The sequence below is a fragment of the Chiloscyllium plagiosum genome, chromosome 4, assembly GCF_004010195.1.
Source record: "Chiloscyllium plagiosum isolate BGI_BamShark_2017 chromosome 4, ASM401019v2, whole genome shotgun sequence".
Lineage (NCBI taxonomy): Eukaryota > Metazoa > Chordata > Chondrichthyes > Orectolobiformes > Hemiscylliidae > Chiloscyllium > Chiloscyllium plagiosum.
Window position 1 is genome coordinate 83582146 of NC_057713.1, and position 72089 is coordinate 83654234.

At 39.2% G+C, this 72089-nt stretch overlaps 1 protein-coding gene across 1 annotated transcript; it reads right to left on the bottom strand.

Moving 5' to 3' along the window:
- Positions 1-3322: 3322 nt before the first annotated feature.
- On the bottom strand, positions 3323-42085 carry LOC122549163 (antizyme inhibitor 1-like). Its single transcript, XM_043688523.1, has 12 exons — positions 41874-42085; positions 29948-30088; positions 25647-25850; positions 18305-18481; positions 17975-18147; positions 13123-13257; positions 7777-7858; positions 7195-7275; positions 6076-6241; positions 4788-4906; positions 4172-4383; positions 3323-4039 (listed from the first exon to the last, which is right to left on the bottom strand). The coding sequence occupies exons 3-12, from the start codon at positions 25752-25754 to the stop codon at positions 3910-3912; spliced, it is 1383 nt and encodes a 460-aa protein (XP_043544458.1). The 5' UTR covers positions 25755-25850; positions 29948-30088; positions 41874-42085; the 3' UTR covers positions 3323-3909.
- Positions 42086-72089: the final 30004 nt, after the last annotated feature.

A 72089-nucleotide genomic window follows, 5' to 3' on the forward strand; every position in this document is an offset into this window, starting at 1 on the left:
TGACATCTTGAAAAATGTCCAAAATACAGAGGAAGTGCTGGATGCCTTGAAACGCATAAAAGTGGATAAATCCCCAGGACCTGATCAGATGTTCCCTCAACCTCGGTGGGTAGCGATTGCTGGGCCTCTTGCTGAAGTATTTGTATCATTGATAGTCACAGATGAGGTGCCAGAAGACTGGAGGTTGGCTAACGTGGTGCCACTGTTTAAGAAAGGTGGTAAGGACAAGCCAGGAAACTAAGACCAGTGAGCCTAACATCAGTGGTGGGCAAGTTGTTGGAGGGAATCACGAAGGACAGGATGTACATGTATTTGGAAAGGCAAAGATTGGTTAGGGATAGTCAACATGGCTTTGTGCGTGGGAAATTATGTCTCACAAACTTGACTGATTTGTTTGAAGTAGTAACAAAGAGCATTGATGAGGGCAGAGGGGTAGATGTGATTTATATGGACTTCAGTAATGTGTCCAACAAGGTTTCCCATGGGAGACTGGTTAGCAAAGTTAGATCTCTCAGAATACAGGGAGAACTAGCCATTTGGATACAGAACTGGCTCAAAGGTAGAAGACAGAGTGGTGGTGGAGGGTTGTTTTTCAGACTGGAGGCCTGTGACCAGCGGAGTGCCACAAGGATCGGTGCTGGGTCCACTACTTCTCATCATTTATATAAAATGACTGATGTGAGCATAAGAGGTATAATTATTAAGTTTGCTGATGACACCAAAATTGGGGGTACAGTGGACAGTGAAGCAGCTTATCTCAGATTACAACTAGTCCATCTGATCAAGATCCTATGGGCTGAGAAATGGCAGATGGCGTTTAATTTAGATAAATGCAAGGTGCTACATTTTGAGAAAGTAAATCTTAGCAGGATTTATATACTTAATGGTAAGATCCTAGGGAATGTTGCTGAACAAAGAGACCTTGGACTGCAGATTCATAGTTCCTTGAAAGTAGAGTCACAGTTAGGACAGTGAAGGCGGTGTTTGGTATGCTTTCCTTTATTGGTCAGAGTATTGAGTACAGGAGTTGGGAGGTCATGTTGTGACTGTACAGGACATTGGTTAGGCCACTGTTGGAATATTGTGTATAGTTCTGGTTTCCATCCTATTGGAAAGATGATGTGAAACTTGAAAAGATTTACAAGGATGTTGCCAGGGTTGGAGGATTTGAGCTACAGCGAGAGGCTGTATAGACTGGGGCTGTTTTCCCTAGAACGTTAGAGACAGAGGGGTGACTTTATAGAGGCTTATAAAAGCACGAGGGGCATGGATAGGATAAATTGACAAAGTCTCAGGGAAGTCTATGACTAGGGGGCATAGGTTCAGGGTGAGGGCAGAAAGATATAAAAGAGATCTAAGAGACAACTTTTTCATGCAGATGAAGTCTAGTACAATTGCAACATTTAAAAGGCATCTGGATGGGTATATGAAAAGGAAGAGTTTGGAGGGATATGAGCCAGATGCTGGCAGGTAGGACTAGATTGGGTTGGGATATCTGGTCAGCATGGGCGAGTTGGTCCGAAGGATCTGTTTCTGTGCTGTACATTTCTAATGAGTCTAAATACAAACAATACAAAGTACAAGAGATTTAAGAGCAGCTTACCATCATATGACTGATTTAATTGCAAGTCTTGCTGCTGAATAATATCTGCCTCAACTATAAAAACATGTCAAGCTCGTCGTAAAAATTCAATGGTATAAATTATACCATTTGTACACAAAACAGCTTTAGATATGCTTCTACAGTAGGTATTGGGTATGAGGGGGACAACTGCATCATTCTACTGTAGCAGACAGAATGGAGATAGTTATTTTCTAGATAAATATTCAATAATGACCATCGTTCTTTTTTCTTTGTTTATTATTTTGTAGAGAGACCTGCTAGTTTGCCCATTTTTTTTACTTATACCAAGCACGAATTTCAGCCCCTCGCAAACAATACCTCATGTATTAGTTGACCTCCTAATTTCAGCTTAGTCTTCTAAATTCAAGCTATATAGGAGTATATATGGTACTTAATTCCTTGAAAATTATGCACCATTTTTGATGGGAAACAAGGCTTCAAAAGTACTTTCACTCAAATTCAGGAAAGAAACTTAGCTAGTAGCAAATTATTTGGAGCAATTGATATTGCATGTTTTCTGAATTGGTACAAGCACAGCTCCAAAAGCTATTCACAATAAAAAAGGGATTGTTTGTCCTGCAGCTTTCCAGAACACCTCACCTCAAACAGTGAACGTTCTTGACTTTTTCTTCATATAGCATGAAAGCTTTATCAATTATGACAATCCAGCTGAAGTGCTGAAAGGGCACGGTACTTCATTTATTTCACTATTTGGAGAATGTCCTACTGTCCAAATGCAGCTTGAGAATTTCTTCAAAATCCCACATTTTTACTTACCTGCTTGAGGATCTGCCTGTTTGGTGCACTTGGGATGCGATGAAACAGACAAGGCCTTGAAGAGCAAAACAGTGAAACACAGCATTTTTCTATTGCATTGTTGATAATTTATTTTGAACCTTAGAATGAAGTGATTTTTTTCAACAGTGGCTGTCATTTTCCAGTGATGAAATTTAGAGCCCATCAAGGCTGGGATTTTTAAAATGGATAAGGTCAACTCTGCGTTATCTAATGCCATGTTAATGGCTGCAACATATGAATAAAACAATTTCATGAAAAAGCAACCACAGAAGTGATCATTTTTAACTGCTGTATTTCAGGTTTCAGACAATGTAACTGGAAGTCAAGCCAATCTATTTTGTCTACAATCCATCACTGATAATTTGATGTGATGTAGTGCCTTATCCAGAGTTATTGAATGCAAATAGCTAGCCAATCTGTATTGTTCTTTACCTTCGAGACAGTTTGGTATTTATGTAATTGAACTTAACATTTTTCAATAAACGTGATACCTAAAAGTGAAACTAACTACACTGAAAATTCAGGTGACCAACAATTATTACAGAAAGATTGCAAACGATGTTAAGTATTACTTGCAGAACAATGCCTTATATTGAGTGGTAAATGTATTTATTACCTCCAATCTTTAATAAGCTCAACTAGTTGGTTCTGACAGTTCAGTTCTAGTGCGACCTCACATTATAAGAAAGTTATGCAATAGCGGCATCATTTATACTAATGGGGCCAATACCATGTTATAGCCAATATATATAAGGAAAGTTTGCATTCTATAAATAACTGTCTAAATTCTTCAATAGCGTTAAAGCCAATTCATGTTGAAGAAACATGCGTTATAGCAGAACTGACAGTACTCTGTACTTTGCTTTTGGCATGATACTCAATTAATGTAACAAACCAAAATGAAGCTATATAATTTTATTGGAAATCAAAACAGGGACAATAAGATCATAGAAAGTTTGTTGCAATTTTACATTTATTAACTACAGAACAAAGCACATATTTTACACATCCTAAACATTTTACACATCAAGTCAAATTGCTCTGGTTATTCTGTTAACTGGGCAAAAAACCTCAAAGACATCTATAAGAATATCTGTATAAAAATTGTGAACATGTAAACTGTTTAAGCAGGGAACCCAGCGATAGGTTTCCATCTCTTCCGAGTCATCCATTTTGTTGCATATTTTATTGTTGGTTTGTGTGGGATGGGGATGATGGGGTGGGGGAGGAAGGAAGAAGGAGAAAGTAAAAAGTTACATCAACTTGCAGGCTTCATTTCAGATGGTTAAAATGTTAATTTTTCCACATGACCACTTGTAGTTATTCTAGCTGATTTCTGCCTGGTCCCGATTAACTATTTCAAGTTTTTGAGTTAAAATTTAACCAAAAAAATTAGAAGAAACAAAGCAGGATTGTTCCACTGGTTGTCTTCCATGTTGGAATACAAACCAGACATGCGATTGAACAGAACTGCAAAATTCAGTAACTTAAGCACTGATGCCAGACAAACTTGCAGCTGGAAAGCCTTCTTCTTGGTTGAGCTGAAAACAGGAAGGCACACAAGAGAAGTTCTTCACAGATGTTTCCAAGGTTAAACCAACTTCCTGCATCCAATACCTGAGACAAATCATAATCCATTAGAGATGAACATCGAAAAGGCATCTAACTTTTCACCTACTTCTGACAGATCAATTGGTTATTATTGAAGCCACTATTTTTTCATGGCTTCACTAAATTTTGGAGACTTACCAATCATTGATTGACATCACACAGTAAACAGGCAGCCTCTCGAGCTCACTAAAAGCACACTGCTCCAATGTGTACGCTCCCATGTTTTCAAAGATGACCCAATCACCAACACTTAGTTCAGGTAGGAGACAGTGTTCCACAACTTGATCAAGCCCATCACAGGATGGTCCCCATAGGCTACTAGCAAACACAGGCTCTCCTGAATTAGGCTTCTATAGTGAAAGAAAGGAAAATGACTTATCAGCTACATTGGACCATCAGAGTTTCACAGCCAAAGACACAATAGAGCTACAAAGATGGTCTGAGGTTTCAAATAGACAGTAATCTGTAAACAAAAAACATTTTTGGCTTCAGAAAAATTGAGATGGCAGCTTGAGTTATTTTTCAGTTCCAAACAGAGAAGACCTTGCCTGAGAAATACAATTTTGAAAGACATGCTTATTGTAACAACTGCACTAATTATGAGCTCTGACTTTGTCAAGTTGACATACAAAAATCATACTGAGTGGATCTAAATGCTTAAAATGTATCTAACAAATTCTCTCAACATAAAATCAATAGATTTGAATTTACAATGTAATTCCTGTTCCTAGCATCCGCAATATAATAATCTCACCTTGTGAAGAATTGGAATGGCATTCACAGTGCCATATAAGCTGTTTGCAAAAGAGCCATAAACACCATCACTTATGTAATATATGAAGAATGGTTCATCGTCCACCGAGGAGACAACCACTAAAAGGGATAAGGAAATAATTATTTTCAGAATTAGGCTCCTGGCCATTGTTGTTTAATTATACAAAATAGCATCACTGAACTTGATGCTCAGTGGATTTGTATACTGCACTTCTGATAAAGTCAAATCAGTTCAGTGTGATGTGTCAAACTTTGTCAAACAATTGAAAGAATCTATGGAAGATGAGTTTTACAGTTTAGAAAAACCTCACCAGCTTTAAAATATACCAGAAACTTTAGAAGTATGCAATATTTTTCATGGAATAAAAGTTAATCCTGAGCAATATTTCAATTTAAACCAGAAATGTTTAAGGCAAGACAGCATTAGTACAAACTAGTAATAGGGAAATTGGAATAAGGCAATCATCCACAGAAATTAATATTTGAGATAAAGTACGGTACTCCAACCCATTTAAGGCAGACTAGACGCTGCTATGAAAGGAATTCTAAGTTGCTACACCAAGATGAACTAAGTTAACAAATAGGCCCCTCCTATTTCCATTAATCATTGAGTGTTTCCATTAGCCAATCCTCTTCCAAATGTGTCAAAAATCCATGGTATAAATTCACCAACAAACATGACAGTCGTGCAGGGAAATTACAATGCAAATTTAGGGGTGTGTGGAAATTCATGGATAGTGATTAGGATTATTCCTTTAGGGGGTATGGTCATTAATAAAACTGTCACCAGGCCAAAACACAAAGTGCTGTTCACATTACATCTAAATGTAGAGAAAACTTCACGTCATTTCAACTGGGAGAAAATCTTTTTTGTTTAATGCCAAAGAACTGAAGGTATTTAAGCTATAATGAAATCCTAAAAATTAGCCATTGAAACAATTGTTGAAAATCAATTCAAGTACAAGTTGTTCTGCTGTAAACGTGTGTTTTGTTAATGCGAATTCGCTATAACACAATTGACGACTGGGGACATTTTCTAATTGTACAAACTTTGAAAGTATTGGCTTAATGTGATTCTGATCCCATTAGTTTAAATGGTGCTGCTATTACACAATTTTCTTAAAACACAGGGTTGGAGGAGACTGGAACTACTGCGTTGCAGCAGAATCGACTGTATCCTGCGGAAGACTATTATATGAATGTTCGAATATGGAAATCAACAGCATACTATTCTGTTAATGTAACACAATGAGAATGCTTGGAGTTACCTCCAGACTGATCTTGTGAATCTCTTGCAACAGCTTTCTTGGCTACAATATTAACTGCTAGAGTGAATGCAGAATTCACATAGTAGCTACCAGGTTCAGCAATGATTTTAATGCCACTTTCGGAAGGAAAGTAAATATCAAGGAGTGGATCAATTGCATCACAAACCTAGAATGGGAGACAAACGTGTTACTAAAATACAAACTATATTCATATTTGAATTATACATAAGTAACAGCTATTAAACCCATGAAATAGAAACACTTGAAATAGCTGGCTAAATTTAAGAAGAAACTCATCTACATAGTGAAAACAAAATATTTCAAATACGTCAAACAGCAAATCAAAATGGTTAAATCACTTTTTCCCAAAAAGATTGTTTTAAAACACCTTGTGAATTGTTCTTAGTCTGAAGGAAAATTCATAAAACGAGATGAATATTTTTGAAAAGACGTGTGGTTGGGATAATCTATTCAGAGCTTTGCTGATGCATTTCTGTAATCAGCCATTGGCAAGTGTGCAAGATTTCTGGTTACATATTCGTGTTCAGCATTTATCATACAAGTATAGCGAAACTCAAGACTCAACAGTATCAGGAAATTACACATGTTGTATTATTCTTTGATATAGCAACATGAATGTTTTGTTTTTACACTTGCAACTGTGGTCTCCCTCCTATAGGAAGAATGTTGTGAAACTTGAAAGGGTTCAGAAAAGATTTGCGAGGATGTTACAGGGTTTGAGCTACAGGGAGAGACTGAATAGGTTGGAGCTATTTTCCCTGGACTGTCAGAGGCTGAGGGGTGACCTTATAGAGGTTTATAAAATCATGAAGGACCTGGGGTGGGGGAGTCCAAATTTAGAGGGCTTAGGTTTAAGGAGAGAGGGGGAAGATATAAAATGGCCTGCAGGGACAATTTTTCCACACAGAGGATGATGCATGTATGGAACAAGCTGCTAGAAAAGGTGGAGGATGTTGAGGGGGATATGGGCGAAATGCTGGAAAATGGGACAAGATTAATTTATGATATCTGGCAGGCATAGACGAGTTGGACAGAAGAGCCCGTTTCCATGCTGTATATCTCCATGACTCTACTAATTAGAACAAAGCCTTGCCATACCTTTTCAAGTTCCAATTCCCCATCTGTTTCAGAAAAACCACCTCCAATGTCAAGGATATTCATGTTGAAACCAAACTCTGCCTAAAATGGAAGAGTAGCAATCAGAGCTTACTTAATTTTGCTTCAAAGCATCTAACTTTGCTATGTAAACTGCATTTCCTGAAAACTAACACATACCACCATTAAGTTAAATGAAGAAAAGAACAAATCTTTCAACACAAAGAAACTGGAAGACATGTTTCAACTCAAGTTGCTCGGAAGGATTAATTGATTTGACTCCGGTTGTGACGATAAAAAGGAGAGAAAGTTTTCAAAACAGATGCTCAGTTGCAAAGAACAGGATTTGAACATGTCACAATATCAGTTATATTCTTACAACATTGTCTTTAATATAGTCAATGTAATTTGACAGATATTTCAATATCTGAGATGGTCCATTAATATATGATTCACAGTAGCAAAACTCAGTAAACCAACCAAATTAGTGAGAGCAGCACCCTCTACTGAATAAATTCAATATTGCAATATAACACACATCCTAACATTGAGCTATTCTCAATTTAATGAAGTTAAGGTACTTACAGCCATATCAAACACACATCGAGCATCAGCCAAAGCGTGTAAATATGCTTCCATATTGCCACTTGAGCTTGGAACATGAAACCTGGCAACGGTATACAAAATAGTACATTATATGATTATGACTGAGATAAGCCTGCAATCATTTAGTAGTCCATAAACATTTGCAAGCCTGCTTTTAAGCTTAATCATAATCAGATTCTTGCATTATGCAAATATAGAATTACAACTTAGTTTTTTCATTCCATTGTCAGCTTACATGTTGCTAGGTTTTTTATACAATGAAACACTAACTTATTTACCTTGAACAACAGCGACTTGGTTCCAGTTTTAAAATGGAATTTATAAAATTACCTAATTAGATTGGCAAACTGCAGATACAGATTCCAAAACAACCAGAAATTGTATGCTCCTAAGGCATATTTCCACGGAGAAGTTGGAATTATTCAGAGCAGGATAAGTTAAAGGGACGTATTCACTAGATTACCGGAATGACTTCATTTGTCTTCTAGAGGGGAGGACAGACTGTGCATGCATGCACTGGAGTTGAGAGAACTGAGGGGTGACTTGTTTAAAGTACACAAGGTCCTCAAAAGCCTCATCAAGGACAGCATGGAAAGGATATTTCCTCTTGTGGGCAAGACCAGAACAGGGAGGGCACTTAAAAAAAATAATTGAAGGGCTGTCCTTCATGTTCTTTTTTTCCCCTGAGGGTTTGTATGCATTTGGCAATCTCTGCCTCAGGTGGTGGAGGTTTCTTCAAGTTGTTAAAACAAAAAGGTGGACAGATTATTGGTAGGCAACAAAATAAATGATCATGAACAGAAATTCTGGAAAAACTCAAGTCTGGCATCACCTGTGGAGAGAAATCAGGGTTAACATTTCAGGTCCAGTGACCCTGCTTTAGAACTGGTGGGAGATTGGAAAAGGTTGGTATTTATGGAGAAAATGGTGTTTTTATTGGGAGGGTGATGAGGAGGAAGGAAGGAGTAAATGATAGGTGGAGATTGAGCCCAAAGAGAGAAAAACAGTTAGATAGAAGGATGGGTAAAGCTTAGTCTGGGGGAACGAATAGCTGTTGGACTATTAGTAGCCGACAATGGGTTGTGTGGGGTAGTAGCCCATTTAATGACGATGCCTGATGTGTGGACTAGGAGGAAAACATGAGAAATGCCTAAAATTGTTGAACTCTAATTCAAAACACAGATTAGTTGCGATCTTACAGAATGGGTGAGCAAGGTTCAAGGGTTAAATGACTGACTTCTGCTTATAATTTGTATACTTGTGTAATTTTCAATATCTCTACTATAACAAATTTTAAAAGTAAATAAGAATTAGAATCCCTGTGTGGAAACAGGCCCTATCAGCCCAAAAAGTCCACACTAACCCTCCGAAGAGTATCCCACTCAGACCCATTCCCCTACATTTACCCATGACTCATGCACCTAACCTATACATCTTTGGATTGTGGGAGGAAACCGGAGCATCCGGAGGAAACCCATGCAGCCACAGGGAGAATATGCAAACTCCACACAGCCAGTTGCCATAGGCTGGATTTGGACCCCGATACCATGAAGCTGCAGTGCTAAGCACTGAGCCACCTTGCCACTCCACTATTCCCACTGATGGGTGAGTCAGTAACCAGGAGGGAAAAAAATACAAGATTAGAACCATGTGCCAGCTCACTGTTTGATATTTGTAGCAAGTGCCTCCAATACGCAAGTGATTAGTACAAACACACTAATTACTAATATAAAAATGGTATTGGTGCAAACCAAAGTACCCTCTAATATTTTTTATTTGAGGGCAAAAGACAATTTTAATTGTGCTGCCTCCTTTTTTTTTATTTTTACATTGCGTTGAAAGCATTTAAAGAGCCTGTGCAAGGACCTTTGAGTTGCTGAGGCACCAGGGAAACCTAGTGCTGACACTGAAACCACGCAGCTCACCATCTCCCACAACCAAAGCAAATATTGTTAAATAAAGCCTCTAGAATCTACCTCAAAACTTTGACTTATAGTTTTAAAATGGGTGTGATAATGTGGAAGCAACAATAACTTCCTTGAAGTTATTAATATTGATTGTCGCTATTTTTATAGGTCCCCTACTTTGAGAGTCCATGAACTGTTTGATCACGAAGTTTTAAAACCTTTGTGCATTAAGCAAACAAACCCAAAGAATTCCATAGGCTCTGAAAATCCATATAATTATCTATTTTCCGGCTTCATGCCTGGTCCCATAAACTTTGCTCCCACTTTAAAACATATTTTGGAAGGGCTTGAATGTGTAGAAAATGGCATTCAGAATTAAACAACATACCGAGACATGTTTCTAAGTATTTTTCAACTAGATTCCCAGAAGAGGATTTTTTTTCTTCTCTCAGATGATAGTGAATCTGAAATTCTTCACTGCACAAGGCTGTTGAGGCAGGGTCTAAGTAAATTCAAGGCTTAGACAGATATTTAATCAATAGGGAAATTGAGGGTTATGGGATAAAGGAGACTTGAGGATTATCAGATCACCAATGATCTAGTCAAATGGCAAGTTTAATGGACAGGAAGCAAATAATTGGTATAAATGGTGCATTCTCACATTTGCAGGCTGATAGTGGACTGTTGCAAGAAAAATGCTGAGGCCTCAGCTATTTACATTCTATATTAATGACTTGAACGAGAAACAGGAGTAATGTATCTTAGTTTGCAGACATCACAAAGGTAGTTTAAACAAATGCTGTTAGGAGGACAGAGAGAAGCTGCAAAGAGATAGATTAAGTGACCAGACAAGATGGCAGAGTATAATATGGGCGAGTGTGAAGTTATGCATCTCTGTACAGAAACAGAAGTGGGACATTTTGTGAAAGGCATGAGACACCTAACTGTTGATGTTCAAAGACACCTGGGTACGCTCGTACAAGGAACAAAAATTAGCATACAGGCACTTGGGAAAGCAAATGGCATGCTGGTCTTTATTGGAAAAGTTTTGGAGTAAAGAATAAAAATGCCCCACAAAAATTGCAAAGCGCTTTGGGCAACCCACAGTTGGATTGCTAGGTGCAGATTTGGTATCCATACTTCAGCAAGGACATAACTGAATTGTACAGGGTGGAGTGAAGGTTCACTATGTTCGTCCTTGGGTTGACAGCATTGGTTTTAATGAGAGGATGAGTTAAATTGGATCAATATTCTTTAGTGTTTACAAGAATTGAAGATGATCAGATTGAAGCATTCAAGATGATGAAGGGACTTGACAAGTTAGATAACTAACATTGTTTCTACTGAATGAGGAATCTGAATCATGAGGGCGGAGTCTCAGAATAAGGAGACAATCATTTAAGATGGAGAAATTTCTTCAAAGGATTGTACACATTTGGAATTCTCTAGCCCCAAGAACTGCAGATACTCTAGCACTTACTGTACTTCTGGAAGAGACAGATTTTGGTCTTTCAAGAAATCAAGGATATGGAGAACAGATAAAAAAATGTGGAGTTCAGGTCCAAGATCTGCTAGTATTGCAAAACTTAATGATGGAGTTGACTCAATTGATGTATGGTTTACTCCTGCTCTTTTCTCTTGGAGTTCTGTCGCAAGCTAATTGGGAAAAGATTGAAAAAGATGTGAATACTTTGTGACCTCATTTGTTTAGAATGTAGGATGGTGAGCAGCTTCAATACTTTAAAGCAGGATTTGGACTATACTTGAAGGAAAACAAAATGCAGAAAAATTCAAAGAATCAGTACAGACACAATGGATTGAATGGACTCATTTGTCCAGTGTGCCTCTTTAAAAGTAGACAAAAACTAAAAAGGAAAAATAAATTGCTACCTGAGCAGCGAAGAATCACGATAAAAATTCCAAATAAACAGTTGCTAATTGAATCTCTAGAACTGGTTAATTACTTTAGGGATCATTTCTATAGATGTTTTTCTCCCCAAAGAGCATCTGCAATCTGTCCCCAAAGATCATGCCCAACTGGTTTACACTTAATTGCTGACAAAATCTTCCACCTTCTATATTCTAACAACTACTATATATAAAGGACGCACTGCCAAATAATACTAGGCTTGAAAAATATAGTTAAATTAATAATGTGGTCACATTCCATTTATGTTTCACAGTACAATTCTCCAAGTATAATTAAGCTTCACTACTGACTAGCTCGATACCCTCACCCCCTCCCTCATCCACCCTAAATCATGTTAAGGAAAAACAAGTAAAAACAAGTAAAGTATTTTACTTTACATACTAACCAAAGACAAACATTTTACCGTGAGAGAAAAATCACAGCATAAGCCTTAAAAGGTTAGTTTACAGAAATCTACAGTATTACACTCTTGCAGTTGCCTGTGTAAGGAAAATAAGTTTAACTACATATTCCTATGTATCATTAGGAAGCAAAACTGTACATTGTAAATAGTCGTAAGGTTATGTAGTATCTATACGCCTTCCACACTTGGGTTGCAATATCATTTTAGTTTATCTTGTATTTTGCCAAAATGTGGTCACATACCAAATCAAAATTACATGCTCATTTTTGACCAATGACATTCTCAAACCAGATATTAAGAGGTTTGTGAATGGGCCAAGGACAGCACATTTCATTCCTGCTGGCAATTATTTGGCTTCCACTTTGTATTTTTTCCCAGTCTCAAGCTGCATTATTTTTGAGTGAAGTCATTGCCACACAACCAAGCTTTTGTTTTAAAGACAAGGGATATCCAATCTCTTAAGCAAGAAATGGAGTGGGTGGACAATAATGCAATGCTTTTTATACAAAAATAAAAATATTTCTTTCATAGAAGAAGTGAATAACAATATTGAAAGTGGCATAAACAAAGCAAGAGTGCTCTAACGTAAATGTCACAACATATAGAAGTGCCTGCAAATACAAATACAGTTCCAGGAAGCTGCTTTACTCAGAAGCTTCAGCTTTTTCATGCTCCTGGACTAACAAAAAAAGGTAACCATTTGAGAGAACAACTGTTCCCAGTTTCCCATCTTCAGAGATTCATAGAAAATAGAAATCAGAAAGAGAACTGTAGAACTGTTCAAAAGACACTCCTTGTATCCCCTTTCTTCAACATATTGCTGATACAATTTCTCAGATTTGAATTACCCCAAAAAGGTTGGATTACTGGTGAGTAACAGAAAAGAGACACTAGAATCTTTACACCAGCTAAATAATAACATTGCCTACTCAGCAAATTACACAGATCATAAAAATACATGTCTGTGCGAAATTTTTATAGTAAAAGTTTGTATAGCTTTAACTCAGAAAACATTAACATATTGCTTAGTTTCATAATATCCCAGTCATTTCATATTATTGAAACAAAAATTTAATACTCCTTACCTGACACCAACCACCTGAACCCCTAGTTCTTTTGCAGATTCCAACAGGTGTCTACAGTCCTTCAAAGTAGCTCCAAACTTCAGATTCATCTCATTTTCTTCACATGAATCAGCAATTGCAATGTCTATCAAGAGCCTAAAAGAGGAAGATGATTGGGGCACAGTTGGTTTACATCATCACCACATGTGCAGCTTGAAGACTGTCAGTAGCATGAAGATTATGATGGCAGGGGCTCCCACTTCCAAGCTCGGAACATGAACCTAAATAAAAACAAATCCTGCACAGGAGAGAAAACTGGTGATTAGGGCCTAGATGTGTAGCTACATATGTTGCAAAGGACATGAGAGGGGGAGAAATGCAGCAAGCCAAGACTCAATTGTTTCATCAAATGAGTTGACTAGGTGCTGTAACAAAAGTCAATTTAAGAGCACTGAACACTAACAAAACAATTGTTTCAATTAGAAAATGCTCAGTGTAACTGTTTCTGGTTAAGACAAACCACTTTGTTAATAATACAACATATGCTGACCTAATCATTTCAATGCCCCCTGCTCATCAGCTGAAGTGGTGTGACAACAGGTCAGTTGGGTCTTAAAAGTTTAACCAGATATTCTATACCTAACAACCACGTACATGCCTTTTGGAAGGTAGAATTTTATGAATACCTAATATGGAGATGACTGAAGCTTCCAGATTTTCCAATGACAAAATAGCAATGTCAATGGATATTGCACAGGCTCAACATTTAGAATGGGTCTAATTGCTCTATTTCAGCATAAGCTATGCCTTAAAGAGAAGAAACCAACTAGCTTTCTTTTCTACACTTTTTAATAGCAAATAATGGATCTTCACAAAAAAATGCTACTGTAACAGAAAATTTGCAAGTTCACATCTCACCCAAGATTGTTTTTGTTAGTTTCGGAGTATAATTATTTTACAGTATTACAACGCACATCAAATTTTCAGTATTACCTAGCAACTCACTGTCCAATTCTGAAACATTTATCAGCTATGAGCAGGCCATAGTTACAAATAGTTTTACTAAGAAGTGTCAAGGACATTCAGTGAAACTGCATAACTTTATAACGCAGCTAGTTTTGAATATCACAAGGCAGATTGAACACCACTAATATAATTATCAAATTCAAAAATCTTTTTCCAATAACTGGCAAAAAGGTTTTTGATTATCCTTGACCTTTTGATGACAGACTAGAGATTCCTTTAAGGAATTGGAAAGTGCTGGAAAAATTCAGCCGTTCTTGTAGTCGGTGGAGAAAGATACAGAATTAACATTTCGAGTCCCAATTATAACTTCTCCAGAAATGGAAGACTTTGATCCAAACAAGAGGAAAATTGGACTCAAAACGTCAAGCCTGATTCTCTCTATGATCCAATAGAATTTTAATCCATTTACTATGCCATTCCACCTAGCCTGCATATCTTTGGACTGTGGGAGGAAGCCGGAGTTTTGTGGTAACCCAGCAAAACCCACACAAACATGGGGAGAATGTACAAACTCCACACAGTTGCTCAAGGTTAGAATTGAACGCCATCCCACTAGTTGTAAGGCAGCAGTGCTAACCACTGTGGAGTTCTGCTGAGCTTCACCAGTGGTTTTGGTTTACATTTCGGATTTCCAGCATTCGCAGTTTCCAAAGTCGACCTGAAATGAACATTCACTGCTCAAGCAGGTACGTGGGTGACTCTAGATACTCCAAATGATTTGGTATATGCCACTCCCCCAGGACAATCTAAGTATTCAATACTTCTTTCTGTCCATGAAAGAGGCAGTGTACAATCCAATTTCTGGACCAGATTTTATCTTCCTTTGTACTGATTCACATATGATATTTGTATGCCCTTGGGGTGAACATTTCATTCTATGAAAACGATTGTATTAAAGATAGCTTACATGACATTTCTAATGAATTCCATTCCATTGCAATAGTGCTGTGCCTAAAGGTAGTCCTTGCTCACTGTCTTACTGATGCATTATTTCCTTGACAGTTTTACGTTCAATTGTAATATAATTAACTTTTCCTATTGTTTGTTATTAATAATACTTCCAAGTAGTTCAGCAGATCAAAGCACTTTTGTCACTTTTACCAATCCTGGAAAACGTGCTAGTCTAATGGCAATAAAAGGCAGAGAACAATAACTGCTGATAAAGATTTTAAAATCAGTTTAAAAACTCATTTTAACTAAATCTGGATTGTCATAGCAAACAGTATTTCTAAATAGTATTAAAATGAACACTAGCTAGGTCTTTCTTTTTTTTAAAAAGAAGTCTTTTAAATTAACATTCAGTACTTTTGACCTTAAAAATACAGAATTTACAGGAAAGGTGAATCAACTTCAGATGAATATTAACATTTAGACAAATTCTGCACAAAATGATACCAATGGTTAAAAAACTAGTATTGTAAAAGGTGTTTATACGTAATAAATCAAATTCTTTTAATTAAACTACAGTGCACATGATTGATAAACCACCAATAAAAACGGATGAATTTTTTCTCAATACACTGGTCTTTGAGAGCAATTTTATTTTGCAAATTATAGCTTAGAAACCAAATGTTTGAGATGTTCGCATTTGGATTATTTTCTTATGGGCAGTTTAGATTCAAAAACACAAGATCAGCCTAACTGTATAACCACAACCATGGAATCTAGACTCTACAGTGCAGCAATAACAGTTACTTACTGGCACCCAAGCAATTGAATCGATTCAATTAAACTTATAGTATCAATAAGTGATAAACAGCAACAGATTGCTGCTCAGTCTGAGATTCAAATGGTGACTCTCCTAATTGAGAAGATCACTTCTGAAGTGTTTTTTGTGGCATGAACATTCTATTTTTCTGTTTCAACAGTTGGAAAACAATACTTCTTGCACCTAAGTAATTATTTTAAACAGTGCTTTAACATGCAAGCTGTGTAAATGTCCCATGCAGGAATTAAGATATTAGAATTGTTGACACAAAAATTGCTTTGAGAAGTTTTTCATGTAACAGACAGTTCGAATTTTGATCTGCACCACAGTACTGAACTTTACAGGAGTATGCAGAAACATCAATGGCTCCACATCCTCAACTCACTGATTAATTTCTGTTGTAGTATTGGTCCAGTTATGTTTATATCAACTCCAGTTTTTTAATGATGCCAAATCATTCAGATCAAAATATAGGCAAAGGAAGTAGATCATTGTAACCAATCCTATACACTAAGGAGACTGTACATTAGGTTAGGTTGTCTATTGGGCAAATATATTACCCATTATCCTACACTGAGCTCAAAAGTTACACTAGCTTCAGAATGTGGCATTCGAGAGAAGGCAAACGGCCTTCATTGTAAGGGGAGCTGAGAATTAAAAGAAGGAGTTCTTGCAAAAGTTATGCAGCGCTTTGGTAAAACAATACTTAGAAAGCTGTGCACATCACAGTCTTTATATTTAAGGAAGGTCATACTTGCATTGGAAGCCAGTAGCGAGTAGGTTACCAGATTGCTTTCTGGTATGAGGGGCTTATTCTACCCAACTGAATCTACATTTCGAGAAGTTTAGAAGAATAAAAGGTGAGCTAATTGAAATGTTAATTTCTGAAGGTCCTGGACAAGGTAAACAATTAGTTCACTGGCTAGGGAATCTAGAATGCAAGGGCATTTCAGAATAAAGGAAGTTCATTTATGACCGAGAACAGTAGAAATATCATCACTCACAGGGTTGCATCTCCTTAAAAAGTCTAATCTTGAGGTTGAGAATGTTCCATTCTTGAATTTACTTAGGGCTGAAACAGAGATTTTGGGGCTCTTGGGGAAACAATGAACATGGGGAATGAGCAATTAGTGGAGCCCGAAGATCAATCAGAATCCTATAGAATGGCAGAGCAAGCTTAACAGACTGCGTGGTCTATCACTATCCATCTTGATACTATTCAAAGCTTGTCTTTAAGTTTTTCCATAACTGAAATGGCCATTGACTGAGATGGTTAATGTTCTACTTTCTGTAGATACTGATGTTTCAAGCACTTTCTGTTCTAATTTCATATTTTCATCATCAGGATGTATTTTGCTTTTGTACTGCATTAGATGGTTCAGGTTTTCTGTCTAGTCAGGCACGAGGCATCGATTATTTTTACTACTGACTAATAACCATGAAAGTATGCCAATTATAAAACCAACTGCAGTGTGATATCTGGTTCATTCTTCAGCTTTCCTTCATTAACATGAAATGGTTGGTCACCCTATCTAATAACATTTGTATTTATGCAAAGTGTAAATATTTATTCAGAGGCTACTCTTTAAAAACTACAGTAATTTAAAACTTCTTCAGATCAGTTTCCTTCGGTAGCTTGAGTTTTAAAATTTTAAAGCACAAACTTAGATTAGGTTTCCATTTACCAATACTATGTTCTACTATACTCTGGTCCTCCAGGAAGCACACCAATTCAGCTACATTTATTTTAGAGACAAATGAGGTTTTGAGGCAATTACTTTCGACAAAAGCGCTTAATATACATTTCTGTACAACACAAAGAAATGAAAATCATCTACAAAACTGTGGATCCAGTTTTTGTTTTACAACAAATACTGGTAGGGTTTGACTTCACATTTTGAATTATACTCCTCAGTGAGAAAATGGAGTCCACTTCAATTGACAACCCCTCAAACAAATCCACTCATGTCCATATTTAAATGCAGCCCACAATTTAAAATTTTTGACAGATTTTGGTTACCAAATTGATAACATGCACAGGGAATGATACTATCTTAATCACAGCATCACAATGTAAGATTATTCCAGTTACTTGTTAAACAATCTATACTACATATTTCTGTTAAGTTTTGCACTTACTCGGCACTGCGATGGTTACGTGCAATTTTCAGAAGTTCAACACTGTTATCACAACTCATGATGTTTATTCCTTTTTTAGCTGCATACTTAATCTGGGAAATCTGTTTGCATGGGTTTGTGTAGATGATATTTTCAGATGTTACTCCCAAGCTTTGCACTAGAGTTATTTCATTCTGTGAGAGGAAATAAATTAGGTATTCAGGCATATGAGCTTATATTCTTCTATTCTGTAAATTCTTGGCTAAAATTGTAAGAGCAGCATTATTGGACAATGAAGTGCAAATTTGTAAAATTAAATGAAACAAAAATACAAATTGTAGTAATTGTCACCTTGTTTGCACAAGCAAAACCAGTTCCAAGACCTGCCAGAACTTCAATTACAGAGTGACTGCTGTTACACTTAACCGTGTAAAATGGTTTCACATGCGTCATCACATTCTTCCATCGAATATTCTTCTTCACAACATTCCCAAGATCAGCAACAAAGAAGGCATTCCTTTCAGTTTGCTACAATTGAGGAATTAGAAAAGCATCAGTTACTAATAAATATTACAAAAACTATACAGTAATCTGGGTTCATTACCTGAAATATTACTCTTTATGGTTATTGCAGCAATTACAGAAATAAAATACTAACGGTCCAACTGATCATTAATTAAAGCTCATCGGGAAGACTGCAGATAGCAGCAAACTGAATGACGGAGAAACACATCAGGTCTGACAAACTGCTCTAAAGTAGTTGTATTGGACTGGAAACTTTAATTGTTGGTCTCTCCATAGATGCTGCCAGAACTGGAGTTTCTCTAGCATTCCGCTTCCCTTAGATTTCCAGCATCCGCAGTATTTTGTCCAGATCCCAGATAGATCTGACTCCTAATATGTTGAGCTGGCTGGTTTAATCTGTAAGGCTGGAGAGCTGGGAGTGGTACCAGCTGAGTTGCTCTGAACAAGAGCTGGCAGAAACTCAACATGCTGAAAGGCCTCCTTCTCTACTCTATGTCTTGCTATGATTCAATGAATGCCAGCCAGGTAAGCATAGGATCTTAAGTGTTCCTCACTAATACCCAGGGATCCAAAAGTAGGTTTACACATCAAGACTTCTGAAAAGAAGAAACTTTCAGGAGCAACCTTGGCTCACAGTATAGAATGTCATGCTCACACAAAGATGATAATGGGGTATTCCAGATTTGCGGTGCTGGTAATTTCTGTCCATTATTAATGCACTAATTGTGGCTCCAAATATCTATTCTTCTATCCAAGGATAAAGGGGGAAGTAAATAAAGTATCAAAAAAGTAATCCTGGTGTTGTGTGATTTTTAAACTTTGTACATGCCAGTCCAACACCGGCATCTCCAAATCAAAAAAGTAATTTGTTTAAAATCTCAATCTGGACATAGCCATCACAGCTCTGAAGATAACTGGAACAATATGGAGGCATGAAGTACTACCAAACATAATTTGATTCTTGAATCAGCCAGTTAAGTCCAAATTCACAAGTTAAGCTATGAATCGAACAACTACAACTTAAACGAATACATACAAATTACCTTTAAAGGCTACCACTTGTTTGGCAGGAAATAAACAATTGCCTTAAACTGTTTAAAAATTTGTGAATGGAAATATTTAGAAGCCTGTTGAATTACCATACTATTTTTGAAGGACAATTAAAACTACTGAGCAATCTAAATAAATCAGCATGCCATTATTGTTCAGACACAGGATTTATGTGCACATTTCTACAAGTTGTATTAAAATATCTTTCCTGAAAGAACTCTAAAAGGGTCACAATGTTTGCTGTAACAAACGGCATTTCTTCATGGAAATACGGTTTTCAGGACAAAGGGCACGAGTTGCAGACAATGGAAGTGAATTTAGAAATGTCTCATCTCTTACTGGTAAAATGACACATCCTAATCATCAAAAATACACTTCAAAAAAAAAAAGTTGACAAATTAGCTTTTAAAAAATTGATTCATGGGCTACAGCCATTGCTGGCTTGGACAGCATTTGTTGTCCATCTCCAGTTGCCTTGGAGGGCAGTTAAATGTCAACCACATTACTGTGGATCTGGAGTCGCATGTAGGCCCAGACCAGGTAATCATGAGACTTTTAATTCCAGATTTTTTTCAAATTGATTACAAATTCCATTGTCTGCCATGGTAAAACAATATGACTAGTATAGTGTCTATAGTTCCAGAAATGGACTTCTCAGATTTGCTCCAGGAAATATATTGGCAATATAAATTCACCATTAGATTCTATTAAAGAAACAGCAAAAGGGTTTTAGCATTTCCTGGAATTTAAACATAAACATAAGTATTAAAATGGCTAGAACGATTAATAATGACTGAAGAACTCTAAATCTGAAATTTAAAATCTTTTCTTCCCCTTCCAATCATCAAATGTCCACTTATAGAAACAAAAGCTTAGGAACAAGCAATTAAGGTCATCATGTTCATCCAGGATTTTTGCAAAGGTAACCCAGATCAAATACCATTTGGTCCACAGAGCTTTGAATCTTTTGATTCAAATATTCTCATTTTTTATTAACAACTGTAATGGTCTCTGCCACACTGAAGCAAAAACATACTCCAAGCTACCGAGTAAAAATATCTCCTCTGACCTCTTTTACTCATGAATCATTTTAGATTACTAAGCCTTCATGATTGACTTCTGACCCTAGAGTTTAATTCGTCTTTGTTTGTCATCCTATCAAAACCTGCCATGGCTTTTAAAAGTCAAAATTTCCTGTTTTCACTCCAGTGGAAATAGTCTCTCAAATTGTTTGTCATTATTAGTTTTCACTCAGCAGCATTATAGTTGTGAATCTGTTATGAGCTCTCTTTTGACTTTAATATTGCAGTATAGTGGGATATGCAAAATTTTACACAAATTGATTATTTTTCCCTTTTGGTTCTTGGCTTTTGCCTTTTTAGAATCATCGGGATGTACAATATGGTAACAGACCCTTCGGTCCAACCCATCCATGCCAACCAGATATCCTAACCCAATCTAGTCCCACCTGCCAGCACCCGGCCCATATCCCTCCGAAACCTTCCTAACTCATATACCCATCCAAATGCCTTTTAAATGTTGCAATTGTACCAGCCCCCACCACTTCCTCTGGCAGCTCATTCCATACACATACCACCCTGCGTGTGAAAGAGTTGACCCCTTGGGTGTCTTTTATATCTTTCCCCTCACACCCTAAACCTCTAGTTCTGGACTCCCTAACTCCAAGGAAAAGACTTTGCCAATTTATCCTATCCATGTCCCTCAATTTTGTAAACCAGTATAAGATCAACCCTCAAGCCTCTGACGCTCCAGGGAAAATAGCCCCAGCCTGTTCAGCCTCTCCCTATAGCTTAAATCCTCCAACCTATCGGAAAGATGTTGTGAAACTCGAAAGGTTTCAGAAAAGATTTACAAGGATGTTGCCAGGGTTGGAGGGTGGTACGTGTATAGAATGAGCTGCCACAGGAAGTGGAGGAGAGTGGTACAATTGCAATGTTTAAAAGGCATTTTGATGGGTATATGAATAGGAAGGGTTTGGAGGGATATGGGGGCTGGGTGCTGGCAGATGGGACTAGATTGGGTTGAGATATCTGGTTGGCATGGATGGGTTAGACCAAAGGGTCGATTTCCATACTGTACATTTCTAGGACTCTAAATTGCACGCAATTCAGGGACTTGTATACCTGAACTTCTTGATGCCCACCATTCACACTCACCTTAGGTTTCTGTCCATCAAGCATATGTGTTCATTCTTTATTGTCTCAAAAATGTTTAACTTCAAAGCAAGCCACACTAATTTTCACATACTTTCCATTCTGCTAAATTAAAGGGTGACAGTGGTTAGGCAGGGTTAGCCACAGACCAGGATTCAACTCTCACCTTGGATGACCAACTGTGCGGAGTTTGCACATTCTCTCAGTCTGTGTGGGTTTCCACCGGGTGCCCCGGTTTCCTGCCACAATCCAAAATCTGCTATGCAAAACTGTCCATAGCGTTTAGGAATGAGCAGGCTAGGTGGATTAGCAATGGTAAAATACAGGATTCAGGATGGGATGAAGGGCTGGGTCTGGGTGGAATGCTCTTTGAAGGATTGATGGGCCTCTATCTGCACTGTAGGGATTCTATGAAATCTTTCTTGATTCCTTTTGAAAAAAACTGCTCTCCTCACTGTCAAAGGCAGCAGAAAGATTGCACTTCCTGGTTAATCGGTCTTGTAAGTTCTTATTCAGTACACAATGATTGTTGTCTGCAACATGGAATCAACTACATTGTCTTAAGAATGGATCATTAATAAGTGCTCGCTCCAGTGCAACAGTAGTGACAGAATATTTAGAGCTCAGATCACCACACTGAAGTGAAATACTGCTGCCCTGGAGACTGAATACATGCAAAAGTTGCGTTCTATTTAATAGTTTATTTTATTTTTCAGGTATGAGTGTTAGCTGGCAGTAATTAGCCAACAGGCCACAATGTCCAACTCAAGTTAAAACTGCTGTGATACTTGGGTTTATTTACCATTCTTGAATTTTGAAAACTGCTAATAGTAATGTGACTTACCCTTATGTGACATGTATAAGAAATGAGAAAATGTATGCAAATACTGGAGTTCTTTGGTCTAATAGCAACACTTGATCGATCTTTAATGCTAATCTGAACTAGTTTGGTTCCATTGCATCAAGTGGACAAAGCAAGCTGTGTACACACAATGGAATGTAACGGAAATGGATACATCAACCAGCAACCAGTAAGATCCATTACAAGTTATAATAAAAGCTTAGTGAATGTTGAGGCCATTTAGTCCATTCTATCTACAAATTTAATTATTTGTCTCACTTTTCTGCTTTTCAGCCATTGGCCTGCCATTGTTTGCCTTCCAAGTATATATCCAATTTGTTTTGAAAGTTTTTATTTTGACTGTTTACACCACCCTCAGGCAGCACCTTGAAGGTCACAAAATAAATCTCATCTTCCCTTTGGCCGTTCTATTTGTCTTCTCTCCCACGTAACCGGAAACAGCTTCCCATTTGTTGTCAAACCCACCATAATTTTCATGCCTCTTCAACTCTCAGTTCTGAATAATTCTAGCTTCTGTAATTTCTTTGCATAGCTAAAGTCTCTCATTCTTGGTATAAATACCTTCCATCTCAAAGGTTGGTACAAGTTTGAAGATGGTATTAGCTCAGTGAGAAAACAGAAGTATGCTGTAAAACCAGGTGGTGGTGGTAGGTGGGTCTGTGAACAACAGAATTAAACGAACAGTTTCTGTATGTAATTGATCCTTATAGCTCAATCCTTGGAGCCCTGGTGCAAACATTCTGGTGAATCTGTGCTCCTTCTGAGGGAAATGCATCCTTTTGAATTTCTGGTGCTTTAAACTGTACACCGTATTCTGGACAAACGTGTATAGCCATAGCAAAAGATTATCCCCTGTATGTTCCAGTGCTCGTTATAAAAGTCAACATTCCAATGGCTCTTTTGAATTTCTTTTCTACCCGATTACCATATCGGTCATCTATATAGAAGAGACCATAACCATTTTCAGGCCTCCACTGTTCTAAACTCATCATTGAAATACTTAAAACAACTATTTTGGTATTTAAGTATTTACCTTTTGGATTTCACACTTGCTTATATTGAAGTACATCAATGCTTTGTTCACTTATTTAAATCAGTGTCTCTTGCCAACTTTATCCTCTCGTCTGTATACCTACGATGACCCCAACATCACCAGACTTGTATATGCAATTTTTGTACTGTAGTATCCAAGTCATCAACAATGACTAGTTGAGACTTCAGCAAAGATCTTTTGGGAAAGCCACTAATCACATCCTTCCAATCTGAATACATATTAATTTTATCCTTTAACGTGTATTTACCAAGTTAATAATTTGCCTTTGACTCCATGAACATTAATTTTCGCTAACAGCTTTATGTGAAAATGTCACTGAATGCCTTCTGGAAATCTAGAAAACCTGCACCACAGACATGCTCCTGTATATTTTTGCCACAGGGAGTACAATAAAGGTTCATCAAATTAATTCCTGGGTTAGAGGGATTGTCCTTAAGAAAAGGTTAAAAAGACTGAGCTTTTATTCCTTGCAGTTTGAGGGGTAATCTCATTCAAACAATTTTTACATCAACCAACAAGGTGTCACGAACAAGGAGACATGGGCTCCGAGTAAGTTATCATTTAGGACACTGATGAGCAGGAATTTCATCACACGGAGGTTGCTAATTCTTTGTATTTTTCTATCCTAGACTACACCCACAGGCTTGGTCTGTAATTATATTCAAGACCAGGACTGATATTGCTACACATGAAAAACATCAAGGGATAACACAAGAAAATGGTATCAAAGTAAATATTTAACCATAATCACATTAAATAGTAGAGTTGAGTGGAGGGACTGAATTGCCCACTGCTGCTCTTAAGGACGGCCTGAATATTTTAATGAAGAATCAAACCCAGGGCATAACAGCCCATACCTAGTCGCCTTTGAAAAGGTGATGAATTGCTTTCTTCAACTGTAGTCCACATGCTGTAGGCTGACCCATAATACTGTTATGTAAAGAATTCCCAGATTCTCATCCCTGACAATGAAGGAACAATGGTATATTTCTAAATCAGGATAGTGAATGGCTTGAAGGGAACCTTGCAGGTGGTGTTCCCATATATTTGGTGCCTTGTCCTTTTAGTTGGAAGTAGTCATGGGTTTGGAAGGTAGTGTATCAGGATTTTTGGTGAACTTCTGCAGTGCATCTTATAGACAGTACACACAGCTGCTAAGCGTCAGTGGTAGAAGGAGTGGATGTTTGCGAATATGGTATCAGCAAAATGGGCTGCTTTGGCTTGGATGGTGTCAAGCTTCTTGAATGTTGTTGGAACTGCACTTATCGAGGCAACTGGGGAGCATTCAATCACTCCTGACTTGAGCCTTGAAGATAGCAGACAGGTTTTAGGGAGGCAGGAGATACTTGCTGCAGTATTCCTTGGCTACAAGAGCACATCAGAGGCACTGCATTTGTGTCCGGAGTCCAGTTGAGTTTGTCAACAGTAACCCAAAGGACTTTGATACTGGAGAACTCAGATGGTAACACCATTGAATGTTAACAGGGAATGGTTAGATAGTCTTTTATTGGAGATGGTCACAGCCTGGCATTTGTGTGGCATGAATGTTGCTTGCTGCTGGTCAGTCCAAACTTGGATATTGACCAGATGTTGCATTTGAACATGGACTGTTTCAATATCGGAGTCATTGCGAATGATGCTGAACAGGGTGCAAACACACCCACTTCTGACCTTTTGATAGAAAAAAGGTCATTGATGAAACAGCTGGAGATGGTTGGGTCTAGCACACTATACTGAGGATTGTATGGTTAGATTATGATTTCAGCTACAGAGGATGCAATTATCCAGATAACCAGATAGAATGAAAACATGCAAATTCAGCAAAAGCAATGGCAAATAAATTTAAATTTTAGCTTACCAGGTGACCTTGTAATTATTGTGATTAGAATGTTGGCTGGTGAATAAAAGTTGCAATTGGCTTCACATAGTGCTCTTGTATGCTTAATTTTAATACCTTTGACTTGCAGTTTGCCTGATTAATTTAACATCAATGTAAGAGTTACATGCCAATGTATAAAATATACTTACCTCAACAGTATGCTCACGAATACGGTTGTCAATAACATCATTAAGGGTGGTTTTTTCTTCCAGAAGGTCAAAGGGGTAGCTCTCTTCTAGTTCAACAAATCCTTTCATCTTTCAGTGATACACAAGCCAACGCTCCTAAACCAAACACCAAGTGAAGGTCCTTACAGAGCCTTCAATATCGGGGTTCTTAAAATATGCAACAAACTGCGAAAGAAAACAATGTTTGTATCAGAAAGATATTTTGTAGCTGCTCCAAGAAAATAGGATGGCATCTAAACAAATTTCCAGAAAACCTGCAAAGGTATTAAAGTCTTACCAGTGTCACTTATTTCCTGCATTATGTCCCAATGCAATTTGACAAAGCAAAACAATCATTAGCATTATCACACTAATTCACACAACTGCAATTTTCAGATTTTGGTTCAGGTTCATTAAAAAGTATTATAACTTAACCTTCTGACAAACATGAGTAAACATTTTTAATAATAATGAATAGAATTCGCTTTAGACCAAGTGTTAAGGAAGAAAAACTGACCTTGACAAAAGTGTAGAGGAAATTTTTAATACAAATAATGACATCACTTCGCAGAAAAGTAAAGAACGTTAAGCTTGAATGAATTGAGATGAAATGATAAAGATTTTGATTTTTTTTGGATACAAGCAAATAACAGAGCAGGGTAACTTGTGCTGCAAATGTACTGCCCTATGATGCATTTTTAAAACACTACTTTAGTATTTATGGCAAACTCTTAAATATAAATGACTTCATTACATTTAAGTTTTGATTTGCCTTTCTGTACAATCCAACATGCTATTAATTGGTTTTGTATATTTCCCCCCCCCGCCTTAGTCTCAAAGAGTGCTCCCCCCTCGCTAGCTCAACAATTTCCTGGTCAAGCCCAGATAATGTTGTCTTTCTTTGCAAATCTCCACCTTCTGACCATCATCATTCTGTTGACATCACTTCCTTAAACAGTGGAATAGAGAAACAAGGTTTTTAAAAACTTTTCTTGGGAAGTGGAAATGAAAATCAGGTGTAACATTACATGGGCATATCCAAGTTTAAGTCCAACTCAAAACGATGGATATAATTCTTTCAACGTAACAGTACTGAAAAAATCCAAACTGAATTTGGTCGTCTCAGATCAATTTTCTTTGACACGGTACCACATCAAAAAATATAGCACACAATGGAAAACTCTTCCAGTCAGGTCATGAGAGAGGCCAACATGGAAAACAGAAAAATTATAAGAGAATGTGTCTGAGAATGTGACAGTTTTTAAAACAGAAACCAAAAAGGTTTCATTTGACAGCTGAAGGGATCAAAAGCTACAGGATGAAAGTCGGAATAAGGTACTAAATGGACGATTGGCCACGATCATATCGAATGGTGGAGGAGGTCCAAAGGGCTGAATTACTAATTCCAGCCCCCATTTTCTATATTTATCATATGGTCCTAAAGGTCTCCCTTTCTTGCATTAATCTTGACAAAAATAGTGAAATGGTACTTGAAAAACAGTTATTCACCTTTCTCTGCCAAAGGGATGTTTTTATGAAGACTGGATTATTGTATTGTGCTTCTAAATGGTGCACTATATCAACCCTCAGTAGCTTTCATCTGGCAGATTCTAGCCAGTCCTATTCAGTTCGACTTTAATGATTCGCTTTGACTCCATATACTGAGTCAAAATCCTTATCCTTTCATTGATCGTTGCACCTTTAGCTGGATCTTCCCACAAACATCTTCGATTGCTCTAAAACAGATTTCACATCTGTGCTGACCATTCACTCAGCCACCATGCTCATATTCTTGATTTTGGACTTTATTTCTATCCGGCATATCACCTTGCACCCCAGTTTCAAAACCCCTCATTTAGTTGCCCACATTTAGTTTCACAATTTCCTCAAAAACTACCCTCCTTTCCATTATTCTTTGCCTTGTTCTTATGTGCTTGCAGATATGACCCTGCACAAGGTTCCCTATAAAAGTGCAAGTCAACCACAAATGTGGGCTGGGCTTTGATTTCATTCATGTTAAATGGAATAGAAACGGCCCAGTTTTTTTTTTTAAAGAAAGCATGCACACTTGATACTGAGATTCCTGGAGTTTCAAAAACCTGCTTGCCTTTGGTGTAGCAGACAAGATTTTTAATAATTCCAGTATTCAAGCCAAGAGGCTTTATAAGATGGAAATTGAAAACTTATTAGATTGTAACGCAGGAGTTCTAGCAGCAATTTTACATGTGAATGACAATATAGGGTGTATTTGCAGCTATGCCTGAAATCGAGATTTGACTTGAGTCACAAAGATAACAGTTAAGTGGTCCTGATTTGTCTGAGGTTCTCTGCTCATTTTGACACTTCGCATAGACTGGCCAATTATATGCAAATTACTATAGTGACAATTTCTATCACCACCTCCAAACTGAAAAGAAAAAAAGTGTTTCAGTAGTAAAAAAAGACCCAGAACAAAATCTGAATTATTTAAGACATCTTATTTGGGATGGCAGTGGCTCAGTGGTTAGCACTGCTGCCTCTCAGCACCAACCTCAGGCAACTGTCTGCGTGGAGTTTGCACATTCTCCCAACGCCTGCGTGAGTTTCCTCCCACAATCCAAAGATGTGCAGGTTAGGTGAATTGGCCATGCTAAATTGCCCATAGTGTTCAGGGATGTGTGTGTTGGGTGCATTAGTCAGGGGTAAATAATAGGATAGTGGGGTGGGGGGGGGGGGGGGGAACAGCTGGGTCTGGGTGGGTTACCCTTTGAAGGGTCAGTGTGGACTTGTTGGGCTGAAGGACCTGTTTCTACGTTATAAGGATTCTATGACACTATCTGAATTACAACATATCTTTGTGTAACATCTTTAAGGTTGCAAAATATCCCAAGGCACATCACAGAGACAAGACACAAGTCTATTGAGAATTTCGAAAACAATGTCAGGAATTTTATAATCAAGAAGTTGTGTGTCCATGTGGTCAGTAAACTCAAGCAGCAGGTGAATAGGACTTGTTGAGCAAAGACAAAGACATGGGCAGCTATTTTAGATGACTTACAGTTTAGAGGTAGAATTTAGGAGTCAAGCCAGAATGACAATGGAATACTCAAGCCTAAATGGGGGAAAAAATATCAATAAAGGGCGTCAGCCATAGATGAACTTAGGCAGAGTCAAAGATTCTGGGTGGAAATTAGTATTCTTATTTAATGATACACATGGTCAGACACTCATTCCAGAGTTAAGTATGACATCAAGGGTGTGAGCACGGTGGCTCAGTGGTTAGCACTGCTGCCTCACAGCATCAGGGCCCCAGGTTCGATTCCAGCCTCAGGTGACTGTCTGTGTGGAGTTTGCACATTCCCCCAGTATCTGGGTGGGTTTCCTCCCACAGTCCAAAAGATGTACAGGACAGGTGAATTGGCCATTCTAAACTGCCCAGAGTGTTAGGTGCATTAATCAGAGGAGAATGGTTCTTGGTGGGTTACTCTTCAGAGGGTCGGTATGGACTTGTTGGGTTGAAGGGCCTGTTTCCACACTGTAGAGAATCTGTAGGGAATCTAATCTATTTTAGTTAGGAGAAAGTGAGGACTGCAGATGCTGGAGATCAGAGCTGAAAAATGTGTTGCTGGAAAAGTGCAGCAGGGCAGGCAGCATCTAAGGAGGAGAATCGACGTTTCGGGCATAAGCCCTTCTTCAGGATTCGGGCTTATGCCTGAAACGTTGATTCTCCTGCTCCTTGGGTGCTGCCTGACCTGCTGCGCTTTTCCAGCAAAACATTTTTCAATCTATTTTTGTTGCCAGGGTAGACAGAAATTGGAGCTGGAGCAGAAACCCAAATCAACAGCTTCTGCAAAATATTTAATTGGGGAAATTTCTGATCTTCTAGCACTGGAAATCAGATAAACATTTGATAATTTAACAACATTAGAGAAGTTGTCAAAGATAGTGTGATGCAGGGTCCAAGAGATGCCAGTGCACCATGATAAGTTATAATAAGGACAGAATTACAATTCACTTATTTGATCAGTAGATTATTCGCATTTTAACTTGCTGTCTATGTGGAATATGTTATGAAGCACTTTGATGAACACTGAATACTGGGAGATGATAACCTAAAGACACCCAATTAGATGTTTATTAACAGATTGCCATTTTTTGATAGTTTGAGGCTCGGTAGTGATTCAGAAAGATACCCAGCATCAGCTCTTTAGAATACAATGAAATGATTCTTCTGGTCAGTCAATACAGTAATAGCAAGAAAAAGCATTTGTTTTTACATATTTCAACCAATAGACGATTCTTACATGGACAAGTCGGGAGATGGAACACCACCACTATCAGCTGGGGTCCCAAGGTGGCTCGGCGTTGAAGTCGAACTGTTCTCTGTAGAGTGTTACTCCCAGACCTTCTGGATAATTGTTATACACCCGAACAGAAATTCTGCCCTGTAACGTGATTTATTTAAAAAGTCAGTGGACATACAAACAGCAAAATACAATGCAATGACTGAAAAAAGAACTTTCCTTACTTCAAAGCTAATATCCTATGAAATTGCAGGTTCTAGTAATTTCCACAAGGAAAAACGCAAACGACAAGTCAGTGCACCAGGTTATTACACTTAAAATTTTTCTCTGAATTTTTTTGATAGGTCGCAGATTGAGATTTCACTATAAAACCATAAAATAGTTATATCACAGAAAGAGGCAATTCACCCCATTGTCAATAAACTAGACACCTATTCCAATCCATTAACCAGCACCTTGTGTGAAGTCCTGCATGTGACAACTCTTCAGGAACTAATCCAGGTTCTTTACAAATAAATTCAGTGTTTTCACCACAACCACCAAGTTGGACGATGAATTCCAGACATCCAACACCTTGTGGATGAAAAAGCTATTCCTTATATCTGCTTTGATCCTTTTACCAATTATTTGAAATCTTTGCTGTTAGCAACTGGCCTCTCTACTTGGGGAAACAGGTCTTTCTCCTTGACTCTTTTCAAACCCCTCAGTATTACACACACCTCGATTAAATAACTCCATTGTAAGGAAAACAACTCTAGCCTATCCAATCTCCCATAATTGCCATAATTTTCAAGTAGCATTCTTTCTCTTGTAATCCAGACAGCCAACACTAACCTTAATAGATAAATAAATTCACTTCATAGCTTTGCTGTAAGAAACTAGTTTAATTCATCTCCCTGATGACTTATTGTCATTCATTTAGATTGTACAAATATAGACGTTGATCTCCACATTGGAAACTACAGAATTTGAAGACAAGTTAGTTCAGTGGGTAATTTCTTTTTGATTCATTAACAAAACATTGGCATTGCTTTCCAGGCCAGCATTTATTGCACACACCTAATTGCCCAGGAAAAGTCAAATCACACTGCTGAGAGTCTGAAGTCACAAGGTGGCCAGATCAGGTAAGGATGGCAGTTTCCTTCCTTCACATTAGTGAACCCAGATGGGCTACGTTGCAACAAAAAATGATTTCATGGTCCTCATTAGACTCTTAATTCCAGACTTTCACTAAATTCATATTCCACCATGTCAGGAATCAAACCCACATTCCCAGAATATTATCGGTCTCTGGATTAATGGTTTAATGATAATACCACTACACCATCATGTCCCAGTATCTTTCATCCTAACTAGGTTGAAGTACAAGAGGTAGAAACCAGGTAATTACCTGATTGATGGCAACATGACCATTGATATTCCCTGGCATCTGAAATATTCAATGTATGTATTAATAATTTGGATGAGGTGATACTTATTGATCCAACGCCAAGTGAAATTTAGTAAGGAAACACACAGGTAGTGCAACTGGGAGCAGAAGGGAAATAAAGTTCAATATAACAGTGTCAAGTTGTCCATTCTTAAATCAAGGTCATCCAGGATAAATAGAATAATTCCTTCATTAAGTGATTTGAGGCTGTAATGGAATAAAGGGATTTTGTGTCCATGTACACAAATCACTAGTAGCTAGTGCACAAGTGCAACAAACATCAAATTATAAATGTTTTACAAATAACAAAGAGTGAATTAATGGCTTACATTTCTTTGAAGTGCTTGAAATTGAAAAGCAAAGTGCTCTTCAGTTGCACTCAACCTTGGTCAGCTCTTTCTGAAAAACTATGTCCAAGTTTTGGACACTGTTCCACAGAAAAGATAAAACAGCTTTGGACTAAGCACAGTGTAGATGCACCAGAATTATAGAAAAGGGTTAAATTTCATGGCAAGTTCCATCACCTTTATTCAGATATTCTCAAGATTGATCTGTATAAGATCTTGAAATGATAAAGGAATTCAAATGGGGTGGATAGAGAAAAAAAGATTGTCTCGCATGGAGAATTCCAGTGAGCATCTTAAAATGAGAGCTAGGTAATTTAAAATAAATAACATCCCATACCCAAAAGTGTTCTTCGCAAACTTTACCCAAAAAGGTTGTGCGTGCTGGATCAATTAACCAAGATCTACAATTTTTGGTTGGGTAAGGATATCAAGGGATGAAGTATAGGTAATAAATGTTGCTATACTGATCATTATCAAACAATACTATAACTAACTTGAAAGTGAATATTTACTGTTTCTATGTTGGTATCTATCAATTAAATTTCTTACTCTATTCATTGTCCTGTTCCATAGCACTTCAAAATAAGGTCTCATTAATTCAGTATGGTATTTAGATTAATGTGGAAAAACCATGAATTTGCTCTATTAAGGCTTTTTTTTTGAAAAAAATGAACAACTTTTTCTGGTGAATGCAGTGACTCACTGCCCATTCAATGAGTTTTACACTGAAGTCTCTTAACTCCTTTTGTAAAGGAGTTGAAGAAAATGAATTTAGACAGTTGCAACCCAATCCATATTTGCATTGACAACATATGATTACCAAATTATAGGTTATGTGTTGAAGGTTCAATTCAAGGAGAATCAAAAACAGCAGAAAATTTCAACAGGTGCAAATATCATGAACAGGAAACATTACAGTGAAAAAAATGGGAATAATCAAACTTTCCATCTTTCTTAGCAATGATCAAATTTAAATGCGCTGCACTCCAAGTTATTGTATTTTCCTTTAACATGAATCCACCAAGACCAATTTTGTTAATCATCAAAAGCCCATTTTAAAAGAACAATCAAATTATACTGTAAAATGATACCTCACAGGTTTAATAAAAAACACCTCCCCTTAAATTTGTAGCAGTAAATTTATTGTTTTAAATGTGGTTGTAAAAATGTCATAAAAGCTAACTAATATGGGACATGATGCTTTGAACAGAATGTGTGAACAATGCTGCCTGCTTGCCATACCTATTCTAATTCTAACCCTATGAATGAAAATCTAGCAACAAAAAGCCACTTACAGATCTATCACTAGAACATAACAGCAAGCTCTCCTTTTCATTTGACCAGGATAGCACAAGCTAAATTAATTTGCAGGTAACAGCACTGATAACATTTACATCATCAATGATTTACAATTTATCTTTGCCGCTTAGTCTCACTACTCACTTTGCCGATTCCACCAATTTATGAAATTTTCAATAAAATTATTAATGAAAATCCATCGTGAAATATTAGTATGGTAAATAAGTTATACCAATCTACAAAAATGATCACTTTCAAGAATAAAGCCGTAACTACCTCCACTTTGATTCTGTACATTCATGAAAGGAAAACAGTGAGTGATCATATCTGTAAGCATCTGTGTACATATACACAAACCTACAGCACAAAAATATTTTTTATATAAATGAAAGGCAGCTTTCCACCTTGCGTTAGTTACCTCATACATTTTTACATTGATAATGCTGCAGAGTCAATGAGTGAAAATGCTAAAAGTTTTATTAGTGCCTTGTTTGAAGTATAATAAGTATATAATACAATTGGACAAAGTAAAACAGATTTATGAAAGGTATATAATATGTGGCAAATTTTTTACGAGTGCTTTTACAAATTATAACCAGCAGAATGGATAAAGGTGAATGAAGGTGGATAAAATGAATTTCAGCTTTCGAAAAGCATTCAATGAGGCACTATCCAAGAGTTTGGGCCTCCCTTGAGATTGGAATCGGGCTTATAATATTTGCATGGGCTAAGAATCTGCCAAAGAGAACGACAGGATTTAAACAGGACGGCAGACTATGATTAATGGGGTACTATACGAATCAGTGCTGGGGTCTTAGCTATTTTCAAATCTACATCAATGATTTAAATAAGCAGGTTTGGTGAGATGTACCCCAGTTACTGATGATACAACATTAGACAAAGTAGGCTAACATTTTATTATCCATCACATAGGACTAGAACACCATACCAATTGATCAAATATTGATCAGATAATCAGGAGGCCCGCATAATCAATGTAAAAAAAAACACTAAGTAATAGAGATGCAATGCAGGGGATATAGACACCACTGTCATACTTTATTTAACAGTATGACTCATCAATAATGCAATTCTGCCTTAAATAAATCTTACCAGCAGACAGCCTTCTCACTCAACCTCAACTGACTACTTGGACATCACAGTATTTAAGGAGAAATTGTCATGAAACGGAATCAACTGTTGATATTTTGTGATGCCATTCAATTGAACAAGTATACTTGCATTGAACTAAAATTCTAAAAACGATAGTAATTGGATAGAATAATGCTTTAATGTCATGGTATTTGAAGGATATAATGTGTGTCGGTTTATCAAGAGTGCTGATTCATAAGGTGTCAGTTAAAAAGTTTTGCCGTAGATAAATTAAATAAGGATGGTAGATGGAAAATACTGCAAAGTGTGAAATTATACACCTGTTTTAAAAACGCAGAATCCATAATAGACTGGAAAGAATTATCTTTGAGGGACACTTCAATCCTTGTACACAAACCATAGAATGCAGGCACAGCAATTAATTTGGAAAGCCTTTATCACAAAGGGCTTGTAATGCAAATGTAAGTCCTTATGCCCAAAATGTCGATTCTCCGGTTCCTTGGATGCTGCCTGACCTGCTGCGCTTTTCCAGCAACACATTTTCAGCTCTGATCTCCAGCATCTGCAGCCCTCACTTTCTCCTCTAATGTAAGCCAATCTTATTACATACAGAGCTTGAGGAAGCTATAACTGGAGAATGGCGCACAGGTTTGATTTCCTTACAATATACCTATTTTAAAAGGATGCAACAAAGATTCACTAAACTGGCTGCTGGAATGAGAGGCGCGTTCTCAAATAAAGATATTGACTAGACTTGGCATATATTCCCTAGAGATTACAAAAAGAGGAATTCATTTAAACGAAACAATTGATCAGCTTGGTAAAGTCTATGTTTCCACTGACTGAGGTGCCTGGAACTATAGAGCACTGTTTCAGAATAAATATTATTCAATTATTTAGAGCAAGATGGGGCTTCTTCACTTAAAAGTTTCTGAACATTTGGAATTCTCCAGAGAGCGCTCTGCATGTTCAGTCATTGAGGATCCAGGGCAGGTCAACAGATGTTGGATACTATGGGGAATCATGGAATATGGGAAGTTGCAGCTTAGATAGAAAATCAGAACATTTTACAGAAAAAGTTTTGAGGTGTTGAATGGCCTACTTGCGCTGCGCAATGTCGCCAAGACATGCCATCTTGGGTACAAAGTATTGAGGTACAAATCTTAGATATAACAAGATAAAATAAAGGAAAAACTTAACACTACATTACAGATATACATTGTATAAGTTAGGAAAATAAGAACTAAAGCTAAAAAGATAGACTTTCTCCAAGTGCACTTTTCACTGTACTCTTGTACCCTGTCAGAAGTCACATGACACCAAGTTATATTCCAACAGTTATATTGAAATCACAAGCTTTTGGAACACTGCTCCTGCATCAGGTGAAGTTCTGGATGGGATTCTCTTTGGAGGGTTGAAGTGGACTTGATGGGCTGAATGGCCTGCTTCCACACTAAGAATTCTGTGCCAACATTACTGTAAATATACCTACATTACGTGAATGGCAACAGCTTAAGAAAGCCTGTACCTCCCCCACCTCCCAACTTTTTGTGACCAAATACGGAAGGGCAATAAATGCTGGCCTTCCATTCCCCTGAAGAAATAAAAAAAATTCACCCAGTAAAATCACGCAAGCTCTTAATGAACTGATTTATTATTTTCCTGCCACAAAGCAATCAAAGCGCCTTTGATTTGATTCTGTAGGAGGCAATATTCACACAATTAAAGAGGTGGCTCAGTGGTTAGCACTACTGCCTCACAGCACCAGGTTCGATTCCAACCTCAGGTGAATGTGTTGTTTGCACATACCCTAAACATTATTTTACAAGTCAGATTTCAAATAACTACACAGTCATTGACAGAGGTATGATTGAAGGCACACTTGACTACATAAAGAAAAGACACTCTTCTTGCAGCCTGCTCACTTGCCCTATATGGACTGCAGTCTGTTCTGCTCAGCTGTGGAGATTGCTTCATGATACATACTGATACATACTTTTGTTTATTTGTGTGTCATGGAATCCAATTTACAGGCACTGAGAGCCAATATTAAAAACTGTAAGAGAAAAATAAAATCTGATGACTGTGACTTAGATATGGACACAAAGCAGACAGTCCAGTCAACCAGATTTGACTTATTATTGTCACATCTACCCAAGTACAATGAGAAGTTTTGTTTTGTGTGCAATACAAGCAGATAATACCATATAAAGTACATTAGGTTAATATAACAGAGTGAAGAACAAAATGTCACAACTGTAGAGAAAGTACACAGAGCGCAAGATCAACATTTAAATTTATAATTTGAGGGGGCCAATTTAGAAGTCTAACGACAGCAGGGAGAAAGCTGCTCTAATCTGTTCATACTTGTATACAAACTTTTATATCTTCAGCTCAACGGAAGAGGGTGAAAAAGTATAACTTGGGTAGGAGGCATCTTTGATTATGTTGGTTGCTTTGAGGCAGAGGCAAGTATAGATAGAGTCAATGAAATTTAATCTGGCACAATGTGAAGTCATGCATTCTGGAAGGAATATGGAGATACAATATAATCTAAATATTGTTATTCTGAAATGGGTGTAAACCCAGTGATGTCATATTTCAATTTCTATCTGACAACTTAGAGGGCTAATCTACAGAAGAAGAATTGTTATTGACTGAATAATTAAAATTAGTAACAATCTCAGATACCCTATTCAACCAGGACAGAACCATCTCAGCTGCAGGCATGTTAGTCATGTGCAAACGGCCCCAAGTCTCAAAGTTAAGATGACTCAGTCCCCAGATCAAATATACAAAAGGGTTCAGGCCATCACCTCATGGCCTTCAGTATTCTTGAAAATATCACTTGGAGGAACCATAGAAGGGGAGGAAAGACAGAATATAGCGTGGATGGGGGCGTCACTGGTTATCAAGATAGCTTGATATTACCACCAGTAACTGTACTGAAAAACCCATAGTTGTCAGAGGAAGGGAACTCTAACTGTATTTGATCACGTCTGATAACGGTAGATTTTCTGATCGAAGTCCCCAAGACTTTGCTATTCGGCCAGGAGATACGAGAACCAAGCCAAAGCAAGTTACCTTGATATAGGTATGGGGAACTGTTTGTAGATTAGTCAAACCTTGTCAATGGAGTAAATGCTGTACAGGATTACAGACTTCAAGGAAGAAATGGACAGACTGACTGCTGAAATGAGCAGACACACATGGAATTTCATCTAGCACAATATGAAGTGATGCATTCTGAAATAATATTTCAGTACTATTCTGAAATGGTGTCGACCTCGTGATGTTATATTTCAATACTGCAAATTCCAAGCTGAAACAGCAGTTTAGAAGACAGAAGATACTTGGCTACATAAAGAGTATTGAATGCCATCAGTTAAGAAGTTAGCATGGATAGAAGACTGGCTGTCTGGCAGAAAGCAGAGAGTGTGAATGTTGTGGTTCTGTTCGCCAAGCTGGGAATTTGTGTTGCAGACATTTCGTCCCATGTCTAGGTGACATCCTCAGTGCTTGGGAGCCTTCTGTGAAGCACTTCTGTGATCTTTCCTCCGGCATTTATAGTGGTTTGAATCTGCCGCTTCCGGTTGTCAGTTCCAGCTGTCTGCTGCAGTGGCCGGTATATTGGGTCCAGGTCGAAGTGCTTATTGATGGAATCTGTGGATGAGTGCCATGCCTCTAGGAATTCCCTGGCTGTTCTCTGTTTGGCTTGTCCTAGAATAGTAGTGTTGTCCCAGTCGAATTCATGTTGCTTGTCATCTGCATGTGGCTGGTCATGTCGTTTCGTGGCTAGTTGATGTTCATGGATGCGGATCGTTAGCTGTCTTCCTGTTTGTCCTATGTAGTGTTTTGTACAGTCCTTGCATGGTATTTTGTACACTACATTGGTTTTGCTCATGAGTGTGAATAATAAGGTCCTTCTAAGGATGACAGCAGTGACAAGTGGTATTTTGCAAAGCTCAGTGCCAGGACCACAAATTTTCACTTTATACATTTACAATCTAGATGAAGTAACTGAGGGAATTCTGGCTACGTTTGCAGACAATACAAAGATAGCTGGAGGGACAGGTAGCATTGAGGTGATGGTTGTGGTGGGATCTGCAGAAGGATGTACTTCTGAGGCTGTTATGAGGCTCTAGTCAGACCACGTTTTGAGTACTATGCAGAGTTTTGGGCCCATATTTCATGAAGGATGGACTGGCTCTGGACTGTGGTCAGAGGATGTTCACAAGAATGTTCAGGAACAAAAAGCTTAACATAGGAGGAACTTTTGAGAACTCTGGGTCTATACTTGGAGTTTAGAAGGATGAGTGGGATCTAAATGAAACAGAATACTGAACGGCTTGGACAGTAGATGTTGAGAAGACATTTCCATTGATGGGAGAGATTATGACCCAAGTCTTAGAGTAGAGGGAAAACCTTTTAGAGGGGAAATAAGGAGAAACTTCTTCAGCAGAGTAGTGAATCTATGGAATTCATTGCTACAGAAGGCTGTGGAGGCCAGGTTATTGAGTATATTTAAGACTGAGATAAACAGGTTCTTGAGTATCAAGAGAATCAAGGGTTACTGGGAGAATGTGATTGTGAAACTAATCAAACATGATTGAATGGCAGAGCAGTCTCAATGGGCTGAATGGATTTATTTCAGCATCTGATGGTCTAAGCCCTTAATGTTATTCAATTACATAATTAATGTGAAGTTGAGTGGTGGTCAAAATGGGCATGACAATGAGTCAGAGAAATTCAAGTTTATTATGAAATGGTAAAGGTAAGGATAATTTTCTAGGAGTCATGAGTCAGCTAAAAGGTAAAAATCTATTTTTGTGCCAGTAAACAGCTGAATCTCTTCTGACTGAAATGCAATCAACTATGACGTTTATAGATAACAATCAGATGAATATCACAACTGAATGCACATTTGTTCAACTGTCCAGCATGTGTTGCTCTACATCTCACTCAGCTGCAACTCTCAGCTGTCCTAATGATGCATAGTTAACTATGTTTGGTCATCAGACTAAATTCTACTCCAGCATTCACAAGTTTAAAAAAAAGCTCCTGCAACTATCCCATTTCTTCCTTATCAACATGTTACTCAAGCGTTTAAATTATGTAACTCTAAGAGTTTCTCCATACTCTCAACAGCCAGAAGTCTGAAATCTACAGGCTTACTGAATATTTTCTGCAATTTTCAAGAAAGTAAGAAATTTTTTTTTGCTCACCAGTAAGCTTCCATTCAATTTATTTTATCATCATCACTAGTATGTGCAGTTAATTTTTAAAGCACACTTTATTGCCTGTTGTACAATACACAACTCAAAGTAAAATATGCTGCAGATAATCTTTAGAGCAAGAACCAGAAATCAAACTTTCTTGGGCTGCTCCTTGTGCCTCAAGTCAGGCTTCAGTGGCAATTTCACCAAGTGGTTTCCTTCACATATAACATTTAATTGTTGCTCTACCATAAAGCCATTTATAATTCAGTAAATAGCAAATGACTACATTATTTGAATTAATTCTTAACTAAAAGTATATATAAAAGGACCATCGTCATTCTTTACTAAATCCATTTCACAGTCAAATGTAGCATTACTGAAGGTCATTTCTGTTCTAACTTATCCACTTAATATCAAAATAAAACAGTATACTTAGTATGGAGCTGGGGAAAAACAAGATTGGCCACTGACAATGACCACAGGAACTCCAACTTCTCTCGAAGGAACTTTCAGGTTATTAATGGGAGAACTTGTAGTAAAACTGAAGGCGCGATGATGATGATAAAGCAAGCTATTTTCCAGTGCAAAACAATTACCCGGTGATACTTTAAAATAAAAACGGGCAGTGTTACCTGAAACATTTAAGAAAGCTGTGACCGACTTCACTCGTTGACAATGTTTTGTTTTAATCAGCTATGGTCTGATGTGCTGTCTGCACACTCCTGCATGCCCAGCTCCAGTTGTCCCTTCACTCTGTATTTTTATTACCACAGACGCAGCCGGTGCTATTATCCTTACGCAACAATAGCATCAATGTGGCCTGCGCCGGCCCCAACCGGAACATTTGTCACCACCGATTATTTAAAATAAAGAATCACCTACACCCATAGATCTTCCACCTTCTCCTTGGACCGGCGCGCGTTCTTATGCGCAGAAACGGATGGAGTGGGGGAGAAATCCAAACAAAACTGCATTATATTGTTTTGTTTTAGTTCTCTGAAGAGAGAACCGCTTTAAGAGAGACTTTTTATTTGCCATATACGAGAAGCCTGAATATGCACGGTGTTCGATCCTGCACCTTATGGATTAAGGTGGAGTACCGACGGGGTTAACAAATTTCATTTCAAAGTAAATAGACATGGAAACGTGTCAATATTGAGTATTCAAAAGTCGACGGGCGGCGCAGGAAATGATCCCTTGATGATTTTTCCCTGTTAAAGACCAGGGACGATTGTTGGAAAGTTTCTTGTCGCCAAAACAAACATAACCGGCACAGGGAAAATTACAATTGAAGAAAACACGCCTTCAAGTTTCCATTATTCTCATTATTTTGGAACGTCAAAGTTCCCAATTATTCTGTGTTACTTTATTTTTTTGGGGGGGGGGGGGAAGAGGGGGAAGGGCTGTTCTTGGATCACAACGATTGATTTTGCAATAAAAACAAACACCTGGAAAACTCAGTTCGTCTGGCAGCAGCCACGAATAAAGACAGAAAACAGAATTAACGGCCGGAGTCGATCACTTTTGTTGTTGTTTCGGCGTTAAACTGTTTCAGTCGACTGCTAACATTATTAACCCACCCAGTAACAGGACCAACCAGGCTTGCGCCTTTCAGCGTTTTACTTTTAAAGCGGAGGAATTAAAATAATTATTTTGCAAGTTTGATCAGAAGCCTTCACCACTTTCCTAGAGGAAAAAGTGGAGTCTTTTACTGCCTTCTCGGCAAGTTTGAAGAACAGGTGTTGCGTCGGCTTGCTCCTGTCACATGGATGGCGGCCATCACTGCGTCACTTGCTGACTATAACGTATCTGACAGCGCCGTTAACATCAGGTTATTAAATACACACACATATATAATATATATGTACGTGTGTATAGATAAATTGTGGGGGGAGTATGAAAAACAAAACTGCCTCATGATTAAAGCTTTAGTAGGAATTCGGAATTTAAATATATATGCATATACATGCAGACATCTGCGCATAAATGTATGTGTATACCGACAGCAAAGGAGATAATTCGCTTAAATACCCATGGCTACTCGGTTATTTTTTTCAAATTCTTTTCAAAATTTCCGTTCTCAACCGTCACTTCCATTCAACGGCTGAGCCCGACGTCACAGCGCGCTGATGTCAGCTGATTGACAGCCCATCCAGCCACACAAGTTGAGAGAGGGGAAGGCCCCACCAATCGTGCACCTGCCGAGAGCGCGGAGGCGGAATAAGGGAATAGTGCTCGCCCTCCTTCCCACTTGAAGGGAGGAGGAGGATTATGATGATGTTGAAGGCCAAGCAAAGCCCAGCTGTCCACACACGCACAGAGAGCACCATCGCGCCCTTACCAACACACCCTCGCACGGCTTCAATGTCAATATCACTTACTACACGGGGCCCTACCTGATCACTACTCAAAGCTTTTTCTCTGACACCACCATCGACTGATGAGTTTAGACATTTCGGAAACATTTCTCTTTCCTCCTTTCCACAACCACCCTCAATGCCGATAGAATATATACTCACGTGAGATAACGGCCCAAAAGATTTGGTAAAGCGTCTTCTCTTTTTAGGCGGAATTTTTAAAAAGTAATAGGGGGACCCACAAGAGAAAGATGATAACTGCCCTTTGCCATAAAAAGGTGATCCTGATCGAAAGTGGAAGGCGCGACTCGCATACAATGGTGCAGGAGACAAACAACAGCAACGTCAGCAGACAGGATAGAAAAAGAGCAGCCTATCCCCCGGCACACACTTTTATAGTTTCGGTTTGGCACCCGGATGCTGTTGGTCCCGCCCCGGCCCTCGTTCCCACGACAACGCGCCGGACGGCGGGCGGTTTATCCGCAACCATCAGTCCTTATGGACCTCCCAGCCGTGAGCGGAAGACCCAAAACATCAGCGTGGAAATGATGGGATCCGCTCCCATTCAGTAGGATCAGTGTCAAAGGCAGGAGGAATAAATCTGTTAATTTTTTTTAAAAACTCGGCTTCTCATATCACATCGCGCTCACGCCATCACGTTTGCTCTATTCCTACCCATCTGTGTATTGAAGATGGTATTTATAGGGGTGGAGGGAAGGGAGTGTTGCTTTATTAACGCAGTGAATGAAACTAATAGATTCTTAAAATCTGTCTGACTGTCTTGGGGGTGGTGGTGGTGGAATTGCTGTTATCTTTAGTTTCAGCTTCTCTTCAGAGTTTGATTAAATCACCCATAATGGTAATTTTGTCTACGTGAGTATGTAAATATGTATAAATACTGCAACAGGCTTTACATTAGTCCAAATGTTAGTTATTCATAATGAATCTGCATTTGGTACTGTTTCATTTAGATCTGGCACTCCTCTCAGTCCCCTATAAAAGTACAGCAATTTTTAATACTCAGCCATTTGGTGACAAAACAGCAGCTTGAGAAGCAATTGGTTTAATGACTTTTCTTTGCTATTACAGCTATCTGCTGACTTAATTTTTCAGCAAATATTTAGTTAATTTCAAAACTCTTGTCATCCACTTGTCTCTTAACCTATATTGTTGCAGTAGAATGAGAAATGTGACATTTTTACCCCCTTTCCCACCTCAACTGACAGCAAGGATGACCCAGATATCTTCTGGTCTCCTGATTGTTGGAGACTAGATGCATGACCCATGATGCCTATCAGGATCTTGCAAAGGTCATGACATGTTGACTCTGTTAGTATAATGTGGAATGTTTGAACTTCTGATGAGCAATTCCTGATCTCCAGAACCCTCCAAAAAATGCCTCCAACTCCAGTTTAGAGTACTTATCTGAACAGTTAACTACGAAATGTTATGAATAAAATTCTAGTCTAACCCTTCAGTAACTCCACCACTAACTCCTCAGTCAGTCACTCACATTGACCCCCATCACATCTACTGCTTTACCCTCTCAAACTGGAGCATTTTTGCCCCCCTCCAGCAGGTCAATTACTGAACCGTTAATCCAGAAACCCAAGTAATGTTCTGGGGACCTGGATTTGAATCCCACCATAGAAGATGCTGGAATTTGGATTAAATAAAAAATCTGGAATTAAGGGTCTAATAATGACCATGAAATCCATCTGGTTCACTAATGTCCTTTAGGGAAGGAAACTGCCATCCTTACCTTGTCTAGTCTACATGTGACTCCAGACCCACAGCAATGTGGTTGACTCATAACTATCCTCTGGGATGGCCAACAAATGCTGGCCTAGCCAGTGACGCCTTCATCCCATTAATGAATAAAAATAATCTTGTGCCCTAAATCCCCATGACCTGGCCTAATTTGATTGGCCCCCAAACTGATAACTCCCCCAACCTAACTAGCCTGCCTGCAACTCTACGTGACTATCACCCTACTAATATCACCCTGCCATCTTGTTTATTTACTAATTCATCCACTCTACCATTGTTGTGGAAGAATTGCTCAATGTTCTATAAAAAAAATTACCAGGAGACGCAGAAAATCCTTCACAAAATTAAACGTTAATCTTGCAATATCAAAGCTATGGGAGCCAGCAAACTGTCTTCCTGACGCCCCACAATTGCTTTGTTCTTCTGCAATTTATACAGTTATTTTTGTCGCACTTATCTGATAGCATTAGTATACCCAATCATACTGGCTTCTTTCCCTTTCTAAACTAATCATTGTCTACCACACTAGTTCCCTCCATCACATTATAATACCATCATCTTCAGTATTAGTTCATCTTCCAGTGATTTAACTAATCTATCACAATGCACTACCATTATCTGTTACTGGAGCCCTGTAACATGATCCCAGGCATACATTGTAACATTAAGTTAACTACATAACTGCCAGAATAACTTCCATACCATCCACTAACATTCACTCCTGAGGGCTCCAGCTTTACAGATGTTGGTCTTCAAGCAAATCGATGCAGTCCATACAATAACAAGAAATTGCTGAGAACACTGGACACTGCAAAGAATACAGGCCCTCAACAACATTTTCCCAGCAACACTGAAGATTTGTGCTCCAGGACTATCAGTATATCCTAGCTAAGCTGTTGCTGTATAGTTAGAACAATCACATTTACCTGACAATGTGGAAAACAGGGAGAAAGTGAGCATTGCAGATGCTGGAGATCAGAATCGAAGAGTATGGTGCTGGAAAAGCACAGCCGGTCAGGCAACATCCGAGGAGCAGGAGAATCGATGTTTCAAGCATAAATTGCCCAGGTACATCCTGTACAGAGAAAGCTGGAAGTATCCAAACCAGCCAATTACCAACCCAAGACTTTACATGCCATCACCAGTAAAGTGATGGGAATTGTCACGAACAGTGCTATTAATCAGCGCTTGCAAATGATCACTGATGCTCAGCTTGGGTTCCAACTTTATTACAGCCTTGGTTCAAATAAAAGAGCTGACCTCCTGAGGTGAGGTCAGAGCAACTGACCTTGACATCAAAGCAGCATTAGACCAAGAATGACGTCAAGAATCCCTACCAAGACTGGAATAAATTGGAATTGGGTAGGAAACTTTCTGCTGGTTAGTGTCATATCTAGTACAAAGTACTTGGTGGAAGTACGATAAATAGCTTCAAACTACAGAATAATGTAGACAGTTGGGTTAAACAGTGGCAAATAGAATTTAATCCTGAAAAGTGTGGAGTGGATCAGTTTGGGAGGACTACTGAGGCAAGGGTGTACATGTTGAATGGTAGCACTGTAGGAGGTACAGAGGATCAGAGGGGTATGGATGTATGTGTCCATAGATCCTTCAAGGTAACAGTAGATAAAGTAATTAAGATAACCTGTGGGATATTTGTCCTTATTAGTCAAGGTAGGGGAGTTATGATGGAGCTGTATACTGTATAACATTAGTTAGGCTCCAACTGTAATGCTATATGCAATTCTGGTCACCATATTATAGGAAGCACGTAACTCCACCAAAGGGGAACAGAAGAGATATATAAGGACGTTGCCTGGACTGGAGTGATTCAGCTATGAAGAGAGACTAGATGGGCGGGGGCAGTTTTCCTTAGGGCAGAGAAGACTGAGGCAGATTTGGTTGAGGTGTTCTGTACAAAGTTATGAAACACATAGACAATGTAGATTGAGGTGAAACATTTTCCACTAATGGAGCGGTCAATAACCAGGGCACAGTTTTAAGGTAAAGATCAGGAGAATTCGAACAGATTTGGTGAAAATGTTTTTCACCCAGAAGGTTGTGGCTTCTGGAATTCACAGCGTTAAAGGGGAGGAAAGCCTTAACGTTGAAGAAATATTTAGATGGACACTTGAAATGCTGTTACATACAAAACTACAAGTGAAGTGTAGGTAAGTGGGATTAGAATGGACAGATGCTTGATAACTAGTGGTGAAATGATAGGCTGAAGTGCCTCTTGCTGTGCTGTAGAATCACGATGATTCTATAAAAGAAGATGGTGATGGTTGCTGGACTTCAGTCATCTCAGCTGCAGAAGTTCCTCAGGGTAGTATCCTAGGCCCAACCATCTTCACCTGCTTCAATAATGACCTTCCCACTATCAGAAGCTCAGAAATGGGAATGCTCACTGACGACTGAACAATATTCAGCTCCATTCATGAGCCTTCAGATACTGCAGCAGTCTGTCAAAACGCAGCATGATCAAAACAACATGTAGGCTTAAGTTGTGGCATTCCTGAGTTGTGTTCTTGAGTTTTGGCGCCAGATAATTACAATCTCCAACAGGACAGAATCTAACCATTGCCCACTGTTGTTCAATTCTATTGCCATTGCTGAATTCCCACCATCAACATCTTGGGTGTCATCATTGACTGGATACTGAAGTAGACCAGCCACTTAAATCGTGTGCTTGTACGAGCATGCCTTAGGCTAGGAATTCTGTTGCAAAGTAACTTCCTTCATGTCTTACCATTGCATGTCCACAATCTGCAAGGCACAAGTCAGGACAGTGATGGAATATCCTCCGCTTGTCTGGATGAGTGTGGTTCAAAGACCACTCGAGGCTTAGCACTATTGATAAAATGCTGATCTGACTTTTCATCTATCGCCTTCAACATTCATTTCCTTCATTACGGATGTAGAGTGGCAGCAGTGCCTACCCTTAATAAGATGTACTGCAGTAACTCACTGAGGCTTATTCAATAGAGGCTTCCAAAGCCTCAATGTCTAACACCTAGAAGGATATGGACAGCTGGTGCATTGTAATACCACCACCTGCAATTCCCCCACAAACCACATACCAACCCTGACTCTAGACTATACTGCCACTGTCGATGGGTTATAATCCCTATGAACAAATAAAAAACAAAGGGCAGATAGCCAAAAGCTTGGGAAGATAGAGTTTAAGGTTTATTTTTGCCTCTATTAAACACATGTCTTTGACTGTATGATGAAGGCATGTCTGCAGGTGGATGAGTAAACTGACCATAGCAGCAGGGTAATATGAAGCCAACCAAATAGGGGAAATAAAAGTAGAATGTGAAGTGTTAGTTTAGTCAGGAAGATAGATACTGTTCTCTGCAGCCATAACTGAGATTTCTAAAGGTTGTACTGCCTGCCTTCTGCCAGGGTTAGGGTATCTCCTTACAGCTGAAGAAGAACCTTGTCTAGAATATAGTTGTTACAATTCATATAGGAATAAGTCACAGGTAAAACTTGGAATAAAGTTTTGCTGAGAGAGTTTAAGGAGCTTGGGTTAAAATTAAAATGGAGAATCTCAATCTATGGATTGTTACTCTATATGCAAATTGGTGAAGGAACAACGACAATGTGCATCTATGTGGAACACTCTGAGATAGCTGGATTCTTGGTCAGTAGTGGAATCAAAGGTTTTGGAGAAATGGCAGAAAAATAGCCATGAGAATTACGCTGCATCATTTATGATCCTATTGAGTGGCAGAGCAGGAAGGCTGAATGGCCTACTTTTGTCTTGATTTTTTTATATAGCTCATTTAATGTAGTAAAACATCCCAAGCTGCATAATATTACCATTTGATAGGAACATTGAATGGTTCTTTAAAAAAGTCTTGCGTGGGATTTGGTTGTCTCTGGTTGGGCCAGCTTCTGTAGTGGCCCTTATTAGAGTAGATTCCCTCCGAAGAGTAACCCACCCAGACCCATTTCCCTCTGACTAATGCACCTAACACTATAGGAAATTTAGCATGGCCAATTCACCTGGCCTGCACATCTTTATGACTGTGGGAAGAAACCGGAGGAAACCCCCACGGACACGGGGAGAATGTGCAAACTCCACACAGATGGTCACCTGAGGCTGGAATTGAACCTGGGACCCTGGTGCTGTGAGGCAGCAGTGCTAACCACTGAACCACCATGCCACCTCATAACACAGTTCTAAACTGGAGGAAGGCTAATATTGGCAGTATTAGGCAAGAACTTTAAAAAGTTGATTGGGAACGGATGTTTGCAGGTAAAGGAACGACTAGAAAATGGAAAGCCTTCAAAATGAGGTGGAAAGAGTCCAGAGGCAGTACGTTCCTGTTAAGGTGAAGGGCAAGGCTCGTAGGTGGAGGGAATGCTGGATGTCTGGAGAAATTGAGGCTTTGGTCAAGAATAAGAAGGAAGTGTACCTTAAGTACGGACAGTAGGGATCGAGTGAATCCCTAGAAGAGTATAAAGGCAGTAGGATTATACTTAGGAGGGAAACCCAAAGGACAAAAAGGGGACATGGGATAGCTTTGCCAAATAGGGTTAAGGAGAATCCAAAGGGATTTTTCAAATATATTAAGGACAAATGGGTAACTAGGAAGAGAATAGTAAAGATCAGCAAGTCTGCCTATGTGCAGAACTGCAACCTTTCTGGGGGAGATACTAAATAAGTACTTTGCATCAGTGTTTACTGTGGAGAAGGATACGGAAGATATAAAATGTGGGGAAATAAATAGTGCCATCTTGAAAAATGTCCATATATTACACAGGAGGTGCTGAATGCCTCAAAATGCATGAAGGTGGATAAATCCCTGGGACTGCATCAGGTATACCCTAGAACTCTGTGGGAATCAAGGGAAATGATTGTTGGGTCCTTGCTCGTGTTTTTGTGGGATATACAGCAAACACAATTCCGTTTCGTTATATCTGTTCGATATTTGTATTATTGATAGCCACAGGTAAGGTGCCAAAAGACTGCAGGTTAGCTAACATGGTACTGGCTAGTTGTTGGTGGGAATCCTGAGGGACAGGATTTACATGTATTTGGAAAGGCAAGGACTGATTAAGGATAGTCAACATGACTTTGTGTGTGGGAAATCGTGTCTCACTAACTTAAATGAGTTTTTTGAAGAAATAACGAAGAGGGTTGATGAGGGCAGGACAGTGAATATGATGTATATGGACTTCAGTATAGCATTCAAAATGGTTACTCATGTAGACTGTTAGCAAAGTTAGATCACATGGAATACAGGAAGAACTAGCCATTTGGATACAGAACTGGCTTGAAGGTAGAAGTCAAAGGTTGATGGGGGAGGGTTGCTTTTCAGACTGGACGCCTGTGACCAGTGGCCAAGAAAATCGGTCTTGGGTCCACTGCTTTTCGTCATTTATATAAATGATTTGGACATGTGGGATAAGGAGGTATCATTAGTAAGTTTGCAGACGACTCCAAAACTGGAAGTATAATGATCAGTGAAGACAGTTACTTCAGCATACAAAGGGACCTAGACCAGATGGGCCAATAGGCCAAAGGTGTAGCAGATGGTGTTTAAATTTAGATAAATGTGAGGTGCTGCATTTTGGAAAGGCAAATCAGGGCCGGACTCATACACTTAATGGTGCTAGGGAGTGTTGCTGAATAAAGAGACATGGAGTGCAGATTCATGGCTCCTTGAATGTGTAGTCACAGGGAGACAGGATGGTGAAGGCGGTGTTTAGTATGTTTCCCTTTATTGGTCAGAGCATTTGAGTATTGGAGTTGGGAGATCATGTTGTAGGGCTGTATAGGACAGTGGCCAGGCCACTTCTGGATACTGTATTCAATTCTGATTTCCCTTCAATAGGAAGGATGTTATGAAACCCGAAAGTTAAAAATCACACAACACCAGGTTATCGTCCAACAGGTTTATTTGAAAGCACTAGCTTTCAGTGCATTGCTCCTTCATCAGGTAGCTGTGGAGCAGGATCATAAGATACAATTTATACCAAAAGATTAGTATCGTACAGCTGAAATGATATATTGAACAAACCTAGACGCTGTTAAGTATTTCATCTTTTAGTTCATATGGACACCTGAAGATGCTCAGAGATGCCCTCTTAAGAACAGTGTACGATTCTCAACTCATCGATCACCAGTTCTGACGTGCCACAGCGAAAAACCTGGTGGCGTGTGATTTTAACTGTCCCAGTCAAATAACGGCACCTCCACATCGTGAAACTTGAAAGCATTCAGAAAGGATTTACAAGAATGTTGCCAGGATTGGAGGGTTTGAGCTACAGGGAGAGGCTAAAGAGGCTGAGGCTATTTTCCCTCCAGCATCAGAGGCTGAGGAGTGACCTCACAGATGTTTACAAGATCATGAGAGACACTTGATAGGTTAAATAGATAAGGTATTTTCCTCAGGGTAGGGGAGTCCAAAACTAGAGGGCATAGGTTAAAGGTGAGAGGGGGAAGATTTGAAAGGGACCTAAGGGGCAATCTTTTCATGCAGAGGGTGGTGCGTGTATGGAATGAACTGCAAGATAAACTGTTGGAGGCTGGTGCAATTACAGTATTTAAAAGGCATCTGAATGGGTGTATGAGTAGGAAAGGTTTAGATATGGGCCAAATACTGGTAAATGGAACCAGATTTATTTCGGAAATTTGGTCGGCGTGAAAGAGTTGGACCTAAGGGGCTGTTTCCATGCTGTACCTCTCTATGGCTATGAGTTACAATTGAGAATATATGAGACAACAGATGAAATCATCCAAAATTAACATGATATGGCACTGTGAATCAGACTTTTTGTTTTAGAAAAGTGTTTAACAGGATCCAAGACACGTTAGTGGTTGTACCAGATATGACTCATTAATCACATTTCTGGAATATCACACATTTTAGGAAAAGATTCTTTCGTTTAATACAAAACACTTGACTAAATTTGCACGATAATATTGCGCACAATTGAGATATATGAGACAACAGATGAAATCATCCAAAAGTAGCTTGATATGGCACTGTGAATCAGACTTTTTGTTTTAGAAAAGTGTTTAACAGGATCCAAGACACGTTAGTGGTTGTACCTGGTACGACACATTAGCCACGTTTCTGGAATATCACACACTTTAGGAGAGGAATCTTTCGTTTAAGTACAAAACACTTGACTAAATTTGCACGATAATATTGCGCAATAAATTTCCGGACAATCTTCCCAGATTTCAAAAATGCCATTTAATATTACTGACAACATTGTTTCACGCCACAGATGTGAAATATTTATAATCTGTGTACCTTAGCACAATCAGAACTTTTTCCAAATACTTCACATTAGTGCATTTCTCCCCAAAGCTATAATCCAGGTGCTCGATAGGAAGTTTGTATGTCTTGGTGGTTCCTTGGCTCATCACAGAACAAGCTGGTTCTGTGCTCATGGCTGGAAAGAATTCCCAAAAGTCATTATCCATTTTTGCGTCCTCCAACACCAAATTTACTGTATTTAATTTCGTACAATTTGCTGAATTATTACATTATGAAGTATGAAAGCAGCTCACCACTAATTTCTTGCAATGTCGTGTAGGTAGGCCTACAATGTTGTTAGCAATGCAGTTTTGGGATTTTGACCCAGGAATACAGAAGGAATGGTGATATATTTCCACATCTAGCTTGGAGGAAAGCTTGGAATATACATCCCCATATATGTGCTGTCCCTATCTTGGAAATGATTATGGGTTTGGAAGATACTTTCTAACGAACTTTGAACAGGATGGTGTCAGTCTTTGTTAGTCTTTTAGGAACTGCACTTATTCAGACAAGTGGGGAATATCAATCACTTTCCTGCATTGTGCCTGGTAGATGGTGGACAGGCTTTGAGATGATTAACACACTACAGAATTCCTAGACTTTGATGTGCTCTTGTAGCGACTGTACTTATATGACTGGTCCAGTTTAGTTTCTGGTCAATGGCATCCTTCAGGATGTTGATAGTAGGGTATTCAGTGATGGTAAGTATGGAAATATGTGTGTCCCAGGCACCCCAAGTGGACTACAGAGTTGATAATACTGGGTCACACCTTTGGAAGGTAGAGTGAGGATGATCCAAGGTGTCACAGCTCCCACATCTGTACCAGAGCTTAGGTCTTTCCTTGGATTGATGAATTCTTATGGAAAGTTCATGCCTAACCTTGCCCCTATCCTGGCACTCTTACATCTGTTACTGAGAAAAGGTCAGCCTTGGAAATGGTCTTATGGCCAAGACATGGCCTTTAGGGAAGTGAAGAAGCAGCTATCATTGTCTAAAGTGTTGGCACACTATAATCCCATCTTTGCTGACATGTGATGCTTCCCCATATCGTATCAGGATAACTTTGGCTCACAGATGGCCCAATGGAGAGGCATGCCCAATAGTGTGTGTTTCCCAGACCGGCTGACGCTGAGGCTAGTATGCCCAAATAGAGAAGGAAGGTTTGGCAGTCAACGTTTGTGTGAGAAAATTCCACCAATACTTTGACAGACATAAACTTATAACTCTTGCTAGGGATCCTCAAAGAGGACAAGGCCATGCTGTCCATAGCTTCAGGTCAAATTGAGCAATGGGCTCTCATTCTAAGTGTGCACAATTACAAGTTGGAACACCATCTGGGAAGCTAAGTTGCAAATGCGGATGCCTTGAACTGCCTCCCGCTGATGCATACACTCCCATAGTGCCATCACTGGAAGAGTCAATTCTGGTTTTAAACTTTCTGGACATCCTTCCATTCAAATCTGACAATATTAGACTGTGGTCCCGAAAAGATCTGGTCCTGGCAAAACTAAAACAGCTGATAGTGATGGGTAAAATGAAAGGGCTATCACAACAGAATTGAAAACTTTCTAGAACCAGTGAGATTAGATCATCGTAGAGGGTGGCATTTTATTATGGAAAGCAAGAGCGATTATGCTGAACAAAGGTCACCACTAGATACTGGATGAACCCCACCAGGGTCGTCCAAGGGAGTCCAAAATGAAGATATTGGCGAGAAGTTATGTCTGGTGGCTAGGTTTGGATGTGGACAGAGCCCCTTTGGTGTGGCAGTGCCCAGTGCCAACAAGGACAAAAATTACTGCCAGCAGCTCCCTCACATTCATAGGGTTGGCCAGATAAACCCTGGTTATTGGTTACACATCGACTATGCTGGCCCTTTCATAATTTCAATGCTCTTAGTCATTATTGACACACACTCAAAGTGATCGGACATGCATAGAGTTCATTCATCAAACATGGGGACCATGTCTGTGACCAACACTTCTGTGAGCCCGTGTACTGCAAAAGTTGGTCACAGACAATGGGCAATCATTTATCAACAGGGAATTCGAGTATTTCCTAAAGTCAAATGGCATTCGGCATATAAGGTCAGCTTCAATCCATCCACCGTCAAAGAGCAGTCTGAAACTTGAAGGCAGGCTTAAAGAAAAGCCTACAGCTTCATTCGATATCAAACAGTCCTAGTTCCTATTTGGAATGGTCAGCCTGAATTCTGGTCACCACCCATTTCAATTCCCCCTCCCACTCCCCCTCTGACATGTCCATCCTCACCCTCCTTCATTGTCGCTGTGAATCAGACTGCAAATCTTCCACTTGGGCAGTCCACAGCCCAGAGGGCTTAACATTGAGTTCTCTAATTTCAAATGACCTTCCCACCGATTTCTCAGCTTCCTTTCTAGCCCCACTTCTTCCCTTCCATTTCACCTACCAACCTTTCCTTCCAGCTACCAACTGGATTCATTCCTTCCATTGACCAGCCAGGTTATACCCTCTACCTGTGTCCACCTATCACTATCTCACCATTCTGCTACACTTCCCACGCCACCCCTCCCTCTCTTTATCTGTAGTTCCCCCAACCCTACATCTAGTCCTGAAGAAGGGTTAACATCCAAACCGTTGACTTCACCTCCTGACGTTGCCTGGCTTGCTGTGTTCTTCCAGCCTCCTGTTTGTTTACTCCTGTTCCTATTTGATTGCAGAACCATCCCTCAAGAATTACAGGGATACATCCAGCACAGTTGCTAATAGAAAAAAGGCTCTGCACCAGGTTAAATCTGATCTTCCCAGATCTGAGGAAGAGGGGAAGGGTGAAACAGCATTAGGAACACCAGTGCAGGACACAAAGCTCCTCTTAGTGAGAGAGACGTCCTCGGAGGGGCAGCTTGACTCGGTGGCAGGATACCGGCCTCTGTGGAGTTATACCTAACTCAGTCTGCTGGGCAGCAGTAGTATTTTGCTCAGCAGGAGGTGCCTCTAGAGATAGTTGTCAACATCAGGTAAGTGGTTGGTGTGTAATTTGGATAAGTCAAAGGAGGGAATCTCATGATAGGGGAGGCTTTCAATTCTTTCATTCAAGGATGCCAAGTTAGCTTCTTTTTTTTATTTGACTTGATTTATTATTGTCACATGTACCAGGTACAGTGAAAAGTTTTGTTTTGCATGCATTACAGGCAGATCATACCATACAAAGTGCATTAGGATAATAGAATAGAATAAAGGCTACAATGTTATGGCTGCAGAGAAGGTGCACAAAAAGCGAAATTAACATTAAATTTAAAGTTTGAGAGGTCCATTCAGAAGTTTAATAACAGCAGGAAAGAAGCTGTTTTTGAATCAGTTGGTATGTGTGTTTAAGCTTTTATATCTTCTGCCTGACAGTAGGGATTAGAAGAGATTATAACCGGGTGGCAGGGGTCTTTGATTATGTTGGCTACCTTTCTGATGCAGCAAAAAGTATAGATGGTGTTAATTGATGAAATGTTTGTGTGTGTGATGGACTGGACTGTATTGTGATGATGCTGCTCCGGTAACAAGATGCAGTTTTTGCCCTTGGCTTTTTTACGAGAGGGGTCACAAAGGCAGAGGTTACGATATGTCTGAACTGGCTACTTTAATAATAGCTAACCGAACTGCCTGAGTCAACAATCGGAGGAGGCCTTTAGGGTTTTTTTAAAACACTTGTACAATGAAAGAGGAGTGACCAGTTCTCCCAGTTCAAGGATTTTTCTAGTTTGGTTTAGCTTTTAGCTGGGGACCTAGAGAAACAGCTGCTGGAGCGAAAAGAGGTTCCATTCTGCAAATGATCCCTAGCTGATTCTCTCTGCCATCTCTCTCTCTCCTGTAAGAACCTGTTTTGAACTTACCTTTTAGCCAAGGGGCGTGTTTATGGGATGTTGCAGGAATTTGGAACAGCTGTTTGTTAAGTTAGATTGTGTCGGTTAGGTTTTCAAATCATTGTTATTCTAAATTATTTTTCTTGTGTTTGTGTTTCCTTTGGTGGTGTGTAAATAAATTCTGTTTTACTTGAAGCCAAGTGGTTTGACCAGCCGCCTCACTCCTAGAATGTCCACCTTAACATCTGCCGAAAACAACTAGAATAGTTAGGGTCTGGGCTACCTTCTTAAAATGTTTTGTGGGGGGGCCTGATCTGGTCCATAACAGTATTCACAACTCCATGTAGTTTCTTACAGTCCTGAGCAGAGCAGTTTCCATACCCAGCTGTGACGCATCTGCATAGAATGCTTTTTATGGTGCATCTATGAAAATTGTTAAGAATCTTTACGGACATGCCAAATTTCCTTTTATGGAGTAGCACCTGGATAGATGACTACAAGGATGGACTTTAGGAAAGCATATATATTGGCAAACAGAACAATGTTTCTGCAGAGAAAGATCATTGCCTGAAATCAGAATCCTAGAAAGCCATTCTGATATGACGGGAGTAAATTTGCTACATGGATTGCAGTGTTTTAAGAAGAATGAAGAAAACCTTCGTGGTGATGAGATAGAACAGATGGATCCCAGTCTCTTCATGTTGGAAAGTAACACCAAACAAAGTGTAATTCCAAAAGAAAAGTCACATTTCTGTAGCTAGAAGCATTAGGGCTTTTAATCCATATTGGAGAATTGTGCTGAAGCAGGTGGTAGTTTCCTCATTAGTATCTGTATAGACTCTGTCAATATGAAGCTATAGAGTCATACAGCATGTAACAGATTCTGAAGGATCAATTAGCTGGCTGATGGTCAGGAGTGGAATTTTGCACAACAGAAGATCCCACCAGGGACAGAAGAAATAATCCCCAACATCAGGTAAGTGATTGGTACAGAATTTGAAAAGTAACAATGTCAGTGGAGTAAAGCCAAAGATAGAGGAGGCCCAACGTTTTCTGTTTTTCTTGCCCTAATCAGGGCAAGGAGTCAAAAAAGTAATTTTTTTTTCTGGTCATCTTCTGGTTCCAGCTTCTCTGGTCACATAATTGGCCTGGCAAGACAACTTCAGTACTTTCTTGTGCAGGCCCTCTACTACAGTGATACTCGGAGCCCCATTGATAATAGTGGAAGTTGCTATCCATATTTGATAAAAAGACCTGTTGTTCCTGCTCCCACTCACCTGGTCAAAAGAGCAAGTAAAGATTACAAATTGTAGGAAGGCACTAGGATTGGTGTTGTTGAGACATTGTTGTTCCTTCTGGGTGGGTAGGATCAAACAAGTCCTGTTTTGATGGATTGTCAACATTATTTTGAAGGAGGAGACATGATGAAACAGTTAACCTCCTGAAAACTGGATGCTAACTATGATACAGAGGCTTATTGATGCTTTGTGAGAGGAGGAATGTTGGCAATCAGGTCGGAGAACAGTGACTGAAAACTGAATTTATTGGAAAAAAAATCTGTTTTGAGTAACTGACTTTGTCACTGGGAGAAGATTGGTATCATTGAATGGTGATGAAATGGTCGCCATTTTAGAAAAAAGATTGTATTAATCATTTTTTAACAAACTTTCTTATCATGAGAATGCCTATATCCTCCAGAGTTGGACATATCTGTATAGACCAAATTTACTATAGCAAAACTCAACAGTTCATCATGAGTATTTAATAAATTGTGAATGCAAAGGCATCAACTAATTTTAGTTTTAGGCTAAGGTGACTCAGAAAGAGAAAAAAAGGGCAACTAAAACCTGTAGATGTTCTGCAGATGCTTCATATACTGTACTATGCCTAATCTGATTTGATTCTGATAGAATCCTGGAGCTAGAAGTTGTACATTATGATTATAGTAAGAAATGGAGGAAAGCAGAAAATCGTATTAGTGTTGTAGATAGAAAGTATGTGATCAGTTACTGCTTGAATTCAGTATGTTTTGTATGGAAAGAAGTGCGCCTTTTGTTTACGCTTAAAGTAGGTGTTCCAATTAAATAATTCAGCCATGATGTGGAGGTGCCAGTGTTGGACTGGGGTAGACAACGAGAAATCACATGACACCAGATTATAGTCCAACAGGTTTAATTGAAATCATAAGCTTTTGGAGCATAGATCTTTCGTCAGGTGAAGTGAGAGGGAAGCCCACAGAACATAGAATTTATGGGCAGAGAGATCAAAAGACCATACAAATGGTGTGGGTGGAGTGTCAAATAAGTCTCTGCAAATGTGCAAGGGTGTTCGACAGTGTGAGTGGTGTCAATTGCTGAATAACAACTGAAGGGATGACCTACATGAGGCAGAGAGATAATTCCAAAAAATTAATAATAAAAGGTGCTGTAGACCAAATGACTGGAATAGCAGAGGACACAAACAGAAGCCGTAGGAAAAGCCCAGCAGATGTGGCAGCATCTGTAAAGAAAAATCAGAGGAAAGGTCACCAGATCCAAAATGTTAACTCTGATTTTTTTCACAGATGGCACCAGAGCCACTCAGTGCCCCCAAGAAACCACCACCCTTGCTCCTGATTTACAGCAGTTCTTTTGGTTTTTATTTGACTAGAATAACATGATAGGTGTAAGAGTCGCATGTTGAGGGTCTAACCAAAGTAATAAGTAATCCAAAACTGTACAAATGAATTAAGATAGGGAGATCATAATAATTTATCAAGGTGATGGTGTCAAAACTGCACAGTAAGGAAGATTTTACAGATACAGAACAATGTGGTAGGGTCACATGTAGCTTGACTTCTGTTTGTCTTCCTCGTTAACCCAGTCATTTGGTTTGGCTCTGGCACCACCTTATTTAAATTTTTTGTAATTATCTCTCTGTCTCATTTAGTCAGATTATAGGTCATCCCTTCATTTGTTATTCAGCTATTGACACTTTACTCACTCTGTCTAACACCCGTGGTCACCTGCAGAGATTTATTATTCGACACTCCACTCACACCATTTGTATGATCTTTCGATCTCTCTGCTCATAAGTTCTGTGTTCTGTGGGCTTCCCTCTCACTTCACCTGCAAAGGGACAATGCTCCAAAAGCTTGTGATTGCAAATAAACCTGTTGGACTATAACCTGGTGTCTTGTGATTTTTGAAATAATTCAGCATTTAAGTTTTCATGAGTTTATCAATGAAGGCAGGTTCTTTATTCTCACACATTTCTCCAGAATTAATATAGCAAAGATTGGATACTGTAAATATTCTATAATTTTACAAATTTATAGTTAACTTTGAAACTAAAACTATTTTCTCCTTTCAAATTGGTTCTCATCTTTATCCTTGCCAATGCTAGCTAGCCATCCTAATCTGGCATGACTTCCTGGTGGAGATGGAAGAATATGCATTCTAATTAACTTGAGTTGAAAAATTTGTCTGAAGCCAAGTCTCATCTCTCTGGTGAATATTAGTCCTGTCCCATTAAAGACGTTGGACCGAAGGGTCTGTTTCCATGCTGTACATCTCTATGACTCTATGACTCTATGAATCTTGGAATTAGAAATCTCCAGTCATCCATTTGGCACGCCTATGGTTTCCTCAACAGATTTAATGCTTTAAAGTTGAAGTTCACTTGTAAAGAGTTTATAGCGTGTTATGAGATTTCTTATAGTCAGGTGAACTTTAAACTTGAACAGGTTAAGTTCTTTGGCTGACTGTTGCAGCTACCTTTCAAGATTCTTTAGACTGGCTGAACTGATGATTCCAGTAGATCATCCCACAATTAGCTCTTAGATGATCTTTTTAAAGAGAGAGAGAAAATATGCCCGTCTCATAGAAATTTATAAACAGGAACAGGCCATTCAGCCAATTGAGACTGCTCCACCATTCAATACAATCATGGCTAATCAAACATTTTCACACCCCATCCCGATAACCCTGTATGCCATTGGTAATTAGAAATCTATCAATCTCTACCTTAAGCATACACAAAGACTGAAACTCCACAACCTTCTGTGGTAGAGAATTCCAAAGGGGGCAGCACAGTGGTTAGCCCTGCTGCCCTGCAGCATCAGGGACCCGGGTTCAATTCCAGCCTCCAATGACTGTCTGTGTGGAGCTTGCACATTCTCCCTGTGTCTGTGTGGGTTTCATCCGGGTGCTCTGGTTTTTTCCAAAGATGTGCAGGTTAGGTGAATTGCATGCTAAATTGTCCATAGTGTTCAATGATGTGTAAGTTAGGTGTATTAGTCAGGGGTAAAAAAGGGTAGGGGAATGGGTCTGGTTGGGTTACTGTTCGGATGGTTGGTATGGACGTGTTGGACCAAAGGGCCTGTTTCCACATTGTAGGGATTCTGTGTATTCTCTGAGGGAAATCAAAATGCCCTCAATCTTGGTTCTAAGTGGCAAAATTTTAAATTGTGTCCCCCGTTTAAGACCTCCTAACCAAGGACAACATCTTACTTTGTCTATCCACTTAACTATTTTATATGTTTCAATATGATCACCTGTCATTTTTTTCAAAACTCTAGAGAAAACAGGCTGAGTTTCTTACTGTCTCTTCATAAGACAGTCCTGCCAACTTGGGAACAAATGTAGTGAACTTTTGTTTAATTCCCTCTATGGCAATAATATGCTTCCTGAGATATAGAGACTTCACAACACAAAACTCACTACTTGTGTGCTCAAATCCTCTTGCAGTTGTTTCGCTATCTGGATTTCCACAGGTTCAAGGTCTTTTCCAAATAGGTATGGTATTCATGTTGATTCTGGATCCTGTGTTATGTGTTATTTGATATTAATCCAGTCTAGGTTGGTTGTGGGAAAGCTATCATACAATGGGAAGTATCAATCTTTAGTCCAATATGAAAGAAGGAGATCGGCAGTCTACAAATGCTATCACATTTTTCTGCTGGCCCATCCTTAAACAAAGCATTGCATAAGTTCCCTGGATGGCTATGAATGTCCAAATTGGATTAGATATTTGCGAGATGCTTGATACTGTTTCTAATCTAAAGACAAAGTCACATGATTTAATGGTAGCCATCTGATTGGTTTATTTGTGTCCAGTGTTTTACAGTATTAACTAGATGTTCATAATATGATATGCCACTACTGCGAATGTTGTTAGTTAATCAGCTTCAGACAAATCTTTAATCGATTTACTTCAGTTACACAATAGAATGCTCATCTTGCTCTTTGGCCTATAAGATGGAGTTAGCTTGCTGTTTTTGCATATCAGATTCAAAGGACATTAACTGTAATTCTATTATCCACAGTGCAGCTGTTTAGATTATTGAGCAAACTAGTTAATGTCTTGACAGGATATTTTTTTAAAAACCCATCAAGCTCAGAAATGCGTAAAGTAATACTGATAAACAGATATTTTGACATATAGGCAGATATCCTGACATATAGTTCTAAATTTAAGTAATACTTTATCCTGATAAGGTTCTAACGTTAAGTTCCAAGGTAGATGTGCCTACTAGAGAAGGTGCAAAACTTGACCTACTCTTGGGAAATAAGGCAGGGCAGGTGACAGGTGTCAGTGGGTGAACACTTTGGGGCCAGTGACAGTAATTCTATTAGTTTTAAAATAGTGATGGAAAAGAATAGACTGGATTGAAAAGTTGAAGTTCTAAATTGGAGAAAGGCCAATTTTGATGGTATTAAGCAAGGACTTTCAAAAGTTGATTGGGGATGGGTGTTTGCAGGTAAAAGGACGACTGGAAAACGGGAAGCTTTCTAAAATAAGATAAGAGTCCAGAGACCGTATGTTCCCGTCGGGTGAACAGCAAGGTTGATAGGTGTAGGAAATGCTGGACGACAAGAGAAATTGAGGTTTTGGTCAAGAATAAGAAAGAAGCATATGCCAGTTATAGACAGGAGAGATTGAATGAATCCCTCGAAGAATACAAAGGCAGTAGGAGTAGACTTAAGAGGGAAATCAGGCGGGCAAAACGGGGACTTAAGATAGCTTTGGCAAGTAGTGTTAAGGAGAATCCAAAGGAATTCTACAAATATATTAAGGTCAAAGAGTAACAAAGGAGATAATAGAACCCCTTAAAGATCAGCAAGGCAGCCTATGTGTGGAGCAGCATTAAATGGGGAGATACTAAACAAGTATTTTCCATCAGTGTTTATTGTGAAGAAGGATATGGAAGCTAAAGAACTTGGCAAAATAAATAGCAACATCTTGAAAAACGTCCATATTACAGACGAGGAAGTGCTGGATGTCTTAAAACGCATAAAGGTGGATAAATCCCCGGGACCTGATCAGGTGTACCTGAAAACTCTGTGGGAAGCTAGAGGAGTGATTGTTAGGCTACTGAGAAATTTATACAATCGATTGCCACAGGTGAGGTGCCGCATGACTGGAGATTGGCTAACATGGTGCCACTATTTAAGAAAGGTGATAAGGAAAGCCAGGGAACTATAGACTGGGCAAGTTGTTGGAAGGATTTCTGAGGAATAGGATTTACATGTATTTGGAAAGACAAGAACTGTTTAGGGATAGTCAACATGGTTTTGTGCATGGGAAATGGTGTCTCACTAACTTGATTGAGGTTTTTGAATAAGTAATGAAGAAAATTGATGAGGGCAGAGTGATAGACGTGATCTGGACTTCATTAAGGTGTTCAACAAGGTTTCTCATGGTAGACTGGTTAACAAAGTTAGATTTCGTGTAATACAGGGAGAACTAGCCATTTGGATACAGAACTGCTTGAAGGGAGTAGACAGAGGGTGGTGATGGAGGGCTGCTTTTCAGACTATAGGCCTGTCACCAGCAGTGTGCCACAGGGATCAAGTGTAGGTCCATTGTTTTTTGTTATTTATATAAATGATTTGGATGTGAACTTAGGAGATATGGTTAGTAAGTTTGCAGATGACAGCAAAATTGGAGGTGTAGTGGAGAGAGAAAAGGGTTGCCTCAGAGTACAATGGGATCTTGACCAGATGGGCCAATGGGCCTAGAAGTGGCAGATGGAGTTACTTTAGATAAATGTGAGGTGCTGCATTTTGGAAAGGCAAATCAGGGCAGGACTGAAACACTTAATGGTAAAGTCCTAGGGAGTGTTGCTGAACAAAGAGACCTTGGAGTGCAGGTTGATAGTTCATTGAAAGTGAAGAAGGTATTTGGTATGCTTTCCTTTATTGGTCAGAGCATTGAGTAAAGGAGTTAGGAGGTCATGTTGCAGCTGTACTGGACATTTGTTAGGCCACGACTGGAATACTGTGTGCAATTCTTGCCTCCCTGCTAGAGGATGGAATACTGTGTGCAATTCTTGCCTCCCTGCTAGAGGAAGGATGTTGTGAAACTTGAAATGGTTCAGAAAAGATTTACAAGGATGTTGCCAGGGTTGGAGGGTTTGAACAATAATAGAACGAGGTTGAGTAGGCTGGGGCTTTTTTCGCTGGAGCATTAGAGGCTGAGAGGTGACCTTATAGAGGTTTATAAAATCGTGAAGGGCATAGGGTTAGTAGCCAAGATCTTTTCCCAGGGTGGGAGTCCAACACTAGAGTGCATAGATTTAAGGTGAGAGGGGAAAGATTTAAAAGGGTCTAAGGGGTAACTTTTTCCCAGAGAGTGTGATGCATGTATGGAATAAGCTACTAGAAGAAGTGATGGAGGCTGCTACAATGACAACATTTAAAAGACATTTGGATGAGTACCTGTATAAGGATAAGAAGGATTTAGTAGTATATGGGCCAAATGCTGGCAAATGGGATGAGATAATTTAGGGTGTCTGGTCAGCATGGATGAGTTGGACCAAAGAGTATGGTTCTATGCTGTACAACTCTATGACTCTATGAACAGCATGCACGAAGTATGAGAGTAACTATCATTAACTGCCAGTCTAAAAACATTAGAAATGCAAACATTATTATGTATATCACACAGAGCTGTGTGTTGATTTGGTTCTTAATTCTTAATGGGCTCATGGTGCTGTTCATTAGTAATATTAATTTTACCACTGCCATTTATTTTGTCTACTCAAAGTACAATGAATAATTTGAATAGAGCTAGAGCTAAGTGTTGGACAGTGGTGTTGTGCACTGTGAATGATAAGGGGAAATTGTATGTGCAAATTATTAAGATATATATTGATGTATGCATGCTCCTCAATTATTTGAGTATCAATCAACTGGTCCTGTTCCATTGCTATAGGAACATTATCCAGCAGAGATCCTTTAGAAGGTATTCTATAGTCAAATATTAATTCTGCATTTGATGGTTTTAGTCTTAGTAGCTGGTAGATATTGTGGATGTGTGCTTCTCCTTTTAGGGTATTGATGTTTGATCCATCAACAGAAATTAGCTCCAATATTGTTATGGGACAGTGTGTGATCTGCTTGTGATTAAAAGCGGAGGTTATGATTACGAAGTGGAGGAAATTGGATGATGCATGAGGTAAGAGCATTGGCTTTCATCACTCGAATCTAATTTTGAACCCCACCTAGACTAATATGGGGAAAAATCTTTCCAACAAGCTGAAAGGGACAAAATTCTCTTTCAGGTCTCAGTATATTTAAGTTGACAACATTCATGGGCTGTAAATTAGTACTTTCACATGGCAAATACTGCTGCAAAAGACAGCACTTATCTGAAGTTGGGCTAGCTGAGATGTAACATTTTTCAGCTGTGTTATGTAAGATGTAGAAGTGTGAGACCCAATGCAGGATTTGAAAAGGATTTGATGTATGCATGCTTCTCAATTATTTGAGTCTCGATCCACTGGTCCTGTTCCATTGAAAATGATCAAATGAGCCGAGCACTAACTTTTATCATGGAGTACAAATTGTCCCAGAAATTAATGCAAATCTGTACAATAAGAAAGTAGCTGAATTATAATGTAGCTGCGACCAGGACAGTTTGATATACTGTTGTCTCCAGTGTATTACGATTGCTTCATTTAGTTTTGAATATAATTTTGCTGCTCTTGTTATAACATACTATTTTAATGGATTTTTAGTGGATTGTTGAACTTCAGATGATGGTTTGTTTATTGATTTGGCAGAATGTCAGTAAAAGACAAGCTCTGTCTGTACTATGCTAACCTTTTGGAATTTTATTTCATTGTCACCATTAATTTATGATTTTATGACACTGACAAAGCATATTTATATTTACTTGTGTAGTTAAGGACAATGACTGAAGTTCAATTTCAATGTGTTTGTACTGTTTCATGTAACATGCTGCACTAGAGACCGCCATAGATAGACGGCCCTAGCTTGCATTTCGTTTTTAGCCATACACCTTAATGAAGCTGAGTAAAATAGTTAATAGTAATTACATGCTCTTTTGAAAACTACAGCAGTTTCAAAATATTATTGCATAACACACTGATTGCACTTTGACTCAGGCTTTAATAATTCACCATGACGGCACACACCCCCTTCAGGTTAGTTTCTCTATCATGTTAAATGTAGATAAAAAGCCCACAACACCAGGTTATAGTCCAACAGGTTTATTTGGAAGTACTAGCTTTCAGAGTGCCGCCCCTTCATCAGGTAGCTGTGGAGTAGGATCATAAGACACAGAATTTATAGCAAATGAGCTCAGTGTCGTGCAATTGAAATGATATATTGAACAAACTTAGATTGCTGTTAAGTCTTTCATCTTTTAGAATGGATTGAAGGTTTCAGTTCATTCATATGTAAATTCCAGAACTTCTTTCCAGTCACATTTGAGATAACTGAAGGATTTATATAAAAAAAGGGTGTCATTTCAGCTAAGACAGTGCATTAAAGGTGTGAGGTTAGGTTCTGTCTGTATCCCAATCTTGAGCCAGACTGGTTCTATTTCCAAAGAAGGAATTTATGCAGTGTTACATGGATTGACTACTTCCATTGACTGCTTGCAGATTGTGTGCTTTTTGAACAAAATAGAATGAATGCATCTGCAATTACAATTCAGCAAATGCAAATTCAACCCATAGATTTATATGTGTGTGTGCATGCATGTGAGGGGGAGAGATTTTGTGTGTGTGTGTGTATGTGTGCGCGCGCACGTGCTTGGGAGAGTGTGCACATGAGTGTGATGGAGTGTAAGCCTGTGAGAGGGTGTGGTTGTGAATGTGGGGTGTGTGTGTGTATGTGTCTGAGAGAGAGCTTGTGTATGAGAGAGGATCTGTGTGAGTATGTAAGAGTGTGTGTGTGTGTGAGAGAGAGAGAGTATCATGTAGTGGGGTCACCGGTAGTGTGACATGAATCCAAGGTCCTGGTTAAGGCCATCCCCATGGGCACCGAACTTGGCTATTAGACTCTGTTCGGCCATCCTGCGTTGTTGCATAATCCAAAGTCCGCCTTGGAGGATGGTCACCTTAAGATCCGAGGCCAAGTGTCCTGGACTACTGAAGTGTTCCCTGACTGGGAGTGAACATTCCTGTCTGGGATTATTGTGCAGTGTCCATTCATCTATTGTCGTAGCGTCTGCTTGGTCTCATCAAAGTACCATGTCTTGGGGCATCCTTGTCTGCAGCGTATGAGATAGACAACGCTGGCCAAGTCACAAGACTACTTACCGTATGCATGGTAGGCAGTGACCCCAATACACTATTCACTCTTTCACACACACTCTTACACAGACCTCATACACATGCTGTCTCGGACACACACCCCCACACTCACCCATGCACACACCGTCTCACAGGCTTATACTCCGTCACACTCACGCACACACTCTACCAAACATGCACAAACGCAAACACACTCTCACTTGCACTCACGTGCGCACACTCACACACACACTTTTTCTCTCACACACACACTCTCTCTTTCTCTCTCTCTCTTCCCCCCCACATACATGCACATACATATATATGTCTATGGGTTGAATTTGCATTTGCTGAATTGTAATTGCAGATACATTCTATTTTGTTCAAAAAGCACACAATCTGCAGGCAGTTGATGCAAGTAGTCAATCCATGTAACACTGTATAAATTCCTACTGTGGAAATCGATCCAGTCTCGTTTAATTTGGGATACAGACAGACTCTAACCTCACATCTTTAATGCATTATCTAAGCTGAGATGTCTTTTTTTATAAAACCTTAAGTTATCTTGAGAATGTGCCTGGAAAGAGGCTCTGAGATTTACATTTGAATGGACCAAAATCTGCAACCCATTCTAAAAGATGAAAGACTTAACAGCAATCTAGGTTTGTTCAATAGATCATTTCAGTTGCATGACACTGAGATCTTTTGCTATAAATTCTGTGTCTTATGATCCTGCTCCACAGCTACCTGATGAAGGAGCAGCACTCTGAAAGCTCGTACTTCCGAATAAACCTGATGGACTATAACCTGGTATTGACGAGAAAGTGAGGTCTGCAGATGCTGGAGATCAGAGCTGGAAATGTGTTGCTGGAAAAGCGCAGCAGGCCAGGCAGCATCCAGGGAACAGGAGAATCGACGTTTCGGGCATAAGCCCCTCCTCAGGAATTCCTGAGGAGGGGCTTTTCCAGCAACACATTTCCAGCTATAACCTGGTATTGTGTGATTTTTAATTTTGTCCACCCAGTCCAACACTGGCATCTCTACATCATGCTAAATGTAGCTAGCAATGAACTGAATATGATGGTATCTATACTATGTGTGCTGAAATCCTTGGCTGGTGAGACTATTAATAGAGGGCCGACTACAGTGTTTTAAAAGCTGTGAAAATGTTATATGATTACAGTGAATATTTGATATTACATGCAAAGGATACCATTTAGTTCAGAATCAATTTTTAATATTGGCATTTCATACTTTGCATATTAATTTGCCAGATCTGATTATGAGGAAAATTGAGGCTTTATTCTGCCAGACATGCAAGTGTGTTTGAATAACACTAACCTCTACAAAATATGTACAAATGTATTCTATTAAAAATTTGGCCTTACTTTCTACTATAACATTTTTTTCCATTAGAGATTCCTGTACCACTTTATAATGAGGCTACATCAATAATTCCATTGTTTTCCTGGCTGAGCTCCCACGTAGTTCCCTTCTGAATACTTGACATCAAACAAAATTCTGTTGCTTATCTCCTAACTCACACACAGTCCCAGTCAATCATCACTTCTGGGCTCACTGACCTACATTGGCTCTTAGTTCAGCAATTTATCAATTTAAAAATTATTATCCTTTTGTTCTAAAATCTCTTTATCATACTCCATCATTTTACTTTAAAGGGCTGCCTAAATTACTGTGCAAATTTTTGTTTGCTTTAATCTACTGCTATTTCTCATCTTCCTGTTTGCTACAATCAGTTGACTTTTGTGCGGTTCCTGCTCATTATTTTTGTTACCTTGCTTTGTTTTTCCCATTTCCTGCCAGTTTTCTCCACTTTCTAAGAAGTATTAATTCACTTCTGGGGTACAGTTCCTGAAAAGGTGTTCCCTCTCTGCTGTCCCACCTGAGTGACCATTGTTTGTGTGTAGATCCTAATAACTGTTGTTGACAGTTGAGCCAATCATGTTTTCACCTGCTGTTCACAAATACACTTGGAATAAACATTGCTGGCTAATGTTGAAAAGGTGAAAACTTGAATAATTTTCCCTTCCCTAAATTTGGACATTGAAGTCAATTATAGTTCTCATGTCGCTACCCCAAACGTATTTAGTTAATTTAAAACAGATCAAGCTTGAAAAATCAACACTTCTGTTCTTCATAGCTCTTTTACGTACACCCTTAATCAGGTTGATTGACCTTACCTTCTTCAGACAGTAAGTGTGAAGATAGTCTTTCAAGTTCGTCAGTACTATCACAAGGACTATGAGGATGCTGTTAACAAGCAGATCCACATGGAGCTTTACTTCTCCCATATCTACGTCTCCACATATTCTTAGACTGGGATATGTTGCCTGCATCACTTTGCTGAGTTCATCAAGGAGTAGACGCATGAGGTACAGGAATACATTGAGAAACTGATGCAATTTCAAAATAAACATGGAGGCTGAGTCCTTTTGCTGGATAGCAAGTAACCATAGCAGGATGAGTGAAGCAATGGTCTGGATTTAACGCAGAGAGCTCTGCAGATGTAAAAGGATGTGAACCAGAATCTGCTGGGTCTGCACAATCTTTCCTTTGGCAACACTGAGCCTCACCTTTGTGACTGGGTGCCCTTTGTGCTCACCTGCCATCCACCGGCATCCACATTCAGAGGATCATTTACTGCCATTTCCACCATCTCCAGTAGGATGCCACCACCAGAAACATCCCTTCCCTCCCTTGTCACCCTACTACAAAGACCCTTCCCTCTGGGACACCCTGGTCCACTCCTCCTTCACATACAACACATCCCCACTGCTCCATGGCATCTTCCCCTGCAACTGCAGAAGGTGTAACACCTGTCAAAAGAAGAGGTGTTGAAGGTCTTAAAAAACTTGAAGGTGGATAAATCTGCGGGACCTGCTCAGGTGTATCTTAATATGTTGTGGGCAACTAGGGAAGAAATTGCGGGGCCCCTAGCAGAGATATTTGTATCATCCACAGCCATGGGTAAGGTGCTGGAGGACCGGAGGGTTGGTAATATTGTGCTTTTATTTAAGAAAAGCTAGAAGGAAAAGTCTGGGTATTACAGACCGGTAAGTCTGACATCAGTGGTCGGTAAGTAAAGGCAATTCTGAGAGATAAGATATTTTAGATTAGATTACTTACAGTGTGGAAACAGGCCCTTCGGCCCAACAAGTCCACACCGACCCGCAACCCACCCATACCCCTACATTTACCCCTTACCTAACAATACGGGCAATTTAGCATAGCCAATTCACCTGACCTGCACATCTTTTGGAGTGTGGGAGGAAACCGGAGCACCCGAAGGAAACCCACGCAGACACGGGGAGAACGTGCAAACTCCACACAGTCAGTCGCCTGAGGCAGGAATTGAACCCGGGTCTCTGGCGCTGTGAGGCAGCAGTGCTAACCACTGTGCCACCATGCCGCCCATAAACTTGCATTTGGAAAGGCAAGGACTGATTAGGGATAGTCAGCATGGCTTTGTGTGTGGGAAATTGTGTCTCATAAACTTAATGGAGCTTTTAGATAACATGATCAAGAAGATAAATAAAGGCAGAGCAGCAGATGTTGTCTTCATGGGTATTAATAAAGCCTTTGATGAGATTTCGCATTGTAGACTAGTTAGTAAAGTTGGATCTCATGAGATTCAGGACTTGCCAATTGGATACAAAATTGGCTTGACAGTAGGAGACAGGGTTGTGGTGGAAGGTTGTTTTTCGGAATATAGACAATAGACCATAGGTGTAGGAGTAGGCCATTCTGCCCTTCGAGCCTGCACCATCATTCAATATGATCATGGCTGATCATCCTTAATCAGTAGCCTATTCCTGCCTTATCTCCATAACCCTTGATTCCACTATTCTTGAGAACTCTATCCCTCTTTCTTAAATGACTCCAGAGACTTGGCCTCCACTGCCCTCTGGGGAAGAGCATTCCACACAGCCACCACTCTCTGGATGAAGAAGTTTCTCCTCATCTCTGTCCTAAATGGTGTACCCTGTATTTTTAAACTGTGTCCTCTGGTTCAGCACTCACCCATCAGCGGAAACATGTTTCCTGCCTCCAGAGTGTCCAATCCTTTAATAATCTTATGTCTCAATCAGATCCCCTCTCAGTCTTCTAAACTCAAGGGTATACAAGCCCAGTCGCTCCAGTCTTTCAGCATAAGGTAATCCCGCCATTCCAGGAATTGACCTCGTGAACCTTCGCTGCACTCCCTCAATAGCCAGAATGTCTTTCCTCAAATTTGGAGACCAGAACTACACACAATATTCCAGGTGCGGTCTCACCAGGGCCCTGTACAGCTGCAGAAGAACCTCTTTGCTTCTATACTCAATCCCTCTTGTTATGAAGGCCAGCATGCTATTAGCCTTCTTCACTACCTGCTGTACCTGCATGCTTACCTTCATTGACTGTGATGAGAGGTGTTCTGCAGGAATTAGATTAGATTAGATTACATTACAGCGTGGAAACACGCCCTTCGGCCCAACAAGTCCACACCGACCCGCCGAAGCGCAACCCACCCATACCCCTACATTTACCCCTTACCTAACACTACGGGCAATTTAGCATGGCCAATTCACCTGACCTGCACATCTTTGGACTGTGGGAGGAAACCGGAGCACCCGGAGGAAACCCACGCAGAGACGGGGAGAACGTGCAAACTCCACACAGTCAGTCGCCTGAGGCGGGAACTGAACCCGGGTCTCAGGCGCTGTGAGGCAGCAGTGCTAACCACTGTGCCACCGTGCCACCCAATTGGTGCTGGGTCTACTGTTGTTTGTCATTTATATAAACAATTTGGATGAGAATTTAGGAAACATGGTTAGTAAGTTTGCAGGTGACACCAAAAAAGTGAAAAAGGTTCTCTAAGATTACAAAGTGATCTTGACCAAATGGGTCAATGGGCTGAGGGGTGGCAGATGAAGTTTAATTTGGATAAATGCAAGTTGTTGCATTTTATTAAGATGAACAAGGGCAGGTGTTATACACTTAATAGTAGGGCTCTGGGAGTGTTGTCGAACAGAAAAACCTAGCGGTTTAGATACATGGTTCTTTGAAAGTTGTGTCAACAGGTAGAAAGGGTGATAAAGGGTGCTTGCCTTCATTGCTCAGACCATTGAGAAAAGTAGGTGGGATGTCATGTTACATTTGCATAGGACATTGTGAAGCCACTTTTGGAGTACCATGTACAATTTTGCTCACCCTGTTATTATTAAATTGGAGAGGGTGCAGAAAAAATTTACAAGCATGTTGGCTGGACTGAGGGATTTGAGCCATAAGGAGTGGCTGAATAAACTGAAGTATAAGAGGTTGAGAGGTGACCTCATAGTGACTTTAAAATCATGAGGGGTACAGATAAGGTGAATAGCAAAGGTCTTTTCCCTAGGATTGGGGAGTTTAAAACTAGACAGCATATTGTTAAAGTGAGAGGTGCAAAATTTAAAAGGGACCTGAGGGGCAACTATTTTACATAAAGGGCAGTTTGAATGTAGAATGAACCACCAGAGAAAGTGGTAAATGCAGGTACAGTTCCAACATTTAAAAGACATTTGGACAAGTACATGAGTAGGAAAGATTTAGAGGGATCTAGGCCAAATGCAGGCAAATGGGACGAGTTCAGCTTGGAAAACTTGGTCAGCATGGATGAGTTGAACAGTATGGTCTATTTCCGTGCTGTCTGACTCCATGACTCTTCGATGAGCAAGTGAAGATCACCAAAAACCCTGGAGATCACATCACCAACCTGAAAAAACAAGGAGCCCCTGAGAATGGCCCCTGTTTGACAAGATCAGCTGAGCTGATGGGGATTTTGGAATCACTTGTTCTGTATTTGGAATTGAAATGTAAACCAATTCTGCACTCTGTGGTTGAGTATGGAAATAAAACCAGTTCTATGATGAAAACAAAGTAATTGCCAAAGGACTTTGCATATTTCTTTGTACATTTCTTAACATTGTTCTTGTTTTCCTTATTCATCTGCTACTTATTTTGGTATTTCTCTTTCTCATAAAACATAAACTCTTTTTCACATTTCTTGAAGTACCCTTTGACATCATTTTACTTCAATTATATTTGCTAGTTTCACTTTTCACAACTTAATTCTCAGTAGTCCAGACTCTTGTATTAACTGCCATTGGAATAAAACTAGCAATATTCTCTGAATTCAAAGAACTTATGTTTGAGTAGAAAGGGATACAATTTATCTTTCAACATCACACTGTGAGAACTTTTGTTTGTCGTTCTTAATAGGAGAAAATGAGGACTGCAATTGCTGGAGATCTAAGTTGAGAGTGTGATGTTAGAAAAGCACAGCAGATCAGGTAGCATCCGACGAGCAGGGGAATGGACGTATCGGGCATAAGCCCTTCATCAGAAATGTAGCTCTTAACTTGCAGGGTTAATCTTAAAGCTTTCTCTTGGAACCAAGATAACACCTTTTAATTAAAGTAAATAAAATCTGCCTCAGTTTTTGGAGCTTTTAGATTTCTTTGTTTGAAATTATGCTTAGTAACAATTAGGATAAAAAAGAAACAGGCTCGTCATCACCAACCAAGAGAACAGACATCTTCTATTTCAAATGTACTACATTTGTCACCCAAAATGTTAACTTATCTGTTCTCTGCAAAGTTGCTGATTGCACACCTATGATTAGGCCAATGTTTTCTATTTTTATTTCGGATTTACAGTGTCTGTAGTTGTTTTGTATTTTATGCTTTTCAAATCTAACTATGCAGTGATCACCAGAACTGGAGTGTTCATTTTTCTCAGTTTGTGAATCAATGACTTCTAACTGCCAGATTCAATAACACTTATCTCTGTTTCAGTGCCTAAACAAGAAAATGTAATTGGAGTTTTTCTGTAAAGTGTTTCAACTTCTATCATTCCCCTTTGCTAAATTGGCCCAATTGAAAACAAAGAGCATTGGGAACAGAGGAAGACAGTCTGGTTTGATTT

Coding starts and splice junctions, on each gene's coding strand:
- LOC122549163 (XM_043688523.1), bottom strand. CDS start 25,754: ATGAAAGGATTTGTTGAACTAGAAGAGAGCTACCCCTTTGACCTTCTG. Junction 18,148..18,304: donor GTTTTGCTTGTGCAAACAAG/GTGACAATTACT, acceptor TTCCTCTCACAG/AATGAAATAACTCTAGTGCA. Junction 4,907..6,075: donor TTCACAAGATCAGTCTGGAG/GTAACTCCAAGC, acceptor TATCCCTTTTAG/TGGTTGTCTCCTCGGTGGAC.